This window comes from Delphinus delphis, chromosome 9 (assembly GCF_949987515.2).
Source record: "Delphinus delphis chromosome 9, mDelDel1.2, whole genome shotgun sequence".
Lineage (NCBI taxonomy): Eukaryota > Metazoa > Chordata > Mammalia > Artiodactyla > Delphinidae > Delphinus > Delphinus delphis.
Genome location: NC_082691.1, coordinates 105,533,297 through 105,603,500, shown reverse-complemented (window position 1 = coordinate 105,603,500; position 70,204 = coordinate 105,533,297). Strand labels below are relative to the sequence as shown.

General features: G+C 52.1%; 2 protein-coding genes across 3 annotated transcripts; one reads left to right on the top strand and one right to left on the bottom strand.

Annotated features, from left to right (window-relative positions):
* The first annotated feature begins 4,217 nt into the window (after positions 1-4,217).
* MNX1 (motor neuron and pancreas homeobox 1) lies at positions 4,218-8,917 on the top strand. Its single transcript, XM_060020088.1, has 3 exons — positions 4,218-4,911; positions 7,810-7,970; positions 8,555-8,917. The coding sequence occupies exons 1-3, from the start codon at positions 4,218-4,220 to the stop codon at positions 8,915-8,917; spliced, it is 1,218 nt and encodes a 405-aa protein (XP_059876071.1).
* Positions 8,918-25,851: 16,934 nt separating this feature from the next.
* Positions 25,852-40,681, bottom strand: NOM1 (nucleolar protein with MIF4G domain 1). Of its 2 annotated transcripts, none has more exons than XM_069541044.1 (11): positions 39,721-40,681; positions 38,078-38,205; positions 37,202-37,397; positions 34,050-34,373; positions 32,324-32,434; positions 31,429-31,596; positions 30,718-30,839; positions 29,799-29,931; positions 29,200-29,331; positions 27,382-27,491; positions 25,852-27,067 (listed from the first exon to the last, which is right to left on the bottom strand). In XM_069541044.1, the coding sequence occupies exons 1-11, from the start codon at positions 40,654-40,656 to the stop codon at positions 26,893-26,895; spliced, it is 2,535 nt and encodes an 844-aa protein (XP_069397145.1). In that variant the 5' UTR covers positions 40,657-40,681; the 3' UTR covers positions 25,852-26,892. The 2 variants fall into 2 exon arrangements, with proteins under 2 accessions (XP_069397145.1, XP_059875807.2); XM_060019824.2 differs by having other exon boundaries at positions 38,078-38,202.
* Between the last annotated feature and the right edge of the window lie 29,523 nt (positions 40,682-70,204).

The following is a 70,204-nucleotide window of genomic DNA, read 5'->3' as shown; positions in this document are numbered from 1 at the left end:
CCCTCCCCCCGCGCCCGCGTCCCCAGGCCCGGCGCGGTCCCCGAGTGTCTCTCCCGCGGTTTCCTTCCTCGCTCTCCCTCCTCGCTACAGAGCTACTTCCCCAGCCGCAGACCCGAGGGTCCCTACACCGGCATCTTCGCAGAGTAATTCGAGTGTCCCGGTTCGAATCCCATCGCCACCGCAAGATTGGGTCCTGCCCTCAGGCACGTTACCTAGCATACCACGCCTGTTTCCTGAAGGAAACCCCGAGAGGTTAAATTGAAGTTTAGCTGAGTTCATCCGGGGGTGGGGGGAAGGCATGGTTTCAGCAGGACGGGCTAAATCACCCGCACCGGCCCTGGTGTCAGTTCTGGAAACCTCAAGCTCTGGGAGGGTGGGGTGTACGAAGTGGTCACCAGGGAAAGTCCTCTTCCAGCCTGTGTTCCAGGGCCAGCGGTCCAGAGTCGCCTTCATGCTGGGTGCTCCGTTGTGCCTGCCCCACTTCATGAGAAAGGAAGCAATCCGTAAACGATGAAGAAAGATGCTGCCTCCCATCATCTGAATATGTGACTATATAGGGTTTATCCCAACTCCGTATACATAATTCCAGACATGGATGAAAACAGCTCTTTCTTTTGCAAATGTTTGTAAAAACCACCAGTTCTCCTTTCTAAGGAGTGGGAGAAAGGGTAGTGCAGGCAGTGTTCAGTATCTAAAGGAAGGCCCTATGGAAAGAGAAAGGGATGCATTGGCGGGAGGGAAGGGACCGGATGGGAGCCAGCTACATGAAAGGGGCACCAGGCCCTCAATGCTGCTTTGCTTGGGAGCTGGAGAGTTCTCCCCAGTGTCCTGGGGCTGGATGCTGTCCCCGGGCACCTGGAGACTGAGGCTGGGAGCAGCCCTCAGACCAGACCTTTGATCTCTCGCTGCGGCCCTTCCCAAGACCAAGCCCTGCTCCGGTCTGCCCAAAACCTGCTTCAAAGCCAGCTGGGCTGGATCAATACAGATGCTGGAGACAGGAAGAGCCCTGGTGTGCTCAGCTTCACACACCATAAACCACACAAAGACCCCAAGCTTCCGAGACCTCTTCCCCTCTCTCTCCCTCTCTCTTCCCCTCTCTCTCCCTCTCTCTTCCCGTACAACTTCACAGACACCTCCAATATGTCTTCCCTAATTCTTAACATAAACAGGGTATCTGATCATTTTGAAGTCATTCAGCACTGCAGGGTCCATTTTGTCTAACCCCGACTTTTCGAGACAAAGAAAGAGATCCATGAAGATAAAGAAGCGTCTGCCTCTGCAGCCACACTGCACTTAGAGGCGGCCAGGACCTGGACCAGGGCGGGCGGGCTGTGTCCACTTCGGATCCGGCACCTGGGCCCTCAGGTGCTGTGGACTGGGGGGTAATCAGATGAACCTGCCTGAGCTGGGGCCCACCCGTGGACGACGTCCATTCTGTGTGTACAGGAAGTGTTATTCTCAGCTGGCCCAGGCAGAGTAGAAGCATGGGGGAGGGGGAGATTCTGAGGAGTTGGGGAGCATACTTGCTGTAGAACAGAAACATGGTAAAGTGAGTTGCTCTGGGAGTTATAAAAAAAATAATTTTGTTGAGGAAGATGGGGTGACTTATGAAGTCTAGACTGCACACCCCCACCACCAACTAAACTAGCCCCGGCAGGGGTTATTTCAGGTAGGAGAGACAGGCGTCAGGCTCTCCAAGATCCACCCTGGGAAATTTACTTTGCACTCCTTCCCCTGCCCCAACCTCCTACATCATTGCCTGCAGAACCAGCAGACGGAGGAGGGGGAGGGGATGAGGCACGGGAGAGGCAGCCGGCCTCCGAGCTCACCCCCATCAGAGGAGGGGGCCACGTTTGCTTGCTCTCTCGGAGAGGTAGAGTGGCAACAAAGACACTGTTACCCTTTCTCGAAGGGTGAAGGTCTCCTGTCCCAGAACAGGTGGCTAAGCTCAGGTATCTTTGTAAAACCCTCCTTCTGCAGAGGGAACAGACAGGATGGGGAACAGGGCTGGGGATACCGGGAACACTGAGGGCAGCAGGTGGGAACGGTGAGGCTCCTGCAGTCAGACCTGACCTCATTCCAAACTCTGAGGCTTAACAGTTTGCGGGCATGAGAGTCTCAACCTCTTTGAATCTGCACTCTGTGAAATAGAGATTTCATCTGGTATCATAGGGAGGATTAAGGAAGATAATTCTAGAAAGCTCATGGCACATAGTAGGTGTTCAAGAGATGTGAGTGTACCCCTCTCTCCACTCAGAGACAGAAGGACTGCATTTTTACCACCACAAAGACATAAGAAAGACAAGAGATATGAGAGACAAGACAAACACCATGTAAGTGCTGTTATTTCTATTTACAAGTTAATATTGGATTTTGCAAAGCTATATAACATTTATTCCATTTGCTGTCACTTCTCCACTGCTATCCTCCTAATCTTCCAAGTAGTCCTGTGAGTCTCGGAACTACACTGTTACAATGAAAAAGAAACACTGCTTACCCACAGAATCACTGCAATCCACTCTCACCTGGGTAAAAAAAGCCTTTTGAAGGGAAATGACTTGTTCCCTGTATTTACCTTTAAACATCCCTCTTGTGGCAACCTGACCTGCTAATTTTAAAGTTTACCTGGCCCTGTTTTTTTTTTTTTTCCCTTGGTCCTCTGCCCCTCCCACAGCCCCCTTCCTGTCCTTTATTCACCTCTCACCTGCACGGGAAGCCAGGCTTCCAGAACCCGAGCTCCTTCTCGAATTCTCACATCTGTCTGGGGAAGATAACTAGGTCTAACGGAGGTATTGACAAAGACCGGTGTTGGTGGCCTCTGGGCTCCTTGACCTGCGCGTCCATTCTTTCTGCTTCAAAAAGCCTTTGGAAGTGCTTTTACTGTAAATATTTGAAGTGTGAGTATGGGGCGGAGGTGAAGTCTGGATTCTCATCCCACTCCCTTGCTCAGACAAGGGAAGCCCTTTCCTCCAATTTTCCAGGAGCTGCAGGCAGCAGAGAGCCTGCATTTTCCAGCCTGGGGCCTGGGGCTAGCAGGATCAGTGACCGGCCTCGGCTGACTCCCGCCCGGCTGGGCTTCCCAGGGCCCAGATGGGTGCAGTCTCCTGCCTGCCCACGGGCCGGTGTCCCTCGGCAGAGGAAGAGCTCTGTAATCGAGGTCCTGCTCCATGGCGGGTGGACGACGTCTCCAAGCCGACCTGGGTCCTGCAGGCCGCTCGCACCAAACTCTCACCTTGACCGGGAGGACTGAAGGCGCGGGCTTGTGGAAGGCAAGCTCGCGCTCGGGTACACGTATGCCTCACTCCCCCACAAACAACACCTGCAACGCACAGAACTTCCCCGGAAAGGTGAGGGGGCTGGCGGCAGGGACACAAACCCCTCGGGCGCAGGGCTTGGGGACCAGAACGGTCTTCGCTGAGCTGCCTGCACTGAGCAGAGCGGCTCGACCTGGAAGCAGCGTGGGCTCTCCTTGCAGAAGTGGACACACTCAAGCGCCGGCGAGGAGGAGGGAGAGGACGCACGCTGCTGGCTCTAGGTGACACGAACTCAGACCCGGACAGCGTGTGTCGCGAGCTGGACTCCGGCCGGGGGGCCCACACGGACCCCGGGGGTTGCCAGCCCCCGCCGCCCGCTCAGCGGCCGCAGGAGGGCGAGCAGGCACCCCAGGTTGCGCCTCGGAGTCTTCCAACCCCTGTCTCGGTCCCCGCCCCGCCTTCGCGGTTCGGCACCCTGGGCTGTTTAGGACCCCGCGGCGCAGGGGCGGGGCGGCGGGCGACCGGGACGGTGACAGGTGCGCCACTCGGCCAATGGTGGGGCCTGAGCCCCTCCCCAAGCCCCCGCCGAGCGCGCCAATCGGCGGCCGCGCTGCGCTTCAAGTGCGCGGAGGGGCGCGGGTCCCCAGCCCGGCGCCAGCGGCCTCGGCGCGGTTGCCTGCGGGCTGCAGCGCTGAGCCGGGCTCTCGGCCCCGGCGCGCCGAGCACTCGCGTGGGAGTTTGTGCGAGAGCGAGTGAACGCGGCCCGGGGCGGGGCCCGCACGGAGGAGGCGCCCGGACCATGGTCACCCTCGGCTGAGTTTCCGGCGGCGACTTTGATTACTGGCAAATAATCATAACAATACCGAGCCCCGGGGCTGGCCGCCGCCACGGAAAGACTCCGCGGGCCGGCACGCGGCCGCGCCACGCACCTCCCCGCGCTGATCGCCAACCCCTAACGAGCCGATGGAAAAATCCAAAAATTTCCGCATCGACGCGCTGCTGGCCGTGGACCCCCCGCGAGCGGCCTCGGCGCAGACCGCGCCGCTGGCCCTGGTCACGTCGCTCGCGGCCGCCGCAGCTGGCCCCGGGGGCGGCGGCGGCGGCGGCGGGGCGAGCGGCGGCTGCAGCCCCGCGTCCTCGGAGCCGCCCGCGGCGCCCGCCGACCGCCTGCGCGCCGAGAGCCCGTCGCCACCGCGCCTGCTGGCCGCGCACTGCGCGCTGCTGCCCAAACCGGGCTTCCTGGGCGCCGGCGGCGCGGGCGGCGGGGCGGGCGGAGGCGGAGGCGGGCCCGGGGGGCCCCACCACCACGCGCACCCCGGCGCCGCCGCCGCCGCTGCCGCTGCAGCTGCCGCCGCCGCCGCCGCCGCGGGGGGTCTGGCGCTGGGGCTGCACCCGGGGGGCGCGCAGGGCGGCGCGGGCCTCCCGGCGCAGGCGGCGCTCTACGGCCACCCGGTCTACGGCTACTCGGCGGCGGCGGCGGCGGCCGCGCTGGCCGGGCAGCACCCGGCGCTCTCCTACTCGTACCCGCAGGTGCAGGGCGCGCACCCCGCGCACCCCGCCGACCCCATCAAGCTGGGCGCCGGCACCTTTCAGTTGGACCAGTGGCTGCGGGCGTCCACCGCGGGCATGATCCTGCCCAAGATGCCGGACTTTAACTGTGAGTACTGCGCAGCCCCCGAGCCTGCGGAGGGAGGAGGAAACGGGGGAGGGGAGTGCTGGCAGAAGGTTCTCTCGTGCGTCCTCCTCCACCTGGCACCTCCTTCTGCTGGTTCTCTGCTCCGAGCGAGCTGTGGGAGCGCCGCGAGGCCGCCTCGGCTCTGCCCGGGGCCTCGGAGGACTCGCGCGGGCTGCGCGATGTGGGATTGTTAGCGAATAATTAAAATACCCACGCGCGGACCTTGCTTCGCTTCCTCTCTTAATGGGAAGGGGCAGCTGGAGGTGTGAGACTAAAACCTAATGATTAACCGGCAGGCTAGAGGAGAAGGAAGTGGTGGGGGAAGGCGAGCCGAGGAGCGCCCTGGAGTCAGGTGTGCCTGGGAATCGGGGGCCACCGAAACCAGGGGTTTATCCTCAGGGAAACGGACGTGACTTCGGTCCCGCATTCTGGGTTCTGGAGAGAACCCCTGTCCCTCCCAGGAGAGGGAGCGCTCCCAGAGTTAGCGAAGGAGAAATGAGTTTCAAGAGGCTCAGGGACGTAAGGCAGGGGCCCCGGGCGACCTCCTGGCCCTTTGCGGGGCTCTGCCCGCCTCTGGAAGGGCGCTGGGTCCGGGGTGCGATGCCCAGGAGGCGGGTGGCCTGACTTGAACAGAGAGATGGCACGCTCCGGAAGGCCGAGAGATGCGCCCTCCTTCAGGGGCTCTAAGCTGCAGGTGCCCGCCTCCGAATTCAGGGCGCCCAGCACAGCGCGCACCCTCCCCAAGACCGCAGCGCGGGAGGGCTGGCCATCTCCAACCCGAGAGCCGCCCAGCTGTGGGCGGCGTGCTCGCCACCCAGGCGGGACACCTGGCCGAGGCCTGGGCCTCTCTCTCTCGGGCTTTCCTGGCGCGCGCGGGCGGGCGCGCGGGAGTGGAGCTCCAGAGATTCTGGATCTCAGGTCCGCTCGCTCCACCCGGGCACCACTCAGAGGAAGATGCTTGAGGCTTAACGATTTCAGCCGCCAAACACCCAAACAAAGAGACCCGATTGTTTCCGTCTGAATGGATTTGTTTAGACTGGGGAGACGCAGGCACGGGAAGGGAAAAAAAGCAAAAAAGAAAACAGAAATAAACACTTGCCAGAATTCAGATTCCTCTGCTAGAAGCTACGGTCGTGACTAAACAGAGAAAAGCCAGGATCCCAGGAGGCTGGAGAAGTCACAGCCGGGTGAGAAAATCCCAGCATGTGAGCTGTCTGCCCGTGGCCACCCCAGGCTGCTCCCGGCTCAGCTCCCAGAAGGCCCTAATGGCCACCCATCCCTTCTGTTGGAGTCACCCCTCCCGACCCCAGGCAAAGAAGAGGGCAAGCTTGCTCTCACTTCTGTGGCTTCAGGCATATCTGAGCTCCTGATCTGGGGTCAGCCAAACCCAAGGCACCCTTCCAGGCCTGGCCTCAGAGCCCAGCAAAGCCCTTCTGATGGAATGCCACCCCCACGCATCTTTTATTGTGACCTGCGTCTCCCAAAGCCTGGCAGGCTTAGTCTCCCACCGATGCGGGGGGGGGGGGCAGGCAGCGGTGATCTCCACACAGGCCTCCCCTGGGCTCTGGGTTCCCTGGCCACCCGGCTGTTTTCCCCGGCCTGCGTGGAGCCCAGGATTGCCCAGAAAACCGACTAAAGCCACATCCCTTTGCCAACACACTTAGTCCATCTCTTATTCCTAATCTCGACCCAGAGTGAGCTAATTAAAACCCAGCCAGCTTTAAGTTCAGAAAAAGAATCTGAACACCGAATCCTGAAGGGCAGTAACAGGTGACCATGCCAGAAGCGGCTCTGAGAGTCCCTCCTCTGGTCGCTGGAAACCTGTTTGGTTTCCTTTAATTGGTGTCTCAGCCATCAGATGGCATTTCCCAAATGGTCCCTTCAGAGCCAGTGTTTTAATTAAAGTTCTAATGTATTGTCAAGTTGGGAATTCGGGGCCTTGTTTAACTAAAGCCGGGGGCGTGGGCCCTCCCATAAAGCAAATTGCCCATCCCATGGGAGCCTGAGCTCGTCCTGCCCGGGGCTGGCCTCTTTTCTTTCCTTTCCTTTCTTTTATTGTCTAACACTTGTCAGGCTCCTGGGAAATCAAGGGAAGTCTCGCTTTGAGGTCATAAAATTCTCTGTGATGTAACCGTGTGAAATTATGTAAATAAAGCCCAGAGACCTCCTTGAACACGTAGAAAGCCGGATCCCCCTGTGCCTAGGCCTTTAATTTGCGTAATGAGAATTGTCCTGAAAGGCTTCCAATCTCCCAAGGCTCTGCCCCTCTGGACCCTGGGCAGGCGTTGTCAATAAAACATTTTACATGCGGGAGAGCCTCTGATGAATACACATATTTAGGACCAGAATTTGGTCCTTTTCTTCCCTCCCTTCCTTCCTTCCTTCCTTCCTTCCTTCCTTCCTTCTTTCCTTCCTTCCTTCCTTCCTCAGCTTTTCCCCTTTTCTCCTATTCCTTTTGTACCTCAGGAGGTGGCGGTGGGAATCCTGCACCACTTCTTCGCTGGGCAGGAAGAAGTAGGAAGTGATTCCGGTGGCCTGTGTGGATTGGGCCTGAGTTGGGGGAGGAGTGGGGAGGAGGGGGTCCCTGGGCCTCTGCTACTTGCCTTTCTGTCCACCTGCTTTCTACCAACGCCCACCCAGGTGGAGAGGACGTGCCTGGGTGATAGGCTCTCTTTAATCAGGACACCCGGGCCCCGCCTGGGATGAAAAGACTTGGTCCCTCTAAACCCAAACCGTCTGGGCCCACCTGGCTGAGGGGTCCTGGGCTCCAGGGCTTCCTTGGGGAGGGGCGCTGACACTAAAGAAAGAGCAGCGACCCTGCAGGGCCGGCGAGCAGCGGGCCGTGGACTGACCCGGGCTCACGAGCCTCTCCCACCGCAGCCCAGGCGCAGTCCAGCCTCCTGGGGAAGTGCCGCCGGCCACGCACCGCCTTCACCAGCCAGCAGCTGCTCGAGCTGGAGCATCAGTTCAAGCTGAACAAGTACCTGTCGCGGCCCAAACGCTTCGAGGTGGCCACCTCCCTGATGCTCACCGAGACCCAGGTGCGCCGCCGCGCCGCCCTCTGCGCGGCCTGGCCTCCCAGGGCCACTGCCGCCTCTGCTCTCTTGACCCTCGGCCTTCCTGGGCACCTGGAGCTGTGCCCATTTGACCTTTAGGGTGTGGATTAACATCCCAGCCAGGGTTCCCATCTGCCCCCAGGGTTCCTATACTGGCACCCAGAGGTCTGATACAGCTGGTTCCTTTGGGCCCAGGAATTTGCACCCCCCATTCTGAAGCAGGTGGTCCCCAGGCCACATGAGAGAGATTTCACTCCAGAAAGAGAGGAGGGGGCATCCTGAGATTTACAGACAGGTACCCCAGCAGCCCTGGCCCTTCGCACACCTCGGTGCTGGGGTGGGAGGTAGGGGTCTTCGTCTGAGCTTCATCAGAGCCCCCAGCCGGTCTTTGGGTTTTGCGGACGCGCAGGGTGGGGAGCGCCGTCCCCCTGGAGCTTCCGAGTCCTCCAATGGGAGCCCCACGCCCGGGCCTGGTGATGGAGGCGCGCGCACGGCGGGTGCGGGTGCAGGAGCCCGGGGACTCGGCGGGGACGGAGGTGGCAGGTTTCTTACGCCGCTTGTGCCCGCAGGTGAAGATCTGGTTCCAGAACCGGCGGATGAAGTGGAAGCGCAGCAAAAAGGCCAAAGAGCAGGCAGCGCAGGAGGCCGAGAAACAGAAGGGCGGCGCGGGCGCGGGCAAAGGCGGCGGCGCCGGGGACCAAGGCGACGAGGAGCTGCTGGGGCCGCCGGCGCCCGGGGACAAGGGCAGCGGACGCCGCCTGCGGGACTTGAGGGACAGTGACCCCGAGGAGGAGGACGACGACGACGACGAGGACCATTTCCCCTACAGCAACGGCGCTAGCACGCACGCCGCCTCCTCTGACTGCTCCTCCGGGGCCGACTCGCCTGCCCCGCGGTCCGGCGGGCCCGGCCACCAGCCCCCGCCCCAGTAGGAGCCCCGCGGCCGGCGGGTGGCGGTCCGGCCTGGATGCTGCGACCCCTCCCATGCCCCCCAGGGCCGCCCCCCAGGCCCGCGAGCGGAGGCGGCCCGGCCCTGGCGGCTGCTGCCCTTGTGGGCCCCAGCAGCCGTCTGCTCTTCAAGGGACGGAAAGAGGGAGGCCCAGCAGGTTCAAACTTGATCTCTGGTTCTTTTTCGTTTAATTTGGTTTGCGCTGGGGGGAGGTGTTTCCGAGAAGAACTGAGCGCTCATCGGGGGAGGCTCCCGGTTCCCCTCCTGCCGAGTGGAGAAGGCGGAAACCTACAGTGTTAAACCACCTCCGAGACTTGAAACCTCTGGACACGCCGTTCTTCTGAGTGCTCAGAAAAGAAAAAATGTTTTGTGCTTATGTATCTTGGGGGGAGGGGGAGGGATTTATGCCATGAGCGTCCAAACTGCTGGAAGTCCCAAAACTGTATTGTCTTTATTTTTGTATATTGTATTTATAAATATATATATAAAGAAATGTCTACTTACGCATGCTAAATTATCATTTAGCTTCTCCCATCGCCCACGATGGAATGTAAAATAAATTGGTTTTTTTACTGGGTGAGAGCGCAAATCTTTTGAGGGGAGTTGTGAAAGCGGGGTTTACTATTTTTGTCGTTGAAACGATGGGCTGTATTCCTCAACTGACAGCAGAAGGTGAAAATTAGAATCGCGGGTGTCCGGACCGCCACCTCTCTGGGCCCCGAGGCCGGTGAGGAACTTGATTCCGGCTGCTGGGGAGTCGCAGGTACGAAGTGTCGGTAAAAATACCGAGGCCAGGTGTCAGCGCGCGTCCGCGTGCCGGCTCACATCTGTCCCGGATGCGAGGATCTCCAAGGAGTAACTTTGGACGCCATGTACTTATTTTCCTCTTTCTCTGAGGATCTTCTTGCATCGCCGGCGCTCCAGAAGCGGAAACACACTATTTGAATGTTTCAGAAAACAAGCTCCAAACCACCAGACTTCACTGGTCTCTGGGGTCCGTGCGGCCCGGGGCGCTGCTCGCGCGCCTTTTCCGCATTGCCTCGCGTAGCGCGGCGCTTCTCTTTCTCGTCGGCCCTGGCGTCTCTCCCGAAAAACCTTCTCTGGCCGGCCAGGACTGGTTTTCCTGGATCTGGGCAAACGTCCGCGAGGACAGCACTGGGCGACTGGAGCGCTCCAGCCGGGCCGCGATGGCTGTGGGTTAATAAGGTTCGGCAGCGCGCGCCATCCATCACCCGGGCCGAGCCGGGCCTTCACCCTGTGCTGCACGCATGCCGGGCTCGCCCTCCGCGCGGCTCCCCTTCCCCCACCGCTGACGCGCGGGCCTCTCCTGGGCCTGGAGGAAATAGGTGAGCCAGGGACACTGCTTCTTCCTCCTTCCCTCGTGGCTTCCTCCTTCCTTCTGTTTTTCACTCTTTCTCACCAGCAACTGGGCCGGGGTGCGCCCCTCCCCCTTCCCTCCCCCTCCCCCCTGCTCTCGCCCCCTCGTCTCCCCCTCCTCCCAGCTGATAAATGAGTTCAGATGGGCCTGGAGTTTCATTTGGGTGATTACCGCGCAGGCGAGCGGGGCCACTCCTCGACTTCAGGGCCAGGGTGAGATTAATATCCTCTCTGGCAGCTCATTATCACCCCGGGCTCCTTCCATAAAGTCCAACCTCAGCCAAGCCCGGGGGCGCGGCGCTGCTGGGAGCCTGGGCAGGAGCTGCTGTCGGGCGCGGGCGGCAGGGCGCGGGCCTGGCCGCCTCCGGGTCCAAAGGTGCTTTGGGGGGACGCGGACCTGGTTTGCAACTGGTGGGAGAGCCCCAGAGCCCGAGGAAAGGGGTGGGAAAATTAGAGAGAGGGGATGGGGAGGGGGAGAGGAGAAAGACAGATGCCTTTGGGGGTTGAAAAAAATCTGCAATCCGTGTGTATCTCGTTTTAATTTCTACCACATTGGGGAAGTTCAGCCTGAAGCCATCTCTGCCCCGGCTGGCTCCACATCTGAGGGTTATTCCCCGCCGTCCCCCTGCTCGGCTGGCCCAGCGTCAGCGTCCCTACCTCAACACTGGGCCCCCCGGGGACCGGCGGCGGCCGGGGAGGGGGTGTAGCGTCCGACCTGGAAGCTGGGGCGCCGCCGGCCTCGGCGGAGGGTCCGTCCCTCCACCCCAAGGTGCAGACCCTCCTGAACCCGGGAATCGTTCGCTCCCTCGGCGACAAGGGGCAGAGGCGCACTAAAGGAAGATAGAATGATTGTGACCCCCGCCCCCGTCCTTCAGCAGAGCGAGCCCGGGTTTGGTGCGGGGACTTGGCGGCCGGGAAGGCGGGACCCGCCCGCGGCCCCAGCGTCTCCAGCCAGCGGCTTAAGCGCCACGGAATTTATCTCGCTAATAAATTTAATGATCAATTCGTTCTTGTCACAGTAGCTCTTCCCCAAATCAATTATAGCAAATTTAAATATAATCACCGGCTCATCCTCACCCACTCCGGGCACAGCGAACAATTCATTCCGCATAATGAGCGGCCGCCAGCCCCGCCCCGCCCGCCCACCCGCGGTCCCCGCGCGGCGGGGAGGGAGCTCTGCCGCCTCGAGGACCGGGTTCCCAGGACCCGGAGCCAGGCCCACGCAGCCCAGCCCTGAGGGGGACGAAGCACTGTTTCCAGACCAGCCCAGGCTTGGCCCTCGGGCAGCGGCGCGGGCCTCCGGCGGTGAAGCCCCAGTGCCCGGCGGTCTCCCCGCTCTCCACCCGGCGGGGTGTGCCCTGCCGACCCGGCGGCGCCGGGACACCCAGACCCCAAAGCGAGGGCCGCGCCCAAAGCGGACCCGGCCCTCTGGGAACCCCGCCCGGCCCCCTGCCCACCCCGGGAGCCACCCTCGGCGCGGGTTCTCTTCACCTCAATGGGGGAGTCCTCCGTTCTCAGAGAGGGTACCTCGTCGTGTACCAGGGTCTCCAGCGTGTGCGAAGAAAATGTGGTTAAAGACCTTCCTGTGAGGAAGAGGCCAATCTATCGGCGCCCTCCAGGCCACAGCCCAGGGACCACCTGTCCAGCCCTCGCAGAGCTCTGGCCCAGGGTCCGAGGGCCCTGACCAGACGCCTTAAGGCTTGGCGTCTGAAGAAACGCCTAGAACGTAGACGAAATGGGCCTGTTCCTTTCGCGGTTGGCCTTCCTGCACCCTGTATCCAGGCGGAAGTCAGCCTGGAAAGATCCGCGGGAAAGACTCTCTATGACAGCAAAAGCAAAAACAGGCAAATGGGATTATGTCAACATTTAACACTCCTGCGCAGCAGAGGGAACAATCAACACGATGAAAGGCTACCTGGGAAGGGAGAAAGTATTTGCAACTCAAACATCTGATAAGGGATTAATATCCGAAATATATAAAGAACTACAATTCAACAACAACAAAAATCCATCCAGTTAAAAACAGGCAAAGGAATTGAATAGACATTTCTCTGGAGAAGACGTACAAATGGTCCACAAGCACATGAAAAGACCCTTAGCATCACTAACCATTAGGCAGATACAAATCACAACCACAATGAGCTAGCACCTCCCACCTATTAGGACAGCTGTTACGAAAACAAAAACAAAACCGAAGATAACAAGTGTGGGGACTGGAAAATAGTGCAGCCACTATGGAAAATAGTATGGAGGGTCCTCAAAACAAACAACAAAAACAGAATTACCATATGACCCAGCGACCCTACTTCCAGGTGTATATCCAAAAGAACTGAAAAAGAGCTGGAAGAGATATTTGCACAGCCATGCGCATTGCAGCATGATTCACAATAAGCCAAAATGGGATACATACGTGCAAACAGTGGAATAGTATTCAGCCTTTAAAAAGAAGGAAATTCTGACACCTGCTACAACAGGGCTAAGCCTTGAGGACATAATGATCAGTGAAATAAGCAAGTCACAAAAAGACAAATGCTGCATAATTCTACTTACATGTGGCATCTAAAATAGTCAAATTCTTAGAGGCAGCACATAGAAGGGAGGTTGCCAGGGTCTGGGAGGAGGGGGAAAAGGGGAGATGTTTAATGGGGAGGGAGTTTCAGTTTTGCAAGGTGAAAAAATTCTAGAGAGCTGTTGCCCAACAATATGTATACAGTTAACGCTACTGTACTAGCCACTTAAAATGGCTAAGGTGATTAAAACGAGGACACACCTTCTTACCTTCCTCCCTCCATTCCTCCTTCCCTCCCCCTCCTCCGCTTCTTCCCTCTCCCCTTCCCTCCCCCCTCTCTCCCTCCCTCCTACTGAAAGGGCAGACTTGCTGTAGAACATCCAAATCCCGGGGAAGGCTTAGGAAGGGAGCATCTGGCCCCCAGGCCGCCGCGGGCCTGAGCGGGCGCGGAGTTTGCGGGTCAGACGCTGCCGCCCCTCGCGGTGTGGGGAGCCCGGCCCGCTCCGGGCTGGCTCGACGAGCACCTCCAGGTCTGCGGGTTAACTGACCCCTGCGGCCTCCCCTGCGCTCCCACGCCCCCGCCAGACCCCAGGCCGGGACCGCGCTCCGGGGGTGGCGGGCGCCGCGGGGAGGGGCCTGCGGGGGGGTTCCCGCAGGACGTGGGCGCCCCCCACCCCGTATCAAAGTCCTGCGGTGCCCTGTGTGTCCCTCAATAAAACTAATCCCTTTGGAGGAGTGACTCAACCGAGAACGCTGCAGTGTCCCAGACTACAAGGCAAATATGTTTTTCAGATTTGGTTTTTATGGTCGGATTAAAGTTTATTTTCCATAATAGAGCACCTAATAAAACTCATAAAGCCGGGTCGGGGCTCCAGCTGGTGGCCTCATTTAACACTTTCACTTCGTAAATCACTTTACGACGTGCCAGGTGTGTCCCAAACTGGACGCCAACGAGAACCAGACCCCCGCCGCCGTGCCCAGCACACACAGGCAGGCACACACACACACACACACACACGCACACACGCACACACGCACACACGCGCGCGCACACGCACGCGCACGCAGGCACACATGCACACACGTCCCGCGGCTGGCCTCCGGGTCTGGGCCGGGGTCTGGCCGAGCGGGTCCCGGGCTGGCGGGTCACCCATCCAGGGTTCGCGGCCCGGCCCCCTCCCCTCCCGCACCCCGAGCCGGGGGGTGGAGGGGGGGACCCTGGCGAGAAGGCGGGGTCCGGAGGCGGGCGGAGTGGGGCGTGGGGAGGGGTCTCCCGCGCTCCCCCCACCCGCCGGCCCCGCGCCGACCCTGCATTCCGCGGCCGCGCACCTGGCCGCCCCGAGTGTACACAAGGTGCCGGACAATGTGCGGCTCCCCGGGCCATTGTCCGCGGCGCTGGGCGGGACAAAGGTGCCCCCCGGCCAGCGGCCGCGGCGAGGGGCGGCGGCGCGGTTTACCCAGCTGGGGGAGGAACAAAGGGCCGCCGCCTTATCGCGGCCGGCGGGCACGGCGGGGCGGGGGCGCGGGGTCAGGCCGGGGGCGCGGGGGAGGGCCGCCCGCCAGCCCGAGGGGTCGCCGCGGCCCCGTCGCAGCGCCGCTGCCGCCCGGGGGCGTCCCTGCCTCTCGGCCCGGGCCTCGGGAAGGCGCGCCCGGAATGCCCCACGGGGATCCCGGGGGCAGGAGGTGAAGGCGGCTCGGTTCGCGGTGGTTTGTGCTCCGAGATGATCCGGTTGTTACAATGCGGGTGGTTTTCGTATGGGGTCACCTTTCCATTTACAGCCTTGCTTCCAAGCATGTTTTCTTCTGTGCTGAAACAGCATCTTGAAAAAGGATAAACAGGAAGAGTTAGAGTCGTCCTGGCTCAGGGGCTTGCGAGGAGAGAATGGCCCGCTTTCCCTTGTCCGTCCTGGGGGACAGGCCAGGTGTCCCTCTGGGGCCGGTCCTTCTAAGGAGACGCGCACACCTAAGGTTCTTAAAACAGAGACACCAACTCTGTGAAGCTTGCCGTTGATTTTTTAAATAGATAAATCTGTAAAGGGAATGTAAGTTGTGTCTGTTTCTTTCCCCCCGTGGGTCTGCAACCAGGCTTATTACCTTTCAGCACCCTGCTCCATCCATCCTGGTGATTATTTATTCCCAGGTGCGTGGGGGGGGGTGTCATCAGATTCCCACCCACGTGCCCTTGGATCAGGTGCCTGTGTGACACTGCAGCCCTTTCACCCATGAAAGAGATAATAGCCAACTCAAAATCCATCCACCATGCATTCATTCAGCCAGCTGTTTTAGAATAGCTGCTCTCTGCTGGACACTGTTCTGAGCACCAGGGTGCATGCGTGAATAAAACAGACAAAAATCTCCATCCTCCTGGAGTTACATAGTAGTGGGAAGATGAAGACAAGACTAACAGACACTATATATGTGCCTTACCTAGTGTAAAACGTGCATGAATCCATGAGGTTAGGTGTCAGGTAAAGTAAGAGTGAAGGAGGAAAGAGGTCTACAGCGTGAACACAGTCCTCACTGGACGGCCTGTCATTCTCAGCATCACCTGGGATGCAGGACTTTGACCTTCTGGTGCATGATGGGAATGTGAGAAATCGGGTTGTAGCTGCCTGCCTTTAAAGGGGTTGGAGGATAAGAATTAGAGACCTCTAAGAACTGTAGAGGGGACTTCCCTTGTGGTCCAGGGGTTAAGAATCTGTCTGCCAATGCAGGGGACGTAGGTTCAATCCCCGGCCAGGGAATTAAGATCCCACATGCCACGGGCCAACTAAGCCTGAGAGCCACAACTAGAGAGCCCATGCACCACAACTAGAGAGATGCCCGTGCACCGCAACAAAAGATCCCACGTGTCGCAACTAAGACCCAATGAGGCCAAAAATAAAAATAAATAAATATTTTTTTAAAAACACAAAAACTGTAGAGTCCAAGTGATCAAATATTCACTTCCTGATTCACAGTGTTCCTAAACCTGTTGGTAGAATAAATATTCCAGATGCACGTGTGCATGGTGGAAGTGGGAATTTGGGGACAGAAATAGATTACATGTATGATTTTTTTCTTCCTTCCTTTCTTTCTTTCCACTGAGATATAATTGACAAAGCATTATGTCAGTATCTTATAATACATAATTGTATTAGTTTTAGGTGTACAGTAATTTCTTAATTTTCATAATTCAGGCATTTAAGACCACTCTGGAAAATAAAAGAGAAAACGGAAGCTTTCACATAAAAGGTTCACTGCCAGTGTTAGAGAATCCGACCCCGGGCACAGAAGCTCACGGAGCCACGAGGGCTGGGAGTGGGCCGCGCCGCCTTCCTGCACTTCAGGTGCCCTGTGCACCTGCCTGGGGCTTGGGTGCCTTCCCTTCACGCACAGGGCATCCCGTCTCCACGCACCTGCACAGGCCGTTCTTCCCACCGGACTCACGTCCCCCTCATTTCCTGAGTCCCGTCCCTTCTCCCAGGCCTGTCACCTCCCCCCCAATGTTCTGTGCCCAGGGCAGAGGGCTGTGGAGAAGGGCAGGGACCCCAGAGCGTGGGCTTGCATCCTGCCTCACCTAGTGTGTGCCCGTGTCCCCTTCTGTAGAAGGGGGACCGGGTCAGTCCCGGTCTCCCAGGGAGAGAGGAAGCTTGGGCAGCTGAGCGTGTGCCAGGCCCCACATACAGACTCAGGGAACAGTTCAGCAAACCAACATCCTCGCAGCTCTTGGTCTCCACACCCACAAGGCACAGGGGGCACCCTGGGTCCACGCGCTCCAGTGAGGGTCCTCGAAGTTGAAGTTCCAGGCTAATCTGGGAAAGAGATGTGGTGGGTAGGGGTGTGAGGGTGGGGAGGAAGGCCTTGTAAAGACTCCTTGGGACTCACAGGAACCCAGGAATAAGGGCCAGGATGAGAGTGCGTGGGTGAAATCCTGGCACTTACGGACTGGGGGGCGTGGGGCAAGTGACTTGACCTCTCTGTGCCCCATGGTCCTCTGTCAAGCGGGGAACGGCAGCCCCTGTTTCGCAGGGCCGCTGTTGAGAAGCACACAGCACAGGAGGGAAGGGCCGAGGGCCGCCCCAGAGGAGGTTCCACCACGTCAGCCCCTCCCACACAGGGCCCATGGTGTCCCCACTCTCCACTCGCTGCCCTCCTGGACTTGCCTGCTGGAGGCTCATGGACCCAGGGCCACCCTGTGTCCACACCGGCATGATCACTTCCCTTGGGGACTCCTGCAGAACCGAGAGAGAGACAGAGACAGACACAGAGAAGGAGAGAGAGCGCGAGAGCCATCAGCTTCCCGTGAACCTGCCTCTCTGGCCAGTCTGGAGCCCTGGAGCCCAGCCTCCTTTTGAGCCATGAGGCGTTTGCAAGTGGGGTGCGCCTGGAGCCTTGAAAACGGCCTGTCTGCCTGCTGTGCTGGAGAGGCACGGGCGAGCTGGGTAGATGCGGGCGACACGCAGGTTGACCGCAGCCACGAGAGAGTCCCAGAGTCCCAGCGGAATCGCCAGCCCACAGAAAGATGAGCTGACGGCTGTTGTCGCAGGTCACTGCGTCTGGGGGGCTGCTTACACAGGAAAAGCCAGCTGATCCAGTACGTACTACGCGCGCAGCTCAACCTTCCAAACCACGGCCGCACAAAGAGCTCCGCGAGCTCCCGCCACTACCTGCTACCTGGACCCACAGCTGCCTGATCTAAGTGATACTTACTGAGTAAGGCTGCCGTGCCCGACACAGTACCAGGCTCTGGGCAGAAAGCAGAGAACGGCAGGGCCATGCTCCCCGTGCCGTGGGCCTCAGGCTGCAGCCAGTTGGAGGCAAGATGCCCAGGAGGCAAGATGCCCAGGAGGGTACCCAGGAGTGAGCAGCACCCTGGAGATGTCCACAGACCGCCGCCTGTTGGTAACCGTGGGGTCTTAATTCTCACCGCCGTGGGCTGCGCCCGCTGGCCTGTTAGCTGCTTCAGTGCAAGGGCCGTGTAGGCTATTGTATCAGTCAGGACCCGGCCGGCCGCACGCGGCAGGAGAGCCAAAGGAACAGTGGCTTTCACGGACAGAAATTCATTTCATCTCCTGTAAACCCAGGCTGCCAGCGGCTGGTCTGGTGGGCCACGGCCCTTTATCTCGTGGCTTTTCCTCTGTGGTTCAAGGTGGGGCTTGGGCTCCACACCCCGACCAACACGACCAAGGGCAGGTGCGTGTGTGTCCTCCCCAGGGGTTCAGGGTGGCCCCTTTGCTCACATCCCACTGGCGAGAAGTCTCTCTCTCTCTCTTTTGTTAATCTGGCTGAGCTGTGTGGCTTGTGGGATCTCAGTTCCCCGACCAGGGGTGGAACCTGGGCCCTGGCAGTGAGAGTGTTGAGTCCTAGCCACTGGGCCACCAGGGAACTCCCGGGTGAGAAGTCGTAACACGGCCATGCTAAGCTTCGCCGGAGGTTGGAAAGTGAGTCTTTATTTCCATTTGTCCACAGGCCTCGCTAAAAATTGGGGTTCTATTCCGAGGGAGGATGGGGCATGACTGGAGGACAGCTAACTCTGCCCTGGGTATTTGTTTGGTTCTTTGTGTGTGTGTGTGTGTGTGTGTGTGTGTGTGTGTGTGGCAAAAAAACACATAATAGTTATCATTTTAACCATTCGTAAGTGTACAGTTCAGTCGCACCAAGTGCATACAGTATTGTGTACCAACACCTGTATCTGTCCCCCAATGTCGCATCGCCTCTGTCCCCATTAAGCACTACCCCCTCCCCCCCCCGGGGAACCTCTACTTTCCAGCTCTGTGAATTTGCCTGTTCTAAGCATGTTTGGGTCCTTTTGTGCACTTCCCACTGCATCCAGTATAGAGACGAGCACATCAAAGGGCTCCAGTAAATTAAGCTGGTTTTTCCCACTTCAGCAAAGGCACCGCTCTCCTCCCAGGCGTTTGAACCAAAGGCTCTGGGTCACACTCTGCTTCCTCTCGTCCTCCTGGCCCAGCTGCCCTGCGGCCAAGGCTGCCCGCGGGACACACACGCTCCAGGGACCTGCCCCAGCATGCCACCTTTGCCATCTCTCCCCGACGCCCCAGGCTGCCCGTCCCAGGCGCCAGCATCTCTAGATGTGACTCAAGTACATGCTGCTGACTAGGACACCCCTCCCCCCAGCGGGAGCCTGAGGGCGAGGGAGCCAGCAGAGCAGCGGGGGGGAGCCAGAGGCCAAACAGCTCACTTTGAAAAGTAAAACCAGGGCCCCAAAAAATGTAAGTTCTCTACTGTACAGCACGAGGAACTATACTCAGCATTATGTAATAACCTATAAGGGAAAAGAACCTGAACCTCTGTGTATGTATAACTGAATCGCTGTGCTGTACGCATAAAACTTACACGGTATTGTAAATCTACTCCAATCAAAAAATTAAAAAAAATTTCTCTGCTAAATTTAAAACCAGAAATTCAGAAATCCTTCCGGCTACCTTGACCTATTTCCTTTACCGATTTTCACAGGCAAAGGAAACACCTGAATCATCACACACTGCACTCTTGGTAGCTTTTCAAAATTGCTTGAGAAAACCAGGGGTGCTTGTGACCTTCCTGAGTCCCCGGCGGCGGCTCTGGGATCCTCCTGCCGACGGCCCCTCCTAAGGTGGGCTGGGGGTCTCCTCGGGGCCATGGACGCGCCCCAGTGCCCCCATAGCGTGAGGCCTTCTCTCTCCTATCTTCATAAAACAAAGTAATTCGCTTTTAATGACTGCCGGTGTTTTCTTTCCCAGTTCTGTTTGAGCAGATAATGTGTCGGAGGCCGTCCCAGCAGGGTTAAACCACCGTGACCTTCATAATCAGAGAACAGAAATAAACGATGTTTACTCATAAATGTTACCGAGTCTCCGGTGCCCAGATGCCTCCTAATCACAGCGGGGGCGATAATATTTTCCTTTTATCACGCCTCTCACTCACAGGTAACAAAGTGCTTTATTATCCCACCGTGCAGGTAGGGAGCCCCCGGTCGCACGGTTTCCCAACCCGGGACGCGCTCGGGGTCTCCCTGCTGGTGGCCCCATTGGGCCGCCGGAAGAGTCGCTCCCCCGAGGGCCCCCCAGGCCTGGAGATCTGGGTGGCCGGAGGGTGGGCAGGGAGCAGAGGCCCCGTGAGTCCCCTCTGGGATCTCGACAGGCCCACTTGGCCTCTGCTGTCAGGGTACAAGTCAGTGGCCCAGGCCCCTCCAGGCCGGGCTGACCTTGCGGGGGAAGTGGCCAGATCACTACTGACTCTCATGCGGGTTGTTTCCGCTGCCACTCGCTTCACAGGAGCCGGGCCAGGAGCTCAAGGGGGAGGCGGCTGGACCCCACTGGTCTCGCGGAGAAAGTGCAGGTCTGCACCGGCCTGAAACCCGGCTTCTTCCAGGCCCGAGTGGCCAAGCCCCCGTGCAGGGAGGACAAGGCCTAGAGGAGAGGTGACTGGACAGTGACACTCCACAAAGCACCTGTCCCCGCCCCGGTCCCCAGTGGCACAGCCAGGCCACCCACGAGTCCAGGGAGTGTGGGCCTCACTCCAGCTGCCCTGTACTGCGCTGCGTGGACAGACCAAGGGCACGTGGGACAAAACAGCAAGCCCAGCCCCGAAGTCCATCTCGTATTTTTGGCTTCTCTGTTTCACGGCTCTGGGGGGATGTTCGTGGTGGGGACGGCAGAGCCACTTTCCCAGGGCAGGCCCAGGGCAGGCCCGGGCCCTGCTGTCGGGCACCAGGCCAGGACGCCACGGCCTCTGCCGCTGATTTATCAGTTAGCCCCAGAGTAGCTAAAGTAGTAAAGCAGACGCTGGCTGCCCTATTAAATCTGATTTAGAAAACAGAGAGGTTTAAAAAATCTCATTGTCCATTTAAGTCAAAACGCATAAGGATGCTAACGACCACTCTGTGGGTCTGGCCGGCTAGCTTGGGACCAGATAGAAAAGTACTTCCTCCACCAGTCAGAAGTCTGAGGGCAAGGATAAAATAAATCTCAAATAATTACGTTGTATTTTCGATGAGTTAAGTAAGTGTGCTTTATGCCGTGGACATGTGAACTTGCTTCTCTGCACACAGTAAGCCCTGGATAAATACTTACTGGGAAATCTGTGTTTGTAATGCATTGTTTTTGCATCTCGTCTGGTAATTCTGCCCTTGGGCAATTCTGTTCAGAGTTGGCTCTTTGTAGGAAGTCAGAGCTTTGGCCAAGCCTGGGCAAAATTAAGTAATGACAGTAATAGAAATAATCTTAGCCCTCAGTTTTACGGTGTGTAGGTGCCGGGCACCCTGGTACAAGCGCTGGACTCCTGGAGCTGGGCTGGCCTTCAGTGCCTTGGTTTCACCTTGTACTTTTTTGCAAGCTTTGTTCTACTCTCATTAAGGATAATTTCCCCAGAGACAGTAAAAATGTCCTGGATTACCCATCAGCGTTTAAGAATTATAAAGTAGATACTAATTCAGACCTTCAGAATGATATTCACGGGAAATCGTGGCTTGAGGAAGAAGAAGGCCTTCAGAGACCCCCTATTTGCACTTCAGGGGGAAGTAACCAGAGAGAGAGGTTCTGCTCTCAAACAATTAACAAGCACCTCCTTTGTCCAGATGGGAACCTACCCGGTGACTGACCCGGACACAGTGCCAGGTCCTCTGAAGGACACAAAGCTCATCATAGGTCGTAAAATCGCAGGTCCTAGAGTTAGAAGTGCCCTTACTCCTGCTGAGGTCAGGCTGTCAGCAAAGCTGCTAAGCACGCCTTCTTTGGCCAAGTTATTGATACAAACGTGGGGGAAGGGGGAATGCCGAGCGCAGACAGGGACCCGGAGCTGCTGCTGGGAACCTTCCTGGGCCCGCTGGACAGACGACGGGTCTGCTTCCCGGTACTGCTCACCCGCGCCCATCGCCCACTGACCTCTCGGCAGCTCTGCCCTTGCGGGGACAAACCAGAACAGCTGGCCACTCTGCCTACTCTTCTGAATGGACAGGATTAAGGACCCACGAGAAGAGAAATGAGAGCAGTACGGACTGAAGTAGTTGTTAGTGAACTCATCCTGAGTTTACAGAAACTACCGCTGTCACTCCAGGCACTCACAGACCTACTCGAACAATTAGAGAGCCTCGATGGCAAATCCATTTTATAGGTAAGAGTACTTCAGAGATGCAGTGACTGCTGTGTGCTGGCAGCAGGCTGGCCTTGAGCTGGGCTGGTGCCGGCAGTGGCCGGGCCCGATGTGCTTGTCCCTTCTACACCTTGTGACTGACCAATGGGCAGGCCAACAAGAGCGTCCCCATCACCTAGTCGAAGCGGGACTGCTCAGGGACCCAGCAACAAAACTGCGCTACGAAACTCTACCCCACACCTGGATTTACAGACGCTCGGCCAGCGCAGCTGGGGCTCCCCTCCACCTGGCAGGGTCTCCTCCCGACAGGCAGGAGAATGGGTCGCCAACCTGGGAGCACGGGCCCCGCCCCAGCCCGAACCCCGCACAGGCTCTGCTGGGAACCAGTCTCGTGCACTTGCCCCAGCCAATGGTAGCGTCTCGCCATCTGCCGTTCAGAGACTCGCCTGTCATGGCTTCAGTCGTTTTGCGATGGGTAGTCTGATCTTCCCTGGGGAAAAGGGAGAGGGGTATAAGAAGACTCATTTAAAAAATTTATGTATTTTTATTTATCTATCTTTGGCTGCAGTGGGTCTTCATGGCTGCGCGCGGGCTTTCTCTAGCTGCGGCAAGCGGGGCTGCTCTTCGTTGCAGAGCGTGCAGTTTGTTGCGGCGGCTTCTCTTGCTGCGGAGCACGGGCTCTAGGCGTGCAGGCTTCAGTAGTTGTGTCTCATGGGCTTAGTTGCTCTGGGGCATGTAGAATCTTCCCGGACCAGGGCTCGAACCCGTGCCCCCTGCATTGGCAGGCGGATTCTTAACCACTGAGCCACCAGGGAAGCCTCAAGAAGACCCATTTTTAAAGAAGAATGCCAGTTAATAATGTAGGAGGGATGACAGGACTAGAAAATGACCATTTTGCAAGTAATAATTGATCCTGGCAAGGATCATTAACGCCTGCCTGACCCACTAGGCGAAATATTGGTGGGAACAGGAAACACACGTTTTGCCACATTTTTTTCCTTTGTAAGATGTCCTTAACTTTTGGTGACTAATTTCCCTTAATAATTACAAAGGTAAAAACGTACCTTTGCCATGGGGAGGTCTGCTGGCCTCGCCTGTAATTAGCGTGGCCAGTTGTGAGCTTCGTACTGTCTGTCCCGAGACGCCAGTGTCACCGGGCTGTGATTTTCCCAACCATGTTTACGTGGAGCCCACCAGGATTTGTTGTGACAACGGCCAGGACTCTTCAAAGCCCAGTTTCGTGAGAAATTTTAGACGGGGGTGGGTGTTGTATACTAGAAGAGAAATAAAAGGAAATGTAATGTTTGAACCTTGATTGTATTTTGTCTAGGAAAAAAACAGCTATAGAAAATTCAGTTTCGAACAACTGGCAGTATGAAAACGGAATTGTCTGCTGGACTCTGTCACTAAATGCATATTCATGTTCTCAGGTGCGGTAATGGCATCACCAGGAATGGAGAATGAGGGGTCGGGAGTCACGTGTCATGATGTCTGTACTTCCAGTCGATGCCATCAAAACGTGTGTGTGCATAAATGGATGTGGATTAGATATAAAAAAGAGAAAAAGCAAATGTGGCAAGTGTTAACAATGGGCAAACCATAAAAATAAAAGCAGAAGAATTTGCCCTCTTTCTTTGGAAACACTTCTGACAAAGTAAAATGAAACAAATAGTCCATTTTAAACGATTTTCTATAGAAAATAATTCTTAAATGCTCTTCATCATTTTTACCTCGGCCTGAAGTGAATCCCGCCCGGGTGTCATATTTCACTGGGCCCTCAAGGGGCGTCCCCTGCCACCACTCTGGTCTGCAGGAGCAGACCCAGGTGGGCGTGAAGCGCAGGAGAGGGAGGAAAGGGACCGCTGGCTGGGTCCCCAGGGCGGGAATAAAGGACACAGACCACGCTGGGGGCGGGAGTGGGGGTCAATCTCCTGCAGACTGGTATTTGAGAGTGGGAAAGTGCCGACGCGATAACCCCCAGAGGCCGTGGCCATGTGTCTTGCTTTGGACGTGCTCAAGGTCAAAATCGCTCTGCTCCCGAGGCCGGTGGACACACACAAGGCATTGTTTTCCAAACACACACAACCCTGGGTGTTCTGAAGTCACCTTTGCAGGCTTAGAACATTTTAAACTGGTCCCCATTTTCCCTTTCATCATCTTATCATGCAAACATCATTTTTCATCATTTATTCAGCGCCACTCAAGATAAATGTCATCTTGTGAACTTGACCCCTTTCCCGCCAGCTCTGTCAATGTAGAATATGATGTGATACGAAATGTAAGGGTGAGAAAGAGAAAACTCCTGATTCCCAGGCCAATATTACTTTCCCAAGAAAAATCTAAGTTTTACTGACCTTTCGTTACACTCTCTGAACATGTGTGCATGGGGGTGTTCCCTACACACCTGCTCGTGCTTCGCACTCGGGGAAGACGTGAGGCCCCCGGAGGCTCACAGCATCTTTGTTCACGTGTGGCTGCTGCCTGGAGTTGCCTCCGCTGTTACAGAGCTACTACCCCCAGGATGGGTCTGAATTGCTGGCTGATGATCCCCAAAGCCCAACTCCCGGGCCCGTTTCCAGGCCCTCCCTCGGTTTCTGCTCTCTGCATGGGGAGCGCCCAGCATCCTGGTCTTGGCTTTCTCCTCGTAACTCAAGTCTCCTCGAGGGGTTCCAACTCCCTGCCCCCAGCTCCAGTGGTGTGTTTGCACCCTCAACCCCGACCCCGATGTTGGCAAGCCACCGGGGGCGTCCCGAACTGCCCCCCACCCGCGCCCCTCCCCCTCTTCACTGAAAGGCACCAACTTCCCGTGCGTGTCCATCGGAAACGTCTCCAGTCTTCCTTCGCACAGCTGCTCTCCTAGGCCGGAACCATCACTTCCGCCTGGAAGGTCACGAGGACCACCTACCTGGTCTCTGCCACCAGCCTGCCCACGTGCTGACCCACCACCTTCCTTCGTCCAGCAGTATTCTCGAAAACACAACTTCGATGATCTGACTTCCTTGGCAATAATCCTTCGATGGTTTCCTATGGTTGAGAGGATAAATCCCCAACTCCTCAGCATGGAGAAAGTGGTCCTCACAACCAGGTTGCAAGTGCCTGTCCTGCTGTCTGTCCTGGGTCCCAGGGCCCCACACGGCCAGGCTCCACACTCTCGACCCCCTGCTGGTGCCCTCGTGTCCTCCGAGTGCCCCCTCAGCCCCTCTTGGAAGAGCACGTCACGTCCCAACGTCACGTCCTTTGAAAAGCTCTCCGTCCCTGAGCGCTGGGAATAGCTGGCTGTCCCCATCACTCTTTGACTACAGGACCTGTCCTGTTAAATGATGGTTTTGAACACTTCAAGCTGCCCCAGGTCTCAACTCCACGTGTGGCACCCAGGAGGCCCCCAGCAAACGTTGGCTGCGACCAAGTCCCAACTCTTACTCGGGTCCTCCTAAAGAGAGGCTTTGAGCTGACGTAATTCAGAGACACCACAGCCTGAGCACAAAAAACAGCCACACACACAACTGGAAAAGTTGAAACAATTACAGACGGGCTGAGAGTCAAGAGCAAATGTCGGGTGCTGAATCCCACCACACCAAGTAACACCTGAAGGGGACGCACAGCATCCTGCCGTGACATCTCGGCCGGGATGCTGTCTGTGCCCACAGGTCAGCAGCCTTGTGCCCAGAGCTCTCGGTGACTGATGCCACTGCCACCCAGGCCCAGGACGCAGGCTCTGGTCACGGTCAACAAGCAGGGCCTTCCCTCCATCCCTTCCGGCTCTTCCCGCTAACCCAGGGGCACCTCACCAGTGAAGTAAACCAACAGAAGCAGTGTCACTGCTTTACAGTAAGGCCTAATTATTATTATTATTTTTTACAAAAGGGGCAGAAGTGATTTGAATTAGGTTAATTATTTTCATGAAAAGACACTGGAACGTTTTAGACCTCTGAAGAATGTGTTCTGCATATGAATGCTTTATGAAAATTGTTTATTTTGCAATAACTTAAAACTTAAGGAAATACTATAAAAATATACTTCATGTGTATAAACTTCACCCAACAATGAACACTTTGCTTCACCTGCTTTCTCTCTGTCCATGAGCACAGGAAGGGAGGGAGAGAGCCGCTATATCTTAGGTGCATCCTGAACATTCATCCCTCGCAGGCGCTTCTGTTCCGTGCGTGTTTATATCCTGAGAACACCGCTCAGCAGGCGGGCACCTGCTGTGTCCAGTGTCTGTCTGGTGACTTCAAAGTTGTTCGGGAAGGTGCATCACACCTGGACTCGATGGGTCTAAGTGACAGACACTCGCGGGGAAGGAAGATGTCCTTTCCCACGTCAGAACTTCAGGTGAGGAACCAGGATCGTCCCCCCGCTGTGCTGCACCCACACCTGCAAGGCTTGAGTCAACTGCTGACTCTTCCAGAACACGTGCCTTCCAAGTACTTGAAATAATCAAACCTCAGGAATGTTTAACTGACGGTTTCTGAACTTTTAACCAATACATAAAAGATAAATAAAAACGCCATCCATTTCTTTGTAACTGCACCCTCTAGAGGCTTGTCTGTTAGAAAATTAGGCACTGGCACACCCCCTGGGCAGCATCATCGCTGCCCGGGGCCCGCCCCTCCCTCCCTCTCCCTTGCCTCCTAGAGATATAAACATAGGTATTTGAAGACAGTTCAAAACACAAATACCGAAATAGAGTTGTTTTTTGGTTTGTTTTTGGTTTTTTTTGCGGTAGGTGGGCCTCTCACCGTTGTGGCCTCTCCCGTTGTGGAGCACAGGCTCCAGACACGCAGGCCCAGAGGCCATGGCTCATGGGCCCAGCCGCTCCGCGGCATGTGGGATCTTCCCGGACCGCGGCACGATCCCATGTCCCCTGCATCGGCAGGCGGACTCTCAACCACTGCGCCACCAGGGTAGCCCCAAAATAAAGAGTATTTTAAATACGACAGACTGTGCTGCGGCCCCACATCGCAGGCGAATGAGCACCCCTTGGCCCCTGGCCCCGGCTACGGCCTCAGGGACGCCCTCCCCTGCAGGGCCCCGGCGCAGAGCTCGGCTCTCTCCCGCAGTGCGCTGGCCTCCTTGGCGCCCCCGTGGGCCTGCCCGCCCTTCAGCAGGAAGTGGCTGATGAAGAGCTTCAGGCCCTCCCGCAGCAGGCCCAGCGCGGGGCTGTCGGACACCCTGAGGAGGAAGGGACACGCGTCAGTGACCAGCCGGCCCCCGTCTCAGCCCTAGGGACCCCGAAGCAGGGGACATACCTAGTTTCCATCTGGTCAGAATTCTCAAGTAAGAACTTAATATCCTATCTGTCAGAAATCATTTTCTGTTTGCTATTAGGCAAGTCTCATGTTCCCCAAATTAATGTTCAGGATATTATTAAAATTAAAACTGAAAAACTACATGTAAGTACAACAAACTTGCTTTTATAAAACAACACAGGTGAAAACAATTTCTCTCCTCTTTCCCACGTTTTATCGAGAGAGCTGGGAACAAACCTTCCAAAAATTAAACCAAGGTCTTCAACTTCCGTTTCCATGAGCAGCATATGTAACACTTTTCGTAAAAAGTGGACTCTGGGTTTGTCCAATTCACTGAATTCAACGACCTAACAGTCCGGATAAAAAATAATAAAGTTACACCGTGGAGCCAACTCTGCAGTGATTTCTGACTATAGTTTGAGTAAAAAACTATCGCTCCCCTTGCCCCTCAACTAAGGCTATTTCCAGTTTTATAAAATGAACAGCTGTCATTTGACGCGGGGCCCTGGGACCGCTGGTGCACTGCTGCAGGGCGTGCACACCACTGGTGAGAGCAACTCGGCAGTGCTGAGTCAGGTCCAGGGGGCTGATGGGTACCTAGCGAATCAGGAATCTCATTCCTGGGGTTGAAACGTAGATTATCTCCATGCCTTAAAGAAACTATCCCCTAATTAAAACCATACACATACACACACACACACAATTTAGACCCAGAAGAGACTAATTCCTATATATAACAATCATAGTATACTTATACAGTGGAATACTATACAGCAGTAATAAAACCTAAGGACAGAACTGCAGATATCAACATGGATAAATTTCAACCTTATGCCAAATTAAATAACTGTAAAAGGACATCAAAAGCCTGGTTAACCACATGCAGACACATACAGCCAGAGTGCTGCCTACAGCCAGAGCCCCGTGAGGTACGGAGGGGCCAGGCTGCCTCAAGGAGTCTCCAGGACCTGCTGCATCTGGGGGACATGCCACATCCTGTTCCATTCTGAGCTCAAACTCAAGTGAACTGAAGGCAAGACTCCCCCCAGCAAGGAGAAGGCACTAGCTCTCCGTGTTGTAAGTTCTCCCCAGTTCTGGAATGTGGGACGAGGCTCTGGCCCTCCTTTTCAGTACAGTAGCCAAAACCCAAGGGCACATCTCTAGGGAACATGCAGTTAACTCGACCGGCGCTCTGGTGAACAAACACATCAACACAGACGGGAAACCGCAGCCTAGCCTGTCCCAAGGATCGGGAAGCGGAAGGCAAGAGGCCGGGCCCCCAGCTATGCCTGCCCCTCAGCTTCTCCCACAGTCCACACCCTCAGGACCCCCAGACCCCCGAGGTCCTACTGCCCAGGCCACCGTAACCCGCCTCTCATGTCTAGGCTTTGCTGCCCACCCCGGACCACCTCCAGAGCATCTGCGTTTCATCGTCTCTGACGAGTCAACGTGGGAATTCAACAGGGGCGAGGATGCCCCTGCTCTAAAAGACGTGCCACAGCCAAGGGAGGAGTGGCAGAAGCACAGCTTCTGTACAGCTCCCACATCCCCACTTCTTCCTGACGGAGCAGCGGCCGCCGCGGGACTCATGATGGCCTGTACACGCACCGCAAGTCCCGAGACTGATTCATGTAAAGGAGCAGACAACCGCGATGGCGCCTTGAGCTACCAGGCAAATTTACACCGCGTGCTCGTCTGGCGATTTCCTATGATGGTCTGATAATGAGAGTGTTTTCCAGGTGAGTCAGGATCTAAGGAAACGCATATTCTTAAGGTACCAAACATACAGAATTACACCTGGCCCCTGAACTCGGCTTTGGACTGTGCAGTCCACCTACATGAGGATATTTTTCACTAAATACGCACTGCAGGACCACACGCTCCAAAGTTGGTTGAATCATCACGTGTGGAACCAGGATTTGGAGGCCAACTGTAAAGTTACACTCGGGCTACGACTGTGCAGGGGGTCGGCGCCCCCGCGCACCCCCGGGGCTCAAGGCTCAAGCGCACGCTATCACTTTCAGCGCTTCAAATCAGCTCGCACATTACACACACCTTTAGAATGGAAAGCGGCAGTGACTTGGTCTTCAACAAGTGGGCCACCAGGTGAACCAAATTAGAGAAGTTAGTGGCTGGCAGAGTTTCTAAGTCCCGAAATTTGTCCCATATGCTGAACTGGAATGTCATCTAATATAAAACAAAGAAAAACAACAACAAAAAAAGGTAAAATTCAACAAATTATTAGAATAAATCACTAAAAATATAATCCAAAGGTACTGTATTCAGTTACTTAAAATATCCTAAAAATCAAGACTTTTTAGAAGCAACTACACTCTCCTTTCCTACATATAGTAGTTTGAAATAGCTTCACAGTAATTTCTTTCTATTACAGTATTTTCCCTTAAATCAGCAGAAACATTAGAAAAAGATGGTGCAACATAAACCAGAGGCACTCGCCGATTAAGTGGGTCGTGACCCCTCATTTGTGACAGGGAAAGGTGACATGGGGACACGGCTCAGGTTGTGCGACTCTCTGCACACAGCTCTTGGCCGGGGTGGCCCCTGACTCAGGGCCCGCATCCCAGGTGGGCCGAGTCAGCCAGAGTGGTTAGACAGGAGAGTGGGACACAGGCAGCCTGCCTCCCAGCTGTCACCTGAAAGCTCCTCGCGTAGTCACAGAACTTGCCCGCCAGGAATGCATAGAAAGGGTTGTACGTTCTCTCTTGCAGACAGCAGTCTATGAGGACATGAACGATTTCTCTCTCCTGCTGATCCTTAAGCCCCAGCCTGTAAGACAGGAAGAGCGAGGGCTAAACCTTCAATTTGCCGAACTTCAACAGCTTGAAGGCAGAAATCTCTCAGAGGAACACATCCTGTCTGGCAGTTTGGTTAAGTGGGCCGAGTAGACAGGGCCAGGTAGCAGGACTGGAACTCCAGGCCGTGTCCCAGCCTCTGGCCTCAGGGTTTCCAACAACGTGGCAGAATGAGGTGACCCCAGGCTCTACAAAGGCCTGTCACTGGTGACCGACCAACAAGAAACAGGGCCTCAGCTGTGGGCCCTTCTTGTTTTTTTTTTTCCTAAAACGTATGGTCTGGTTTGCACGCAGTAAAATCCATCCTTTTAGTGCACAGTGTTGACTGTGGACAAGGATTCGTAGTCCTACAGCATTTCCCCTGCATTTCCTTCTGAACTTGAAGCAAATAAAGGAAAATTAATTATTAGACTTTTTAGACGTACTTTGTACACAGATGCTTTTCAATCTCATTACAACTAATTATAGAAGTTGTAATATAATTACAACTAAATTAAACAGGAAGTTTAATTTAGACGTAATCGGAAAGACAACTTTAACAGGAAGGCTTCAAGCAACTCATGACAAACAGCAACCACCGGGAACTGTCGGGTGGTTACCTGATGTTTTCCAATCAAAACAGATCATAAACTGTCCTAATCTGGAGCTACCAGCGGTCAGTTAGCAGGAGCTGGACTGCAGCCCGTGGCGTGGGGCAGCGGGTGGGAAGGGGCAGGGCCCCCAACTCAACAACAGAGCAGAGGCTCGCACACAGGCTTACTTCAGGAGCTTCTCGAATGCATCCAGAAAGTCTTCACTAGTCATAACTGTACAAAATATGTTTCTCCTGATGTCAGTGTTCATTCTCTGCTTTCGGGCGAGCTCCAGTATCTTCGAGCTAACCTGAAAAGAGGGACGACCGGGCGTAGGTCATACAGACGTTTCGGTGAAAGTTGTTCTTTGGTTTAGCGTAGTCACTAAGTTTCTAAGAAGTAATATGTGTAACTCTGTGGCTTGACCAAGGCTAACTGTAAGGTGTGCGTAAACACACGTATGTAAACGCGGACCCTTTATTCCTGAGCAACCCCCCCGGCACCCCACAAAGGAAAACCAGCAAGAGGCAAAGCAAGCCCGCGAGGAGAAAACCGCTGGATCTGGGAGGCTTCGCGGGAGCGGCGGGTCTGCCAGTCCAAGTACCAGTGGAATGAAGGAGAGGTGAGAGGTAAGCGCTGCGGCCGGGGGGAGGGGGGCCAGGACGGCGGGGAGGGCGGGAGGCCAGGAGGCCTGAGTGATCGTCCTGCGGTCCCCTCACTCCACTCAACGTTGAAGTCCCTTTCCTAACATTTTGAGACTTTAAAAGGAAATAACAGAAATGGAACTAAATGATGTCACAAAGCAGCAGCTACTTCTATAAGGTCTTCAAATAAACCCAGGGAAAGCCGCGTGGGGACACAGGTCACATGCTCGGTGGTGGCGAGCACGGGTCACGTACCGTCCCCGTGAGCTGCTTCCGCGGGGTCTTCTGCTGACCGCTGTCGATCATCGGGGCGCCACTCCAGGCGGACCCCACGATCCACCAGCGCCCGGTCCGCTCGGCGTTCAGGATGCTGTCCCAGGAGACGCGGAGCTGAGTCTCTGTCCCCGAGCCAGCGCCTCGCAGCTGATTGAGAAAACAGCAGCCAGGGGAGGCCGCGGCAGCTCAGAGCCTGGGCAACAGCGACCCTGGCTCTTTCCAGCTCGGGTAACAGCGTTTCTGGTGCGTGAGAGCTGTGATGGGTCACTGACAGCTGGGACAGCTAACCAGTTAGGAATGATGCCAAAGTTCGAGGTAAATTCTCAGAGTGTGTGCTTGGGCTTTGTGGGTCTATCACCCAAAACGCTTGTCTTAGAACAGCTGTCACGGGGTGGGGGTGGGGAGAGAGGCTCAGACTCAGGCAGGAGGCGCGCCCCAAGGGCCGGCAGTGAGGACTCCACCAGCAGGTGCCTGGGACCTGCCGGAGGAGGCCACTCTGGGTCTGACTGGTGCCCAGGCCGAAGGGCTCGCCCGTGGGCCCCACGCTGAGAAGCTCTGAGGAGCTTAAACAGACGAGCCCCCCACTCCCCAGGCTGGCCTCCCTGGTCCTGGTGGGACCCCGGCCCGGGCCCTGTTCCAAAGTGATCAGAGGTCCTCCCGCAATTCTCTGGCGCGGCCAAGGGCGGAGGGCTCAGCGTGGGGCGCACGCAGCTCACAGGGAGGGTCGCCCCACAGAAACGTGCAGTTGCCTTTCACGTCTGGGAATCCCCGCTAACTGAGCAGGCACCTGACCTGTGGCTCCACCGCCCTCCGGAACTTCACGGGGGTTGGCGCAGACCCGGCAGCGCAGGCGGCCGGGAAGGAGGGTGCCTACCAGGGCTCTCTGCAGCTTCCGCAGCCTCTCCAGGGGCTCGGGGTCGTAGCCCGGGATCTTCCGCACGTCGTTGTTCTTCAGGGCCAGCAGCGTCTCCAGCATGAAGCGAACCTGGAGACAGACGCGAAAAGCCATTATCTCAAACGCCGGAAACCAAGGACGCTTCACCGTGGGGAGAAACACACCGCCTCTGCGCACATGGTCACCGCCGCCCAGGACGGGGCACGGGCGCCTCTGGGAGAGGCTGCACCAACCTCAGCAGCCGCCCAGGCCTCCCCGGCCGAGAACAGAAATCCCTCTCCCGCCCCGCAGGCCTAGAACACGCCCGGGCTGCGCGCCCTTCCACCCCCACTGGCCCCTGGTCTCAGTCGCACTCCTTCTCCACCGCGTCTGCAACCCCTTCCCACTCCTGGCCTTTTTGCTTTCCTAACTTTTAAACTGGAAATGACATTGTACTTAGAGAAGACTTTCAAGGACAGCACAAAGACTTCTCACAGACCCTGTCTGAGACTCCCCCCAACGTTCACTTCAGCTGAGACATAACTCACATGCCAAGCGTCCACTGAGCACACTCGGGGCTGCGCAGCCGTCACACGATCAGTTTTAGGACGTTTCTGTCAGCGCTCAAGGACTCCAAACCCACCCAGTCACCCCCCAGCCCAGCTCCTCCAGCTTCAGGCCAGCCCGAGCCAAATGCCTGTGTCTGCCGTGTCTGTTTTAAACGTGACCCCCGAGCATTCAACACAGGGACAGGGTCTTCGCTGGGACCCGCCCCCATGATCTTCCTCTCCCACCTGGAGCCGCACCCCGCCCCCTTACACAGCAACTCCACCACCACCTCCGCGGCCCCCAGGACCCTCAGGGGGCTCGGCCTACACCTCCCTCCTCACAGCTAACCCGAGCCCTCACCTCAGCATTTTAAAAATGGGCCAGTCTTCCTGTCCAGTCTGCGTCTCCTGAACAAACTACTGCCCACCTGCAGGGCCAAGCTGGTACCTGGGGTGACCTCTGACCCCCCCCTCTCCCCTTCCCCCCACCAAGTCTGGCCACCGCTATGTCCTAAACCCAGGTCCACTGCAACTCTGCTGATCACCGCCCCAACCCCCGAGGTGGCTTCTCTCTTTCCTAGTTGTAGCCAAAGTGACCTCAGCATGAAAATCTGCTCAGAGCCCTTCACGTGCCTCTGGGATAAAATCCCAGTTCCCTGCGAGGTTTACGAGGCCCCGAGGCCGGCCCCTGCCCTGCGCCCCTGATGCCTCCCCACAGGGACACTTTCCTTTTTCCTCAAATGAGCCCTTGCCCCGCCCAGGGGTTCCCATGACTCTCCCGTGCCCCTCAAGTCTGCAGACCAGCAAACAAGGTAGCCACCATGAGCCCCACTTTCCAGACGGGGAAACCGAGGCCTGGAAGCCTCGGTCCCTTCGCTGCCGAGTGGAAGAGCTAGAAGGCCGAGTGGGCTAACCGCCCCACCCCCCGGCCCCTCGCCTTCCCAGTAAACCTCTTCTGAATGGCTGAATGTTAAATAGATCGATTCTTAAATTCACAAGAGTAAAGACGCAAGGTTTGCTCACACCTTGAAGATGAAGCCACAAAACCAGATGAGGCAGAAGATAACAGGGCTCATTACGAGATGAAATGCAATATTCACCCCAGATACTCGTGTTTAAGTTCTGGTCAGTGTGAGCGTTTAGGCAGTTAGGAAGCCGGGCAGGTGACACACTCATACCCTGGTCTGGTCCCGGAACTTTCCGCCTGCCCCGCTGGCTTTGGCCTGGGCCTCAGTGATCAGTTCCTTAAGCGACAAAGCATCATCTTTTCTCAAGGAAAAGCCCACATTTTTCAGCATTAACAGGATCAGTTCGATATCTTTTTCTGTGAAAGTTCCAATAAGTTTTCTCAAAATGTCAAAGATGAGGAGAGACTGCACCACGTGGAAGTTATATAAATGGGCGATGATGGTGAACAGGTTGTCACACTCTTTCCCGTCACATCCGCTTTTATAGACGTCAGCAAACTTCCTCACCACAGCCTCCAAAAAGTGCGCACCGACCTGGATGAAGAACAGAAAAAACGTTACTGCAAACGTGTAAGAATCAAGTTAGCAAGTCATTCTCAGGGGTCCTTCTTTTAACTTCAACGCATGTTGAAAGAATTAGTACTTTTAAAATGAACACATAAAACGTACATGTGGCAGAATACGAACTCCAGCAGGGCAAAACCTCTAAAAACACAAGTGTGAGTGCCCAGTGCTTTATAGAGGAAAACACCACACCACAAATGACGCAGAGCAGGGTGCCCAGCGCACACCTTCCCTCGAAGTGCACCATCTTGTCCTTAGAATCAACGAGGTGCTGTTCCGGCCAGCAGCCATTCTGGTCCCTTGGAAAAATGAAATCGTCAAGAATGTTAAGGACACATCCGTGTCTCTAAAAATGCACTACTATCCAACATGGCTCACTTCTCCAGCCTGGTTGGGCCTGGAGGAAGAAGGCGGGAGTGGGTGCCCGGCGGTGGCAGAGCGATGGCGACTCTCCAGCTGAGACACGGGGACGCGGATCACCGCAGCCGTGCTGGACCCTTGAAGGCGGACCGGGCCCAAGAGTCACCCAGTGACAGAACTAGAGGGTGTGGCCACTCACTGGACGGGAAAGATCAACCTTCTGCGTAACAGCAGCTGACCGAGCTTCTGACGGGGACGGTTCATCCGTGAGCAGCAGCAGAAGTGCAGGCTGGGCGGAATCACTGTAACCTATGGGCTTCCCCGCCGTCCAGCGGTTAGCGCTCCGCGCTTCCACCGCAGGGGCACAGGTTCAAGCCCTGGCCGGGGAACTGAGATCCCACAAGACACGAGGTTGGGGGGAAAAAAAAGAAAAAAAAGCCTTATAAAGCCTGAACCGTAGGACACCTGGGCAGGGCTGGTCATAGAAGCAGGAGTGGTAGTTAAAATCCCGGGTGAGGATGAGATCAACCGGACAGAGTGTCGCAGGAAAACATACACGTCACTGCCAAAACGCAACAACATAAATGCTAGAGGAGCCCAGAGAAAGGCACCAGATCGGCAGGAGGGAAGAGTGACTTCGCAGAGGCAGCTCTGACAGACTGGATGTGTTCTTTAGTTTCTGAAGACCTGAGAATAAACAACTTTAACCTATTAATTCCCAATTCAAGCCTCTTCTCTAAAGATAAACCTGAAGAATATACTCTCCTATCATGACCACTATACTACATTCAAATACAACTTTAAAATAGAAATTAGAATTCTGCGGACATCAAGAAAAATTCAGGTATAAAATATACTCAGGTATGTTTTCAATCACACAAATGGAATTATTTAATCATATCAAAATCTGTCAAAATCACAGATTCCATTTAATGTCTTCAAAATAAAATGTAAGAGTATAGCATTAAAAAATAGGAATAACTGGGCTTCTCTCGTGGCCCAGTGGTTGTGAGTCCGCCTGCCGATGCAGGGGACACGGGTTCGTGCCCTGGTCCGGGAAGATCCCACATGCCGCGGAGCGGCTAGGCCCGTGAGCAACAGCCGCTGAGCCTGTGCGTCCGGAGCCTGTGCTCCGCAACGGGAGAGGCCACAACAGTGAGAGGCCCGCGTACCGCAAAAAAAAAAAAAAAAAAAAAAATAGGAATAACATTCACATTGCTAAAGTTATTTAAACAAATAAATTAATTCTGACTTGGGGATTTTAACACAAATCGGCACAGACCTGAGTTTTGATTTTTCAGCGACTCAGAAGCAACTCAGTAGCTGACACCACGGCTTCGTAACTCACGCTCCTCTTTGCATGGATTCCTGTGAGGATGCTTTTCTCATCACAGGCCTGAGAGAAGTTCAGTGGAACCAGAGTTGGGGCAGCTCAGCCTCCTCTGGCACCAGTTTTAGTGGCTGTCGCTAGCTGAAGTCCCCTCACGACTTGCCCTGGAATGATCACTTCAGCTGTCCCTCACGCTGTTAGTGACCTGCAGTGACACTTTGCTGCCGAGGCCTGTTCCTGGGAGGAGGGCAATCAGAAGGCAGAGGGGCTCAACACCAGCCACTAAAAGACACTGTCCCACATAAAGACCCTAAGGGATCATCGAGTTCTCTGGTAAATATAAAGCTCATCTGCAAAATTACACCTCGCTGGCCTACTCACTCACTCACGCGTCTGTCCACCTCAGTGTAAAGTCCTGTAACCAGACCGATTTCCCTCAACAACCTGCAAGCGGCCACGCGGAGGGAGTGGATGCTGACCAGGAAGGTTACGATCTCACTGTGGGAGGTGACAAAAGAGGACCCGGGACGAGGTGGGCCTCCCTGATGCCAACACAAGGGTCACTGACCAAGGACCAAGAACACGGGGCGGGCCGGATGGCACGGGGATGCTATTTCCTCAGCAGCACCTGCTGGGTACCAGGCACCGCACAGGAGATGCTTTAGACGCGGTGTCCACTGAATCCCGACAAAGGCCCCACTTCACAGACACGGGCAGGTCTGTGGCCCACCCAGGGGCACCGAGGCTCCAAGCCCAGGCACTGTCACGTGTCCCCTCGCTTCGTGCCCAGTTTTACCTCACATTCCGGTGGCCTCTCGCTCAACACAAAGCCCTGCGCTCTGAACAGCTGAAACAGTCACTGTTTCCATGGGGAATACAGAGAAGACGAAGGCAAGTCCACGACGTCAGCCCAGAGTGACAGAACTAACAGACAATAAGGCCATGTCAGAAGGGACCAAGCGCAAAAGCAGAAGTTGGCCAACGTCACGTAGCTGCCGAGTGTGGTTTAGGATGATACAATACAGACAAGGTGGCCTTGAGCCGTGTCAGCTGATCACTGACACAAGCAGCACTTGGACAGCTAATGGCTGGAGAGAGGCAGCCCTACCTCGATGCCAACTGTGCAGTGAAGAATGCTGACCAAGAGGACATGCTCCATCACCAGCCTGGCGGGCATGGCCGTGTCCGGGGCGCACGCGCTCAGGAGGACGCCCGTCAGAGTGTCATTCATGTCCTTCCTGCTGTGGCCCATGTACAGCTCCTCCAGCTGGCCACTGATGGAGGCCAGGTTCGGCTCACTCAGCCTGCAGACAGTTGGAAAGACAGAGCGACAGTGCTGTTTCAAATCAAGAATTGTTTTTTTAGGTCAATTAAAAAAAATTGAAAAAGTTATTAATACTTCCAATAGATCCTCTTTTGTGTATGTATTTGATCCACGAACAATTCTTATCCTGTCCCAATAATCCAGTATACATGTACATAACACAGAATCTTCTGGAATCTTCAAATAACATTAACTGCTGTCCTTCCAGCTGAAATGCAGCCACAGTAAGGCACATGCAGGATTCCCTTCAAGACCACAGAGACTATGATGAGGATACTCCACTGATATCCTTACCCCATCTCCCCGGGCAGAGGGAGGGAACCATCGTTAGCACATCCGTATGTACTGTTGGAAAAAATCCCAACTTTTCCATTTTCTGCTGGCACAAAAATCTTTTATTTCCTAACATGGAGATAAGGGCTCTACTGGGTAGGGATGGGAGGATGTATATGCACTGCAGCTGTGCCAACTCTGAACATCGAATGGCACGTCCAGTAAAATTCCAGGATGCACCAAGAAGAGTGTTTTAACTAAAAAGAAATTAAAAAAAAAAAAAAAAAAAAGGCAACGCAGGCTTTGGTTTAATTCCCAGAACCATTCCTGTGTTTTTAGGAACGAGACAATCTCTTGAAGTTACACAATACACTGCCTCGAGGTTACCTGTTAATCAGACCTTTGACCTGTTTCTTGAGCCTCTCTAGTTCTTCCTTTTTCTGGGCATCCACTGTCTCCTCTTCTCGCCTCACGTGGGGTGGGATGTACTTTCCACCATTTTCACAAAGACTCTGCTTGAAAGGACAGAAATAAATTACAAAAAAATGTACATTGACTATGGCCCACCTTTCCCCTTGCTACACTCACACTTAGATATTAAATTCCCAAGAACTGGGAGAGGCTGTCACTACTGACTACTGCTGCTTCATGAACATCAGCTATCTCCCGAGTGCCCACTCTAGTCCTGGACAAGCACGCCATGGCCCGGACGATGGACATCATTATTTACATTAACATCAACGCTACATTTCATCACCTTACTTTTCCCTCTGTAACTCTTCAGACTTGGCTGCGCCCCCCGCCCCCCTTGTCTACCCGACAGAGCCCCGTATTCTACACTTCTGCCAGCCTCAGTTCACAGTGGGCACGGCAGCACACAAACACCTAAATTAAGTGTATCACCAGTTTTGGAGAAAAAGCGGTCCAAAGTAATTTCAAACCTGCCAAAGCCAGTATCTAAATTTACATGATAAACTCGAAATCAACCCACTGCTCACTATTTCCTAGATTTTCAACTGAGAGGATTACAAGTCATTACCACCGACCAACACTCCCTGACAAGCCTTTAGGAGACAGACATTTGTAAGGCGTGATCCTTGCTGTCAGGCTTTAAGCTTAGCTGGAGAAAGCACATTTTCATACACAGAAACTTAATCTTAAGACACCCGTTAGTATGTCAGTTACACCGCCACAGGCTGTGAAAGAGACTTGGGAATAGTCAAAACTTAAAGTGCTAAGAGAGGAACTGGTAGCACTTGGGCACTGCTCAGAGTGCCAGGTGCTAAGGCACCAGGGACAGAAATGAAAGACGCTTCACATCCTTCAGGAGGGGAAAAGATTCCCCAAGATGTCTGACCTTCACAGATAAACACAAACAGTGAGAAATCGCGGAAAGGCCTCGCAGACGAAGAAATAACGTACGCAGAGGCAGAAGGGTGAAATGGTGAGAAGTGGAGAAGGAAACACAAGCAACGCCATAAGGCCGCCTTCAAGGTGCGTGTGCAGGTGAAGCTGTTTTAACAGGCAAGGGGCCGGCGCGTGAGGCCTTGTCTGCTCTGCTGTGGGTTCTAAACCTGGTCGTCAGTGTGAGACTTTATCCAAGGGAGTCTCGGAGATCAGCTCTGTGTTTTAGAAGGATCCACCCCAGGAGCAGCTGGACAGAAAAAGGACTAGGTGTGGGCAGAGGTGACTCAGGGGTGTTGCAGGAGTCCCCAGGGTACACGGGAGGTGGGAACAAAGCTTGGGGGAGGGGAGTCAAAGTCAGGTTTGGAGACTGAGGCAGTAAACCGAGTGAGGATGTGGCCTTAGGACAACGGTGGGAACGGCCGGTAAGTCCCTGGGATAGAAAGGTCTCTAGGGATGTTTTCTCCCTGTCTCTTTATTGTGGAAATTTAATTAACCCGACAGACCCATACTCAGCTCAAACAATTATCAATACATCAACTGTGTCACTTCTGTCCCGTGTTCTGCCCCCCACCCGTTATTTTGAAGGAAATTCCAAAGGGCTCAGATTGTTCACAATCTAATACCTTATCGTTTGCGTCAACATCCTCCGCGGAACTTTCACTCCTGTCTTCATCTTCGGCAAAACGGACTCTCTTCTTCCTCCCTCCCTCCTTCGCCCTCCGGTCCGCTCCTCCGGCTTCCAGCTGTCCCGCCCCCGCCACCTGCGGGTCCTCCCCCTCGCTCTGCGCTCCCGCGTCTGCTGCCCGCTCGCCTTTGTCTTCCGCATCCTGCTGCTCCCGTTCGTCCTCGCTGCCACCTTCGGGGAGTGCCTGTCCCGCATCCTCCTCCTCCTCCTCACTGCTGCTTTCATACCAGCCACTACTCTTCCCAGAGTCCAGGGCTCCCAGGATGTAGTCGAGCCCATCGCGGGCAAAGCTCAGAGGCACGGAGCTTCCGTCGCCCTTCTTTCTGCGCTTGTTCAAGCCGAGGCACCGCTCCAGCTTTCGGATCTCTCGGTCCTCCTCCTCGTTGGCCGCCAGAAGTGCCCGTTTCCGGGCTGCGGCTGCTGGGGCCTTGGTCCTGCCGAGGGGACCCCTGGCCTGGGCCTGGCCGGCCTTGGCCGGAACCGGGGGAGGTCGCAGCTCCTCGGACGGCCGCGAGGCCCGCCGTGGGGACGGCTGGCCGTCCTCCTCCTGCGTCGCCTCCGCCCGGGGGCCGCTCGCTCCGCCGCCGCCGCCGCCGCCCGGGCCCGGGCCCTGCGCGGGGCCGGCCGTCCTCTGGAGCCGGCGCGCCTTCCTCAGGTGCCGCTTCTCCTTCCTCAGCTCCCTGCGGCTTTTCCTCCCGCCCGGGCGCACGCGTCCCTGAGCCCGGGGCCCCTCGCGGCCGCCGGGCGTCTCGCCCTCCGAGGTCGCCTGCACGAACTCCTCCACTGCTAGCTTTAGCCGCTTCAGGGCCCCCTCCCCGCCGCCCCCAGGTCCGCGGCGCGGCCCGCGCCCGGCGCGGCGCTTCCCACGAGCCATGTGCCCCCGGCAGCCGCTCGGGAACTGGGCCGCAGCTCTCATAGACGCCGCTACTTTCCAGGACGCGCCGACGCGCGACTTCCGGTCGGGGCCAGACTTCCGGGAGGAGAGCGGCGCGCTGCGCGGGGCGGCGCACCCTGCTGGCGGGAGGGCGGCAGCGCAGGGAGCCGCACGGCTGCAAACGGTGCCTGCTCTTGAGGCTGTAAACTGTAACTTCCGAATGAGCACAAATACATTCTCGTTTAAAAACGAAAACTTTAGAGATTATGGTAAAGAAGGCTCCTAACGACGTTCCACAGCAGTAACCGCGCTTACGGGGTAGGGGTAGGGGTGGGGGTGGATCCTTGCGGACGCGTGTGCGGGTGGAGCGCGGCTGGAGCCATGGGAGCCACGCGGTGTGTTGCTGCGTGTTGCTCACGGGAAGCTTGGTCCTGAGCTCACTGCTCCTTTCACTCAACCTCAGGCCTCAGGTCCCTCCGCGCTCCGCACTCCGCGTAATGACGCACCTATCCCGTATTAGGATTGCTGGGCTTCCCTGGGGTGATGTTCCCTGATTACCGCTCCGTGGACAGCCGCCCCCCCAGAGTTCAAGTCCGCTGGAATTTGTGGACGTGACCTCGTGTGGAAATAGGGCCTTTGCAGATGCAAAGTTAGGAGGAGGCCTTGCTGCATTGGGCGAGCCCTACATCCAAAGACAGGTGTTCTTAAAAGGGAAATTGGGCCTCACAGCTCACACACAGGTAGAAGGCCGTGCGATGTCCGAGGCAGCGATGGCGGAGATGCTCCTCGAGCCCAGGAACTCCAAGGATTGCGGCCACATCAGAAGCTGGAGGAGGCCTGGAGCAGGTCCTGTCCTGCAGCCCTGGGAGGGACGCACCCCGCCTACACCTTGATTTCCGACTTTCAGCCTCAGGACCGAGTCTCTGTATGTCTGTTTTAAGCTGCCTGGTTTGTGGTGCTTTGTCACTGGGAGATTTGTACTGGGAAACGAGTACAACACATGGGAAGGTGGGAGCTGGGGACCAACAGTACTCAGAGCTTAATGGTGACCAGCAAAGAAATCTTCCTGGAGGGACCAGAGTGACACCTGGATGGAAGTTCAAGCCAGGGCTCCGGGCTCGGTTCAGATCCTCACCTCACTGTTGTGTGACCTGCTCAACCCACTGAGACTCAGCATCCCCGTCTGCAGAGTAGGGTGATCAGAGTGCCCATCCCACAGGGCTGTCATAAAATTAATCAGATTTTTTTTTTAGGTAAGAAGTAGATTTATTTATAGAGAAACACACTCCTCAGAAGGTGAGAAAGGCGCCAGGGTATGGTGTTGTCAGTTTTTATGGGGGTGCGTCATTTCATAGGCTAATGAGTGGGAGGAATATTCCAGCTATTTTAGGAAGAGGCGTGGATTTCCAGGAATTCGGCCACCGCCCACTTTTTGATGCTTACGGTCGGCTTTGGAACTGTCGTGGTGCCTGTGGGTGTGTCATTTAGCTTGCTCCTGTGTTACAGTAAGCGTGTACTGAGGCTCAAGGTCTAGTGGAAGGCGACTTGTCCGCCATCTTGGACCCATTTGGTTCTAATCAGGCTATGTCATTCTTGTGCCCTGCCCCCTCCCCTCCTGCTTCATCCCCGCCCCACCCCCCAACCCCCGCAGAGATTTTACTCCCATATTCTTCTGGGAAGCAGAAGGGCAATGGTCCGTCTTCTGTTACTGCTTCAAGCCTGGGTAGGGGCGTTGACCCTGCCTGTCAGGGAGTAAAAATCTCTGGGTGCCTGATCTAGGGGCCCCAGGGGCAGGACAGCTCCTTGTTTTAAGTCAGTATGGGTTGTATTCCTTGCATAGCCATCATCTTGGTGTGAAACTGTTGTAACTGCTTCCATAGCCTTTCTATGAATCTCCTTGGTGATGAAGCACTTTTTGTAACAGCATCAGAGTACAAAAATATCTATAAATAACAAAAGACTTAAAGGGCATGGTTAAACATCTGATTACAGGGCTTGCCTGGTGGCACAGTGGTCAAGAATCCGCTTGCCAATGCAGGGGACACGGGTTTGAACCCTGGTCAGGGAAGATCCCACATGCCCCGGAGCAACTAAGCCCGTGTGCCACAACTACTGAGGCTGCGCTCTAGAGCCCACAAGCCACAACTACTGAAGCCCACGGGCCACAACTACTGAAGCACTCGCACCTAGAGCCGGTGCTCCACAGCAAGAGAAGCCACCGCAGTGAGAGGCCTGCGCACCACAACAAGGAGTAGCCCCCGCTGGCGGCAACTAGAGAAAGCCTGTGCACAGCAACCAAGACCCAACACAGCCAAAAATTAATTAATTAAAAAAACCCCAAACATCTGATTACAGTGTAATCGATGAAGAAGCATGGTTACAATAAGCAGAATTACGAATGATTACATTTAACTTAACATACCAAATAATCTTAGCTAAATGTTTCTCTTTAAGATACCTCAGGGGCCCTCTGAAGTACCTCCAAGTTAGCTGGAATTCACAAATGACAACTAAAATTTGGTGTGTGGGAAGTTTGTCAGAAAGTTTTAAAACACTTGGTCAAATAAGATCGTAGGTCACTGTGAGACAATAGTTATTCCTTAACCAAAGTTACAAAAGATCTCAAAAGCAAATACAGATCACTTAAAGGCAAAGAAACTCATACTATCTGTTATTAAAAGCAGCATTTCAAGAAAACTTTGGAGGGAGAAACCAAATCGAGTCTTGTCCCAGCCCACTCCCAACAAAATCCACTTGCCCAACTAAATTTAATCCAATCTTAAAAACTCCTGATCACGCACAACTCTTTTCAGTATTTTTTTCTCATTCCTCCTACCTTCTTTTACTGAAAACATACATCTTACTTTCCTTAAACGTTTTTTTTTTCACACTGAGTTACTTTTCTTGTTGACAAATTTGTAACAGATAAAGGTTTTATTTGACCTCCAGTAAACCGAGGTACAACAGAAGTGTTATACTCAACATTGATGACTCTAAAGACATGTCTATGTTAATGAAACCAACAAGCTTAAGCCTCCTCCAATATCAGATATCAGTTTAGTGCTGAATATTTTCCAGATGACATGGACCTGGAATTCATTCTGGCCAGATTATTTTCTGAGTATACATAAGTGCTTAATTTTTTTAAAAAGCCAATTAAGTAGCGCTCCTTTATGAATTCATTTTTGGCAATACCACACACCTACAACACACATATAGATACGTATGAACACACAAACACACACAGAGGCCGCATACTTCCCATTCCACAATTTCAGTCCTGAGCCAGGTACAACATAAAACCCATCAGTTACAAGGGGTTGGATTCAAATCGAGCTTCTGGCAGATGGAACAAATCAAGGTCACCTATCTAGATGGCTAAACCCTTTTTACTAGTGTTTACAGAAAAGACATTTAGGATTTCTATTTATCCTTGACAAGTCAAGTTCTAAATTACTCTATTAAAATTTGCATTTAAAAAGATGGCAGACCCCCACCCACCCCCATTTGCACTGAGAAAAGAAATTCCGGAGTTTTGTCTCCTAGAATAAAGATAGAGTCGAATAGAGAGAGAGAGAGACCTACGTTATATATGTATATATCTCGAGGGGGGAGAGAGTGGGCAGGCGGGGAGCCAGAAGGAAGCAGGGCTGGGTGTCGGCGGCTTGGACCTTCACCCTGTCCCATGGGGGCTGCTGTGGTGAGGGTCCTGAGGCTGCCACCCACCCGCCCCTCCCACCATGCCCACCCACCCTCCAGTGCAGATGCCCACACCCACACTCGGCCTTTCAGCTCAAAGGTCCACCTTGGGCACCTGGCCCAGCCAGCTCTGTGGGAGGGAGCTGGGGGTCCTGGTCCCAAGGGGCCACCCCGGTGACATTCCCTCGGGGCCCCGACGCACTCACCGAGCCCCCTCCCCCCCATCTCCCTCGGACTCTGGGGCGGGGGTCTGGCTGGAGTCCTTCCAGCCCAGCTGCCAGGCGACCTTGTCCCAGCTCCCTCTCCCCAAGCTGTGAGTGTGCGTGTGTCCTTGTTGAGGTTCTGTGTCATATTGCAAATATAAACAAATAAAGGAAGACAGTTTAAAAAGATAAAAAAATAAAAAGAGGGCAGAGATAAGGGTTCCTGAGAAGACCAGATAGGACATTTGCATCTCAAAGGTACAGGCAAGTTCCTCCTAGGATGACTTTGTTTTTCCTTCATTTAATACCTACAAGCCTCTTAAGAGAAACTGGGAAGGGACTTCCGTGGTGGCGCCGTGGTGAAGAATCCTCCTGTCAGTGCTAGGGGACATGGGTTCAAGCCCTGGTCTGGGAAGATCCCTCTGCTCGCTGCCCGTGTGCAGCGACGAAGACCCAACCTGGCAAAAAAAAAAAAAGATAAATAGGGGAGGTTTTGGGAGAGGTAAAATAAAACTAGTGAGATTTAAAAATTAACTTCTTTCTTTTGTTCCACATGGAACTGACACCACCTCCCTGTTCTCCCTAAGCAGCGCTGCGGGGCTCTCGGTTTCTGGTCTGTCCCTCTTTGTCACCTGCACTGTGGGGCTGTGGTCTCCTCACGTGACTACCTGTGAGGGCTCGTCTGGAGTATTAACCGCTCTTTCGCAGGCTGAGTCGTGAGCCGTGTCTGATTCGCTCTGCATGGAGAGCTCCCCAGACCACTGTGTCCTCAGTTCCTGGAGTGAAGTGACAGGGAGGAAGGGTCTCCCAGCTGGAGCCCCCAGGCCTGGGGCGAGAAGCAGGAGGGGGGTCCCGGGCACGGCCCCCGCCTTCCTGAGCACCTCCTCCCGGGCCCTGGCCGAGGATGTGGCTGATCCCTTCCGGGAGGGAGAGGGAAGGAGTGAGCAGTGTGGGCTACATGCCCCCCCAGGTCTCCCCAGGCTCTCGTTCCTGGTAAAGCCCTGCAGCCCGTGCCTCTCTCTCACTCAGCATCTTCTCTGGTACTAATAGCAGCTACCCTGCTTTAACAGGGACCAAATGAATTACATTCACTCATTCCTGCCGGGTGCTCTGAAAGAAGGGGTCTGGCCCCCAACAGCTGCGTGGAGGCAGCCAGCTTCCAGAATCCTCTGCACCTGCTCCAACCTGGGACCAAGCTTGCTCAGAAGTTTCTTTGCTCTGAAGCCACGACTTCGAAGACTTCGTGGCGGCTTGATGTGGGCAAATCTCGGGGTTCCTTTTCAACCCCAAGATCCTAACGTGAAGGAGGCCTTTGCAGCGGTGCTGGCTGGCTGGCGCTTGGAGAAGCTGTGTCTGTCCGAGCCTGGAGGGGTCGGCAGGCGTGAGGGCACTGGATGGCTGGTACCTTTCCCTGGTCCTGGTGAAAGGGGCTGGCTGATGGGGAACGGAGGCTTTAGCATCTGGTTGCAAACATGGAACAGTCCATGAATGACACAGGGGTGACGCACGTGCAACAGAGGGCCCACGGCAGGTAGTAGGGCAGAACGCTGGCATGTGTGTGCGTGTGTGTGTGGGTAAGAGGCGTTGGAGAAGTGGGCGAGGCCAGGCCTGGTGTTGATGCTGGGACCAGTGGGGAGCCGGTGTGGCGTTCTGGGTGGACACGTGGGTGGGGGTAAATGGAACGGGGCTGCGTTTTGAAGCAACGGCCCCGCAGCTGGCAGGGCTGACTGAGGTGGATCAGAATTGATGGGCAGACAGAGGCTGCTGCATCAGACACTTGTTCCCCAGCCTGGAAAAACTGCTGGTTGCTGACAGCTCTTTAAAATAATAGCACGGAAGCTCTATTAAGAGTAATATGATATACAGTTGGAGTGTAACCTTTCACTCTGTGTCTTAGTCCGTTTGGGCTCCTATAACAGAACACCATGAACTGTGCGGCTGAAACTTCAGACATTCGTTCCCCATGGTTCTGGAGGCTGGAAGTCCAAGAACAGGGTGCCAGCAGATCCAGTGTCTGTGGCGACCCGCTTCCTGGTTCATCGACGGCCGTCTTCTCACTGCGTTCACCCCTGAGGGAGGGGGTGAGGGAGCTCCCTGGGGTCCCATTTATAAAGGCCCTAATCCCATCATCAGCGCTTCACCCCCATGACCTAATCACCTTGCAAAGACCCCCACCTCCTAACACCTTCCCTTTGGGGGTTAGGATTAAAAATATGAATTTGGGGGGAAATAAACATTCAGTCCATAACGCTCAGGTTCACAGACTTTGTTTCAATGTGTCAATTTATTGACTGCTTATTTTAAGATATTGTTTTTTCTGGTACAAAAATAATTCATGCTCACCATAAAACTCAGAAATATCGTAGTTAAATGTGTAATGTAGAAAGGGGAAGCCCACCTCAAGCTCTTCCTCCCAGAAATACATTTCCTTCCAGATAGTCAAGGCATACATTAACTTGCATTACGATTACTCTTTACCAAAATAGGATGCATCGCTTTGCAGTTTCCCTTTTGCTCTTGATGATACAGCTCAGGTTTTTTTCCCCACGTCAGAAATCTATGTCCCGACAGCAGCGTTGCCTGGAGGGCTGCGGGAAACGCAGCATCACGGGCCCTCCCCAGACCCACTGGGCCAGAATCTGTATTTATCAGCCTTCCAGGATCCCGGCAGCCTCTCCAGCACGTTAACATCTGAGAACCGCCGATTCTGGGTCCCTCACTCTTTTCAACGGCTTTATGGGCATAATTTATGTAACCAGTGTGCTAATGGTGAATATTTGTTTCCTTTTAAAAACATATATGTGTATTTTGCACTATTAAAAAATGCCACAGCAAACATCCCTGTGTGTGTGTGTGTGTGTGTGTGTGTGTGTGCAGGACCGTGCAAGGGTTTCACAAGGTTATCATCCTAGAAATTGCTTAGGGAAAGTGTATAAACACATTTTTTTGAATTAACAGACAATGCCAAATTGCCACCCCCAAAGCCGTGCCAACCCGTGCTAAAATTGAGAGTGTGAGCGCCTGTCCCCCACACCTCCCCTTCGGTGACCCGTCCCAGCTGCTCCTCTCTGCCCATCCGATAGGTGAGAGGTCAGCGACCCCCTTCTTCAGCATCCTCTCCACCCAGACTTCCTCCCCAGCAGCCCTCCCGCTGACCCTGATGAAGAACATTCGGTCAGACCCAGGCCTGCTGGCTCCTTCCTCTCCATCCTTACGGCCACTGCCCCAGTGCCGGGGCCCTACCTTGGTCCTCTGCAACCCACTGGCAGCCTGGGCACTCGCTTCAGCCCTTGTGGCCCAGCCCCCGCCCCCTCGTCCCCTCCCTGCCCCCTCCTCCAGGGCTGCTGGGTCTGGCCTCCCTGGCATCCCACACGCCCTTGGCTGGAACGCCCGTCCTGTTCCGCTGCTCGGGGCACCTTTGCTGGAGCAGTTTCCCTGCTTACTGCTCTTACGTAACCCTCGTCTTAGAGGAATTCTGTGTCTCCTCTGTGTCTGCGTCTTGCAGCTCAGATTCTTCTTCAACTTCCTGCAGCGTGTTTCTATCCCCCAGGGGCTAGTTCACGCAGTAGGCAGTGAACAAATGAGTGAATGAATGAATGAATGAGTAAACGCCTTCAGATGCTACTGGGGCCAAAATGAACTTTCACAGCCGGCACATCCTCCGTCTTTTCCTTTTGCTACGTTAATTATCAGTGGTGCAGCCCAGCCAAGAGGGGCAGGGGCCAGGTGAGCAAGAGCAAGGGGGTCAGACTGGACCGGGAAGAAGGATGCCCCATGGGAGGGGCTCCAGTGAAACTGGGCCTCTGAGCCGAGCTTGTCCTCTGGACAGAGTGTGTGGTTTATTCCGTTAGCTGCGGGGTAGGCTCACCATGTGACACCACACAGATGACTAAGGAGCTGTCCCTGGGTCACAGACCTGCACTGACATCTCTGCCCAGTAAAGGAAAGGGAAAAAAGTCATAGTTATATGTTGAGACTTTCAGTATTTTTAGTTTACAAGCCAACTATTCATCACGTTAAGACACTGATCTATAAATAAATTTGAAGGCGGTGATGCATCTGGGTCTTTGCAGGCCTGAAGTTAGGCAATGATCTGTAAATATATTTGTCTGTGTCATTGATCCCTTCTTTATTAATGTCGTGGCTTTCACTGTGGTTATCAATTTCATTCCCGATTACCAAAGTCCTTACAAAACCTTTGTTCCCTGGCGTGGCCTGCATCGGTCAGTGCTTATGCATTTGAGTAACATAAAGTTACATCCACCTCTGGCTGTGGTTCAGATGCGTCGTTAATTTTCATTAGCTCTTCCTGTTCTTTCTATATACTTCTCCCCATTTTCATTGGGTTTTTCTATTATCTGGAGATGCTTCTCCTATATGGAGTGCACATTACCTAAATGCTCTTGAACTGAAGGTAGGTACATTTCCGACATAGGGACACTTTACCTTCTCTGCAAAAGTTAAGCCTATTTCGTTAGTTATGTAAGATTTCTCGTTACTTTTTATTACTGTCTCTGTGGTTGTTGATTCTACAGCAGGCTTTATGGTCAGGCAGTCCTGTATCCATGCAGGGCAACCTTAGATGAGGTTTGTTTCCCACGAATATTCTCGTGTGAGGCCATCCAGCTAACGCATTGTGTGAACTGTGACTGACGAGATGGGACCGAGGATGTCTGCTGTTTTTACGTGTGCTTACAAATCTCTTTGTCTTTCTAGATGGCTACCATACTTACCTTGATTATACTATATTTTGCTTATATTAGAGCAAACTAGTAAAACTTGAATGCAAAAAGACCTCCCACACTTACAAAAAAGAAAAAAAAAGAAAAAAAACACAAAAAAGAAAAAACAAAAACAAAAAACCTCGAATGCGGCTCTTGCAAACTGCATAAATGCTACTTAGTATCACCACTGGCTACAGGCACGAGCCCTTTCATATCGCTCAGATCACAGACTAAATGCAGACACTGTCTTCTTTAGGAAACCCTGGGAATATAACAACAACCAGGCATATATTGTTTCTTAAGATTTTTTTTTTGATGTGGACAATTTTTAAAGTTTTTATTGAACTTGTTACAATATTGCTTCTGTATTATGTTTTGGTTTTTTGGCCGCCAGGCATGTGGGATCTTAGCTATACGACCAGGGATCGAACCCGCACCCCCTGCATTGGAAGGCAAAGTCTGCACCACCGGACCGCCAGGGAAGTCCCAACCAGGCATGTTTTATTTTTTCTAAATGAAAATAGTTTCCTTTTGACTATGAGAAGTTCAAAGTCACATTTCCAGATAATATCAAAAAGTTTGATAAAGAAGGTTGTAGAAGACACTTTTGTCAGTTCCTCCCCGTGTCCTCCACGCAGCAGGTACCTGGGGCGTCCTGGAGCAAGGGGCTTTCACTCCGGTCCTGCCAGGGGCGTGGAGGTGGGCTGAGGGCTGCAGGGTGGGTAGCCCCCGGGCATAGCCCTCCGGCCACCACGGCTTCTTCCGCGGCCCTGCGGACTCGGAGAGTGCAGCTGCGCACAGCCTCCTCCGGGCGCTCACGTCCTGGGCCAGCTCCCCACATCCCCAGCGCACTTCCGGCGTTGGTCCTCAACCAGAGCTCACGCATGAAAATCCTCGTCTCAGGGTCTGCTTCTGGAAGATTCCAACTTAACAGAGTAGTCAAAAGAAACAAAACCTGCTGCTAATAATCAAACAACGATCCAGATGTAACCAAGGGAGGGTATTCTTCCTAATTTTTCTAAACCCGAACTTGGTTTCCTCCTCCCTCGGCCCCAAATTCTTTCTACACACACACACACACACACACACACACACACACGCGCGCGCGCACACACACACACACACACACACACACACACACGCACTTTGGGAAAAGGAGGGTGGGGATCCTATTCCATTCCTTCTGTTTCCCGAAGCCCTCGTGTGCCCAGGAGAATGGACCACCCTGAGGATGACGACAGCATGAGGACCCCAGGAGACGCGCTCCAGAGTGGAGGATGGATTACTCCCCGGAGGCAGGGGCAGGGGTGGTGGGCAGACAGCACCGCCGTACATTTCAGGTGGCTTCTTCTCCCTCTGTCCCCGGAGCCACCAGAGCTACACCCCAGCTTCCTGTTTGTCCTTCCCTCTGCCTAGTGGGGCCGCCTTCCCCCGTGCTCGTGGCAACACTGCCTCACCCATTTAGCCCCAAGCAAATATGACCTCTGTTTTGAAATTGACCTTGAGTCTCTCCTTCCCTTTCGCCAGATGTCCCCCTCACTCAGAATTCCCCAGCCCTTGCTTGTCTTCCCCAAGGCCGGGGACCTGGGTCACACTTTTCTGTTTTCTCAGAGCCTGGCATAAAGGCCTTCAGAAAACGCCTGTTTCTTGGTTGATGGAAGTGGAGAGGTTTTTACTGTTCACAGCATCAGAGCTGGGAATCCCTGGCCGAGTCGCTTGGATCTCGAGGTTCACGTGGGAAATTGTGGGCTCATTTTGATTATTTCAGTTATCCACACTGCAACACTTTTAGTTCTTCAGGAGAATTTTAAGAGGTCCTTTAAAAAATCATCCAGTGGTCTTGCAGTAAACTCTTGTGCTAGTGATATTTAGCATGTAATGACATTTAATTTTTCCCACGTCAATCACAATAAGCATGGCTCACATTCAGGGCGTGTTTGCTATGAGCCAGGCACTAGTCTAAGCTTTCAGAAACATATCAATTTGCTTCGTGTCCCCGAGATCCCAGGAGGCAGCAGGAACGGTGTGCAACAGACACAGAATTGCAGTCGCCCCTCACCTTGCTGGTGCGGGGGTGGCAGAGCTTGAGCGAGTCAGTGCGGAGAGTGCTGGCTGCATCTCCCTGGCAGGCTACCCATGACGCCAGCGAGGCGTTTCCAAGTGCTCCCTGAAGGATAAAAGAGCTGCACGAATGGTGTCGTACTGTTGAGAAACGGGCCCCTCTAAAAATACTTATCATTTGTATTCACCCAGCAAGACTGCTGCTACGAAGCACCTTTCTTATGTTGCTTCCGTAACATTTAAACGGCATTTGGAAAAAAAAAAAAAAAAGACAGACATAGTAACTACCCAGAAGAAAACCAGTATCTATCACCTGGCAAGCAATTTTATTGGAGGTTGGCCCCGTGGCTTGGGAGATCTGGGACTATGTGTAGACAGACTAATTTTCCTATTAGCATAGAGTCAATCTTTAGCCCCAAACACTGCCTAAACACGAGCTTTTAAATGAGGCGTGTTTGAAATAGCATGGTTGAAAAAGACACAGCAGTAAATCAAAAGACCATTGTAAATCAAGGTCTCACATTACCGAACCTCGTGTCTCCTTTGTGAAATGTGTGATGAATCTTTCAGTTGCCTGGAAAGTGATCCTTCCTGTTGGAGAGATGGAGCGAAGGTCCCCTCACCTTGGCGACGCTTATTAGGCCTGAGTTTGATCCAGCCACCTGCCACCTTCCTGAAGACCACAGAAACCTGCCCATGTTCTGTCATTCAGAGCAGTTTATACAGGTTTTCAAAGAGTGGACATCTATACCAAGATGCATTTGCTTCTTTTGTCTTATTTCTGGCCAGTTGGGAAGAGCTGGCTTTTGCCACGAGAAAGGCATTTCTCTGATTGCAAACTTTGTGCCACCACTAGAGTTTTTGTTTCTTTAATAAATTTATTTATTTATTTTTGGCTGCGTTGGGTCTTCGTTGCTTCGTGCAGGCTTCCTCTAGTTGTGGCGAGCAGGGGCTACTCTTTGTTGAGGTGTGTGGGCTTCTCATTGCGGTGGCTTCTCTTGTTGTGTGGCACGGGCTCTAAGTACGTGGCCTTCAGTAGTTGTGGCTCATGGGCTCTAGAGCGCAGGCTCAGTAGGTGTGGCACTTGGGCTTAGTTGCTCCACGGCATGTGGGATCTTCCCGGACCAGGGCTCGAACCCATGTCCCCTGCATCGGCAGGCAGATTCTTAACCGCTGCGCCACCAGGAAAGTCCCACCATTAGAGTTTTACAATATCAGGTTCTCACTCTGAGAGCCCAAGAGTAAGAGTCGCCATCCAGCATCTACTGTGGGGTGGGAAAGGGCACCTATCTGGGGTTGGTGTCGGTCAGGGCTTATTTTCAGGATTTTACCCGGAAAACGAGGCAAGTCTAACATTTCATTTCTCAGTTAATTTCCCCAAGAAAATAAATAGAAAACAAATTATTTGAGTGTATTGTAATTTAATACTCCCAGCTACTGTAATTTAACACTCCCAGCTAGCAAGCATTCACTTATACTTTATAGAGCAGTTGGTTGAAAATAGTGTAGAACTTTTCACAGCATTTATTGATCTATTTCTGGCATATGAATCCCCAGACAGGAACTGTCTATGGGCGAGATTTTACGACCTCAATATAGATCCAAAGCTTTTAATGCACCTTTTGCCTTTATCATAATGTCACTGAGGAAATCAGAGTGGGGAGGAATGGCCTCCTGACACCAAATTCCATGTTTAATTATGTTAAGATGGCTCTGTTTGACACAGTCCTTACATCTAAAGATTTCAGAATAGTTCTTAGCTGATCTGGTCACGTGGCCTCTAAAATTAAACCAACAGGAAGTCCTCCTTCGTGTCGACGATGCAGAACTACTGCTGTGTTCCCAGGGCCCTCAGGACACAGCTAAACCTACCCATCAGGTACTGTCAAGAGAAACAGTAAAGTATCGTCACGCCAACACCAAAATAGGCGTTCTTGTCAGCCTACCTCTGGCATCTGATTCGATAATACTAAGCAACCTTATGTAACTGATGAACTTATTTTATTATTTGGTGAATCCGTTGGTATACATTTCCTGAAGCCTCGCTTAGTTCTTTTATTTTTCTTTTATTTTTTATTGAAGTATAGTTGATTGACAATGTTGTGTTAGTTTCCGGTGCACAGCAGAGTGACTCCGTCATACATACGTAGATATTCTTTTTCAGATTCTTTTCCATTATAGTCTATTACAAGGTTTTGAATATAGTTCCCTGTGCTATACAGTAGGACCTTGTTGTTTCTCTATTTTACACATAGTAGTGTGTACCTGTTAATTCCAAGCTCCTAATTTATCCCTCCTCCCCCAGCTCAAACACATTCTAAAAAAAAATCTACATTTTCTTACTCCCCTCGCCCACCTTTTATGATTTTTACATTTTCATGTTTTCATGTTTTACATCTTCATGTTTATCCTTTTGCTGTTCATTGTGGTTATAATCACTTTCACAAACTTTTTTGACTGTTTTTTTTAAATCTATGTACTGGCTTATTTAAGTGATCTACAATTCTTTTATATATTTGCTTTTCCTATTGTGATTTTCCCTTTCTTATAGATTCTTGCTTCTTTTCTATTTAGAGAAGACATTTCAATATTTCTTTCAGGATAGGTTTAGTATTAGTGTATTCTTTTAGTTTTTGCTTGTCTGAGAAATTCTTTCTCTCTGCTTCTATTCTAAGGATAATCTTGCTGGGTAGAGTACCCTCTGTTGCAGGTTTTTCTCCTTCAGGACTTTGCATATAGCTTGCCACTCCCTCCTGGCCTGCAATGTTTCTCTAGAGAAATCAGCTGATAGATACCCTTATGTGGTCCCCTTGAAATGAACTCTTTGTTTTTCTCTTGCGGCCTTTAGACTCCTCTTTAACTTTTGCCATTTTAATTGTCATATGTCTTGATGTAGGTCTGTTTGGGTTCATCTTGTTTGGGGCCCTCTGTGCTTCCGGTACCTGATGCTTAGTTCTTTTATGATAGTAGAGGATGTCCTTAAAATATCCTTTAACGGAGCCCTAAATGGGACAAGAAATAGGGTTTCACCCTGGCCTTGTCCCTAGTGCTCTTATTCTACGCAGAGGAACAGAATGATGGTGCTGTAACTGAGTACTTGTCGGAACTATGGAAAAGTAGTTTGCCCTTGGTGCCTCCATCATCCTATTCCGTGGAGGATACAGCTGTCCTTCATGAGGATAGCGAAACAAGTCAGGGTTTTAGACGTTTAGAACACGACCTCAGCCTTGCTGTGCAAATACCAGCACTTGGTATGCTGATATTTAAAGCATAGGAATCTCTTTTCAAAAAATAACCTGGCGTCAGTGTATCACAGTAGCCTGATCAATTTTATTCATGGCTTTATTGAGATACAACTGTTATATATACACATGCACAGATTTGATGTATACACTTTGCTTAGTATGGACATGTGCTTTCACCTGTGATACCATCACCACAGTCAATAAACTTATCCATCACCTGCTAACTTCCTCATGCCCCTACCGTCTTTGTCATAAGAACACTTAACATGAGAGCTACACTCTTTTTCTTTTCTTTTTTGAGAGCTACATTCTTAAAACTAATTTTCAAGAAAAAAAAACCAGAATTGTTAACTGGAGGCACTAAGTTGTACAACAGATCTCTGGAAACTGTTTATCCTGCGCAACGGAAACTTTATGCCTATTACCAACTCCACATGTCTCCCCTCCCCCAGCCCCTGGCAACAACCATGCTACCCTCTGCTTCTGTGAGTTTGATTACTTTAGATTCCTCAGATAAGTGGAATCATGCAGGATTTGTCCTTCTGGGACGGGCTTACTTCAGTGAGCGTGATGCCCTCCTGGTTCATCCATGTTGTAGCATAAAACAGAATATAACGTGTATTCTTTTTTAAGGCTGAATAATATTTGATTGTATGTATACATCACATTTTCTTTATCCATTCATCTTTCGATGGACACATAGGTTGTTCCCATATCTTGGCTATTGTAAGTGATGCTGCAACAAACTTAGGAGTGCAGATAGTTTTGAGCAATCTATCACATAAATACTGTCAAAAGCCTAACCTAATTAGCTCAACATGGATCATAGACCTAAGTGTAAAATGCAAACCCCCTAGCAGATAACATAGGAGAAAACCTAGATGATCTTGGGTACGGTGATGCTGTTTTAGAAACAACACCAAAGACACGATCCATGAAAGAAATAATTGTTTAGCTGGATTTCATTAAAATTAAAAACTTCTGCTCTGCAAAAGGCAATATCAAGGGAATTAAAAGATAAGCCACATAGTGGAAGAAAATATTTGCAAAAGACACATTTGATAAAGGGTTATTATCCAAAATAGACAAAGAACTCTCAAAATTCAACTCAACTCAAAGAACTCTCGAAACTCAAGAAAACAACCCAACTAAAAAAACTGGCCAAAGACCTTAATAGATACCTCAGCAAAGAAGATATACAGATGGCAAGTAAGCATGTATGAAAGGATGCTCCACATCCTATGTCATCAGGGAAATGCAAATTAAAACAGCAATGAGACACCACTATACACCTCTGAGAATGGCCAAAATCCAGAGCACCGACAACACCAAATGCTGGCGAGGATGTGGGGCAGCCGGAACGCTCACCGCTGGTGGGGACGCACGTGGTGCAGCCACTTTGCAAGGCAGTTGGGCGGTGCCTTTCAAAATGAAACGTACTCTTACCATATAATCCAGCAAGCATGCTCCTTGGTACTTACCCAGAAGAGCTGAAAACATATCTCCACACAAAACCTGCACACAAATACTCAGAGCAGCTTCATTCATAATTGCCAAAAATTGGAGGCAACTCATACGTCCGGCAGTAGGTGAGAGGATAAATAACCTGTGGTGTATCCAGAGAGCGAAATACCATTCGGTGCTAAAGAGAGGTGAGCTGTGAAGCCACGACAAGGCATGGAGGAACCATAAGGCACGTCACGAAGTGAAAGCCAGTCTGGAAAGGCGACACACTGCATGATTCTGACTCTATGACAATCTGGAAAGGGCACAACTATGGAGATGGTAAAGAGATCAGTGGTTTTGGAGGGGAGGGGTTGGGAAAAGCTGAATAGGTAGAGCACAGAGGATTTTTAGGGCAGTGAAAATACTCTTCATGATATGATGATGATGGCTATGTGTCATGGCACGTTTGTCCAAATCCACTGGGTGTACACCACCCAGAGTGAGCCCTAGGATAAACATGGACTTGGGTGATTCTGATGTGTCAATGGAGGTTCACCTTTGGTAAAACAAGTGAACCACTCTGGTGAGTGCTGTCAACAGAGGGGAGGCTGTGCCTGCGTGTGGGCAGCGGGTGGCCAGCTGGCCGTATGGGAAATCTCTTTGTCTCTCAGTTTTATTGTCGGCCTAAACTGCTCTTAGAAAAGCAAAGTTATTAAAAAAAAAAACTTAGCCTAGGCAATGGATATTGGAGATGAAGATCTTAAAAGTCAATTTAATTTTTATATCCTTTAAGTTTCATTAACCCGTTTTCAGGAAATTGCGTACTTAGACTAACTTACTCTGTGCTCCCCCTATAGAAAACTCTTCAGAACCATAACTTAGCGTCCTGCCTGTAGATTTTGCAGGGGGCTGATAGAACCCCTGCAGCTCAATTCTGTGCTTTCCAGGGGTTTGCCATGGACTGTGCTGTGGGCCGACCAACAGACGTGTGCACCAGATGCCCCTTCAGGGCCGGCCTCTGCTGCCGAGAGCCTCCCTGACCACAGGCACGCCCTTCCCTGGGTGGTCCACGTCTAGCGATGGGCTGGGGGAGGGGATTTGGGGGGCTCCTCTGATGGGCCATGGTGGCCCACTCTGCCCTGCAGGCTCCTGGCCTGAGCCACAGCTCCCCAACCCTGCTTCCTCCCCTTTCCTCTGTGCGGATGTCCAACACAAACTCCATCCCAGCTCCTGTTTCTGGAAAACCCAACCTTTGACATGGCCCCTCCTAGTCACCCTCTGTAAAGACACCTAAGGCACAGCATTCTCCTTCTGTGTCCTTTCACTAGGTAGCATCCAGACTTCTGTCACCCAGGGTTTCCCCTCATTAAGCTCCAGGGCTGCTTCCTGGAAGGGGAGGGGGCAAGGGGACGAGTGCCCCTCGGTTTGTCACTTTCTCTCCATTCTCTGATTCACCTTCTTGAGTAACTTCCCAGAAGGGGAAGGAGAGAGCACGAAGTAAACTCTGTAAATGTCGTATCTGAAAATGATCGTATTCTACCTCACGCTTGATTGGTGGTTTGGTGGGCTGCAGAATTTTAGGTGAAACAGACTTTTCTCCCTAGGAACTTTGAAGATGTTGCTTCATTATTTTCTAGCATCTAGTGTTGTGTTTGGAAAATCAGATGCCAATCTGATTCTTGTCTCTTTGTGTGTTCTGAAGTGATATATTGAGATGTGGGTCTCTTTTTCATTTATTGTGCTGAGAACTCTCCATTTGAAGACTTTTTTTTTTTTTTTGAGGTATGGGAAAGTCCCATTTGAAGCCCCATTTGAAGACTTTTGATTCTGGTAATTTCTGATAATCTCTCTTTAACAACATTCACCCCTCAGATTCTTTACACTCTCTTTCTGGGACTCTTATTGATTAGATGTTGAAATTTTTTGGATTGATGTTCTAAGTCTTTTATTGCTTCCCATATTTTCCATCTGCCTTTTTCCCCAGCTCCGTCTTACAACTTTTCTGTTAATGTTTTCAATTTCAGCATTCTTTTAAAAGTTACTTGTCCTCTATTCTTTCCTTTTTCATGTCATCCTATTCTTGTTTTACGAATGCATTTGTTCCCCAGGATCTCTAAGATACTATTTGGAGTCTTTTTTGAAGTTCTGTTCTGTTTCTTGCAACATCTCAGATCACTCTAGGTTTTTTTTTTTTTGTTTTTTTTTTTGTGCGGTACACGGGCCTCTCACTGTTGTGGCCTCTCCCGTTGCGGAGCACAGGCTCCGGACATGCAGGCTCAGCAGCCACGGCTCATTGGCCCAGCCGCTCTGCGGCATGTGGGATCCTCCCGGAACGGGGCACGAACCCGTGTCTCCTGCATCGGCAGGCGGACTCTCAACCACTGCGCCACCAGGGAAGCCCTACTCTAGGTTTTTAATATACTGTTTTAGTTTATTTGTATTTTGAAAAACATTTTTTGTGTAATTTCAGAAGCATTGTACACTTATGGAATTGGAAAATGAAAACGGAAAAACGCAACAGTTAAAAAAAAAAGTATGTCCCACCACCTAGAGATTAGCACTGCTCGAATCTGAGTACATATCTTTCCAGATACACATATATATGCACATGTATAAACACACATACGTTGGTGTACTTACAAACACACTGTGTATATATATATTTTTAATTGAAGCATAGTTGATTTACAATGTTGTGTTACTTTCTGGTGTACAGCAAAGTGATCCGGATATATATATATATATTCTTTTTTTTTTTTTGACTGTGCCGAATGGCCTGCAGGATCCCAGTTCCCCGACCAGGTTTTGAACCCAGGGCCAAAGCAGTGAAAGTGCTGAGTCCTAACCACCGGATCGTCAGGGAACTCCCTACATACAATATATCTATTTTTTTCAGATTCTTTTCCATTGTAAGTTATTATAAGATACTGAATACAGTTCCCTGTGCTAGGTCGTTGTTGTATATCTGTTTTATATACAGTAGGGTGTATCTGTTAATCCCAAACTCCTAATTTAGCCCTCTCTGCCACCCTTTCCCCTTTGGTAACTGTAAGTTTGTTTTTTATGTCTGTGAGTCTGTTTCTGTTTTATAAATAAATTCATTTGTATGATTTTTTTTAGATTCTGCACACAAGTGATATCATGTGATATTTGTCTTTCTCTGACACACTGTGTATATTTTAAATCGATATGGGATCATAGGTGCATATGATTTCTTGGTTCCCTTTTTCTCGTTTTCCTTATTCTTTCTCCTTCGTATTTCTTTTTTTTTTTTTTTTTTGCGGCACGCGGGCCTCTCACTGTTGTGGCCTCTCCCGTTGCGGAGCACAGGCTCCAGACGTGCAGGCTCAGCGGCCATGGCTCACGGGCCCAGTCGCTCCGCGGCATGTGGGATCCTCCCGGACGGAGGCACGAACCCATGTCCCCTGCATCGGCAGGCGGACTCTCAACCACTGCGCCACCAGGGAAGCCCTCTCCTTCGTATTTCTGGTTTCCCAGTTATGTCCGGTCGTTCTTTGTTGACCTTCAAGCTACAGCATAGGCAATGGCTCGTGTGTCCTGTGGAGGCTCATCAGAGCCAGGTTTCACTGCAGGGTGAGCAGGATGGGAGACCCCTGAGCTTATGATGTGAAGACTTGCACTGTGAGTCATTTGGAAACCGGGAAGCAGAGTCCACAGACACATGCTCTACTGTCTCATTACACATCTACAAGAGTCTATGATTTCCTTTTCGGTTCTTTCGGTTTGAAAGAGCCGAGATCTGGTGTCATTAGGAAAGCGTGCTGTGTGTTTCCAGGGAGCCTCGGTAGGTTTAGCCTTAGGGTGAGCAGGCCAGGAGCCAGCCGTTCCTCTGGCGACCCCTCAGTGCTAGAACGCTGAGCAACTAAGAGTTTAATCCATGTGGCATCTTCATTTTTTTTCACGTAACCATATATTTAGCACTCGTTCCATTTTGCAACTCGTTCCATTTTGCAACAGGTTCCATTTAGCACTCGTTCCATTTTGCTCATTCTCTTAGAAGCTGAGAACGTTCCACCGTAAGGTTTTACACGTGGTTGTGCCCCATCCCTCTTGAACAGCTCGCACGTGGGTTCCCTGAGGTCGGCTTCTTGGCTCCCTCTTTCTGCTTGTCAGCCAGCCGACTTCGACTGGCTATTAACTTTGGGCTTATCCCTGAGGTCAGTGTTTCCAATGGTTAACGTCTGCAAGCCCTGTGACATGACCCTGCCAGGAGGAGTCTTTAGCTGGTTTACTGCGAGGCCTTTTGGAGCCATAGGTTAATATATTAATGAAGACTGTGGCTGTTACCCCCCATTAAATAACGGCTGTGAGTGATGGGAAGAAAAACATCCCTAGGCTCTCCTGCCGAGCACGAGATTGATGAGAATGGATCCTCTGCCAGGAGAACTCAAAAATATTATAACCTTTTATTCCTCTGCAGATTGGATGAGTGTGTGTTCATTTCTATGTTGCTACAAAAAACCTCTTACGATGATTCTGAGCTAAAAACATATTAAATCATCGCGTTAATTATATCGAAACAGCACACTGAGATTCTGTCGCTAATCCAGTTTAAACTTGGCATCGCCAGCTCATCCAATATTTTATTTCGATTCAGGGTCATATTAGTCAGTTGGGGATGAGCAGATGTATTTATTTATCTTATTAGTTTATTTTGGTCAAGCAGTAAATTATGATAGAATGATAGTAATGCCTCCGTTCATATACATCTCACAATCACATACAAAGTTGACATTTAAAGAAACTGTCTAAATACAATAGAAGGATTGACACTTCCACACTGTTTTTTCCACTTTTCCAGAAGAGTTTAAGTGACTCAGAACATTCTGGATTCTATTTTTTTTTTCCCGAAAAGCTCCCATTTTAGTGTTTTATTTGTGGCGTTACCTATAGGTGCAAGTAGAGACAAAAAGAGTCACATATAGTATGACAATGTGCTTTAAAGCAAAAAACAAAAAAAACAAACCGCTACTGGTAGAGGGTTGGGTGCACGGTGGGCCTTAGAACTTTATCTGTCGCTTGCAGATTTCACCCAGCACGGTCCAGGGAGGCAGCCGGGGGCCCAGGCTCCCTGAGACCCCAGACGGTTTTCAACATCTCCAGGACCATCCAGGGAGGCACATGAAACCCAACAGTGTCTTCCTCCAATTCCTTAAGCTCATTCCCTGGTAGCCTCCCCACATGAAGGGCCCACTCCTGCAGGGCCACCTCTTCCTGGGCAAGGCCTCCCAGGGCCACCTTCGTTAACATGGTAAATTGCTCACAGTTCAGGCTCTTGCCCTGAGAGCTTCACCGGCACAGAAACTCAACTGCAGCAGAAGTCCTAGAGCACGTGGGTGAGAGGGACCCAGGCGGCTGTCAGAGGGCATCTGTAATGCTGCACTGTTCCTGCGGCTGCCTGATCCCAAGAAGGGGGCAAGGCCAGGCCTATCTCCCGCTCGGGAGGTGAGAGGGGCCGGCGCTCCCTCTTCCTGCCTGTGGCAGCCAGAGTGTGGACGTGAGCCGACGAGAGCCATTGGATGCGACCACCCAGGACGGTGAAACTTTCGAGAATGACTCAAGGCGTCCGTCCTTCTCTGGGTCAAGTTTCTCTCCTCCACACAGGGACACCAGGACCGCGGGTGGCAGTGACTCTCTGTGACTCAGCAGAGGCCAAGATTGCTGAGGGAGAGGCAGGATGTAGAAACAGGTGGCCCAGAGAGACCCCGGTAAAGGCCTGGGGGTGGGGGTCGGGGGCATGTGGGTCCTACAGGGGGGAAATAGCTCACGCTGCAGGGACCCCCTAAACTGTCACGTCAGGGGATACAGGGAAGCCCGGACCTTGGCAGAAGTGGGGTGACCAGAAATGGAGGGGTTGAGACCACGCCAGCCTCACCAGGATCCCCTCCTACGTTGCCTCTTCAAGGAAGAACACCCCTCAATGGCCAATCCGTAATCTGAGGAGGTGAGTAGGGAGGTCACATGCAGAGAGAGCACCCCAGTCCCCAGCTCCCAGGGGAGGGCAGGGGCTTGCCACCTCCCTGCCCCTGCTCCTCCCCAGGGTCTCAGGAGCCACAGGACCCTCATCTTCAGGGCTCCCCTTCTGGTCCCTGTTTTCTGTTAGCATCCCTCGTCTCCTTTTCCGTTCTCTCGTCTGTTGCTATGTCTCTGCTTCTTGGCTGCCAGTTTAGCAGGGTGCATTCTCTTTTCAGATGGCAGCAATGCTACCGTTATTGGAATAAAGTGAATAATGGAGGCGATGCTCCACGTAAAGCAGAAAATCACAGACCACTTTCAATGCCAAATAAGACCTTCTGGGTGTGTGTGCTAGAGAACGATGGCTTTTTATGTAATAGTCTTAAAATCGCGACAGCAAACACGGGCAGCCGTCGTGATCCAAGGCTCTGTCTCTGTAATCAGATGAGGAAATTCGTGCATCAGCAGGTTTGACTAATGTTGAACCAGAGGAAGGATAAGCAAGAGGGATTTTTCTGCACTCACCTTTGAATACTCACATTTTAAGTATGGTTCAACTGAGCATCGGGTCTTAGTGATATAGTGGGAATAATGCAAATTTCAACATGTTTTCCCCAAATTTGGTAACAGCTTTTGCCATGTGATTGCTCCAGCTCAGCTTCTTCCGATGAGCACTCAGGGACTGGCTGTGATGTCGTGGCCCATCTTCCCACCGGAGGTGAAGTGTGGAAACTGTACTTCCATTTAGGTTCCACTTTTCAACACCCTGGTCCTGGGTATTGAACGGTGTCACAATTTTTGTTGCAATCATCAAACGTGACTTTGAAAACTCATGAGGAAAAGGAAGCCTGTTGCGTTGACCCCTATTTCTGCTTTTCTGTCCTTCCTTCTTCCTTCCTGATGCTCCAAGATTCCTTCTTTTGTCATTACCTTAATGTTTGAAGAACTTCCTTTAGCCATGCTTGAAGGGTAGGTCTGTTAGTGACAAATTCTTTTAGTTCTTTTATTTCTGAGAATGTCTTTACTTTCCCTTTATTCCTGAAGGATACTTTCACTGAGGCTATAGAATTCGTGGCTCACAAGTCATTTTTTCAGCACTGGACAAATGTCATGCCTTTTCCTCTGGCCTCTGGGGTTCCCAATGACAAATCTGTTGTCATTCGAACTGGTGCTCATCTATCAGAAGTTTGTCTTTCACGATTTTTTTTCTTTGTCTTTGGTTTCCCGAAGTTTAATTATGATGTGTCTTGGATGGATTTCCTTGGGTTTATCCTGCTTAGGATAAGCTCAGTTTCTTGAATCCGTAGGTTTATGCCTTTTACCAAATTTCACAATTTTTCAGCTATTATTTTGTGGAATCGTCTTTCAGCTCTAGTATTTTCTCTTCTTCTGGGACTCTGACGTTGTGAGTGTGGGATCTCTTGCTATTGCCCCACAGGTCCCTGAAGCTCTGTGCATTTTTTTTTTCAGTCTATTCTCTCTGTTATTGAGATTGTGTAGATTCTGCTGATCTGTCCTCAAGGTCACTGATCCTAGCCCTTGCCATCCCCGCTCCACTCCTGAGTGTGTCCTGTGAGTTTTCTATTTTGGTTGTTGTAATTTTCAGTTCTATAATTTTTTTTTTAATAATGTCTATTTCTCTGCTGAGGTTTCTACTTTTTTGTTTTCAGAGAATTTGTAATTACTCACTGATGCATTTTTGTTCACAGCTACTTTAAAACCCTGTTTGATGATTCCAACATCTGATCTGGTCTTGGTGTTGATATTGGTTGATCGTCTTTTCCCACTCTCGTTGTGATACTCCTAGTTCTTGGAATGACATGCAATTTTCGATTGTATCCTGGACGTTGCAGCTATTATATCAAGAGACTCAGTGCAATTTGGATCTTTTATTTCAGCAGGTGGTCACCCCATTTAAGTTTAGCATACAGTTCTTGGCCTGCTTCCTTGGGCTGTGGTTCTAATGGCAGTTTTAGTGCTTGGAGTGTTCAGTCTCCTTGTTTTCTGGTGCTGGTGGGGCTCCCCCTGGTCCCTGCTGGTGCCACCTAAGTGGGTGGGGGCATCTTCCCCAGGCCAGACCACCTGATGCCTTCCAGCAGGGAGAGTTCCCAGCCCCAGAGCCTGGAGTGTTTCCTGGGCTAGATGGTGGGTTCCTCCCCTGGAGTCCCTGGTCGTCCAGTTTTTCTAGGTGAGGGAGGGCCACTTTTGGTCAGTCCTCTGCTGATGCTGCTGGGTCACCTGGTCTTGTCAGTGGGCAGAACTCCTACTGGACCTGGAGGAGGGATGAGCCTACCTGCCCCGCCTTCTGTTCAGGGCTGTGGGTCAGGAGATGCCCGGCCTGTTCCCCTGTGATGCTGGTCGGGGGTTGTGTGATGCCCCCTGCCCTGGTACCCCTCCAGCCTGGGCCCCTAACCGATCCACTTTTCTCTTCCCACCTTTCAGAGTTCTCCTTTGCGTCTTTCTAGACCTAATCTGCTCTTTATCTAAAAGATCATATTTTAATTCTCAATACAGGATTTATCAATCATTACCTGTTACTTAATTAAGTTATTAATTATAATTATCAATTACATTTGTCTCTCTCCTAAATTATAAGCATAGGACAGCTGAGGGCTGTAAGTACTGTTCTGTATTTATGTGAGTATGTACTTATCAACTTTATTTATGCAAATATTCTCAGTGCCTAGAATAGTGCTGAGCACAGAGAAAGTTAATACTGGTGAACTGAATGGATGAAACTAAAAAGAAAGAGAAGAGGGTGATTGTAGAAGTCTTCTTCACCCCCAGACAAGATATCAGGTCACCCTGCTTAGAACACAAAGGATGGACAACAATTTCCTAGTATAGATCAGGCACGTGCAAACGTGGCCCACAGTGCAAGCTTGATTCTCCTCCTTGGCAAGCATTCATGGATGGAAGAATGTCAGTGTGACTCTGTAAACACCCTGAGGGAAGAGTGAGGGCATGGTATGTATGTCTGGGGAAGCACTGAAGGGGGCTCTGGCTGGGCTGTTGCCATGTTCACACTGCCCGCTACGCTCACACTGACCACTGGCATCATCTCACTGGACCCTCATCACCCATCTCTGCAAAGCAGAAAGAAGCTCTTTGCCATGTCCCTGGGGCCCCCTAGAGAGAACCGGTTCCTGTCTCCGCCCCTCGGCTGTTACCTGTCTCCACCCCTCGGCTGTTACCTGTCTCTGCCCCTCGGCTGTTACCGACCAGCAGTGTAGCTGTGAGAGCTGCTAATCTAATCACATCCCACTCTCTTTGTAGGAAGAGGAAAACCATGTCGATACCCACTGCCAGCAAGAGTCCTCCCCTCCTTTGGCAGGTCCTGGAACAATACTGGGTTCCTGCGTTAGTCTGTCGGCCTAACACAAACCTATTTATTTTTGCTAATGAGACAGATGTAGAAGGTTGGGATTTTTACAGTGTTAGGCATTATGCTCTATTAGCCAACCAACCTAATTATTTACAGGGATCAAGGATATTCACCACCGCCGCCCCAGTCTACTATTTATTATTGTAATATGTCTGAAAGGAGTTAACCATATTTGAATTTAATTAGAAGAGAACGTCCATGATTTCAGAATAAAGTTTATCCCTGCAAGTTTTGAAAATTAATCGATTTATTCCTACTTGGATTTCTAATGCTTCTGGAGCAATCTTTCACAAAAAGAATAATGGTTTCTTTTCAATGACCTAACTATAAGAAGGTGACTAAAAGTGTCTTTCAAAAATAATCCCTCAATTAATGTTACACGTCTATTTGCATGCTTTTTCTTGTAATTGTTATTCAAATAACAGACTAAATTCCACTCCCAGACACTGGCCAGGAGCTAAGCAAGACAGACATCATTGTGAGAAGCGCTGAGCGGACAGCCTTGGGCGCAGACAGCCTTGGAGGGGAAGTCAGAGCCTCCGCCAGCTTCTACATTTGTGTGAATGAAGGCTGATGACTCAGGGGCGTAGATAGGAGAACTGGTCCCTGAGATACATTATAGAATCCCAGCCCCTGAGATCTTCAGGAACACACACACACAAACACACACACACAGCCCCCCCCCCGACACATGAAGACAGGAGGCTGGGTAAGCGTGAGTTCTCAGCCTTTCATTTTCAAAACCACCAAACAAACAAATCAAAACCCAGACTTTAATGATCAAGTCATAGGACAGAAAGTGAAGAGAAGAGCAACTATCCAGGGAATGCGGACAGTGTGACAGTGTATCATTCAGCCCAAACGCTAACTCCATCCTCAACTCAGACAAAATTATTTTTCTGCATTGCAACCATCGCCCTATAGTCTAAAACAATATAATGTAATAATATGATATGATATATAGTATGAGCAACATAACGCAACACAGCACGGCACAACTGTAATGTAACACAGTGTAATATAAGGTAATGTGAAGTAACACAACATAGCGTGATCTACTATAGCATCTTTAACTGTATCTCTGCTACTTCCGTGGGTCCTTTCCAAATCCCTCCTGGACAGACTGAGCCCAGGCAGCTGAGGCACACGGACGCTGAGGCCCCCAGCACACCTGCAGAGAAATCCAAACTCTGAGGTGCCAACTGATGTGTTTCACAGAGACTTTACTTTGGAAAAATCAAAACAACAAAAACAACATTAGACTGGGTAATAGAGCCATACAATTTTGATCATGTGAGTAATAAATATTAGAGGTAGGCCGAAACAGGTTTACAAAAATATCTTTTCAAATCAGCAGTTTTTGCTGTGCCCACACTAAACATTTATCAAGATAGCCAATGAATATAAAAACACGTACATCTCTTTAGAATACCAAAACATGTGTTGGGAGCATCTGCATCATAAATTGTGGGATGAACGGTTTCTGCATGCTGGCCTGACATAATTCACGCACGTTATTCCCTGCCCTAAGAGCGCTCTTTTGCACTGTGCATTATAGGAGTGTCAGGCTCGATTTACATGAAGGGGGATTTCTGCAGGGAGCATTATTGATGGCAAATGGAAAATTCACCAGAAACTGGAAATCAGAAGTACTCCTGAAAAACCTCCTTTTCACTTGAAAGGGCTATAAATCTAAAAATTATCTTGAATTCGCAAGTAATCCTTTTATGCAATAAGTTGATAGCAAATATATTACCGAAGAGACACATAATTACCTTAAAATCTACCACAGTTAGAAATGTATTGGAACTCTTAAAATATAATTTAATTTTATAATAGTAAAAATTACAACAAATATTTTTACTATTCATTTTTTCCTTTGAGTTTCACCTTTTATTTTTCAAATATATAAAGACAAAGTAGGACTATATATAAACTAACATCCCAGAATGTCCCAGGGAGCTCCAAAATTTCTAAATATATTAAAGGCTGATTTTTATATATTTAGGCTGCGTTGGGTCTTCATTGCTGCGCATGGGCTTTCTCTAGTTGTGGTGAGTGGGAGCTAGTCTTTGTTGTAGTACGCGGGCTTCTCATTGCGGTGGCTTCTCTTGTTGCAGAGCACGGGCTCTAGGCGCGCAGGCTTCAGTAGTTGCAGCCCGTGGGCTCAGTAGTTGTGGCGCCCGGGCTTAGTTGCTCCGCAGCATGTGGGATCTTCCCAGACCAGGGATCGAACCTGTGTACCCTGCATTGGCAGGTGGATTCTTAACCACTGCATCACCAGGGAAGTCCTAAAGGCTAATTTTGATGAACAAGAGAAAGGGAAATTTTATCATCCCTTTCAGTACACGGAACCAGCAGCCCCAGAACTCTTCAGCCTGGCAGACATCATTTCTACGGCATCATCTCCCTTAAACACGATCTTCTGTGAACAGAAGGGAATGGTTGGGAGCTAGAGTATCTAGACCCAGGGTTTTCTAGCTGCATATTAGAATTTTAATTCGGCTAGCTCAAGGGGCATTTCATATCTCTATCTCCATCTTTATCCCCACCTGCATCTCCTTCTCCTTCTCCATCTCTATCTCCATCTCCATCCCCAACTCCAACCCCATCTGCATCTCCTTCTCCATCTCTGTCCCCATCCGCATCTCCATCCCCACCTCCTTCTCCATCCCCATCTCCATCTGCATCTCCTTCTCATTTCCATCTGCATCTCCTTCTCCATTTCCATTTCCATCTGCAGCTCCATCCCCACCTGCATGTCCTTCTCCATCTCCATCTCTATGTCTCTCTATAACTATATATCTACCTCTACATCCATAACCACCACATCTATATTCACATCCATAGCAAAACCGTAACTACATCTCTACCCATATCTGTAGCTATGATTGTTCTACATGTGCATCTGTCCACACTGTATCTCTATCCCTATCTATAACTCATCCCTTCTCCTGGGATGGCTCCGTAGAGCGGGAGAGAGAGCTTTGGACTTGGAACAGAGATCTGAAGGTTGGAATTGCCTCTGTGGTTTACTAACTGCAAGCCTGGGTATGTTATTTTACCTCATTATATTTCAGTTTCCTCATCTGTTAAAAAGGGATGACAACCCTAGTTTGTCTTGTTGGGTTGTTGTGAATTTAAATAATGGATAACATGTGCTTTGTGAGCTACAAAATACCCATAAAAGTAAAACATTATTAGTGATAAAATTTTTGGGTTCAGTTTGGGAAGTACTAATAAAGTAGGATAGATTCTCATTTTAAGGCCCATTCTGCAGTGAACAACCATAGTTTATTATGCTTTTCTCACATTGGGGGAATCTATGAGGTGGAAAGGAGGAACCAGGAGCCAGACCGTGGAGCATTCTCCTCTCTCAGCCTGTTTCTTCTTCTGTAACATTGTCAGTTGATTCCACTAAAAGACATTGCCCTAAGGTCCGGGCTAAGTCCATGGTAAAGGAAAAATTCAGTGTAAAGATAAGTAGGATAAATAGCATCACCTTTGGTGCAAAATATGCCAGTCCTGTGATTTGTGATGGGCTCCTATGCTCAACACCTGGGACCCCGGCATGGAGAGAGACTGGTGGCTCTGAGGGCCCAGCGGCAGGAAGAACCAATCAGAGGAGCCCCGTGGGGACCTGGGAGAGTGTGCAGCCACCGGCGCGCTTTCAGGTGTGTTTCATGTGCCACTGCTGCCCCCTAGCCCTGCCCGGCCTCCTCCTCAGAACTCCCCTTCCCGAGCAGGACAAACAGCGAGGGGGGTGGGGCGGGGTGGGGCTCAAGCCTCCAGCCAAGGCGCCAGCCTTGGTTGGGGAGAGGGACCCCAACTGCTGCTAACGTTCTGTGACACTCAAGCCCAGGCACACATGGCTCCCATCAGACAAACGTCAGGTTAATGAAGTGTTTTCCGAAGCAACGCTTTTCTTGACGCAGAGACAAACAGGCGCCTCTGCGAGCCTGTTCCCGGCTGTGACCTCCGGGTCATCGTCGACAGCAAGCCTTTCCAAAGAAGCTCTGTGAGAACAGTGTCAGGTGCGGGAGAGGGAAATTGCAGGCGTGGGCCCTGCCCTTAGAGAACTGACACTAAGGGAGACAAATACACAAAAAGACAACGATGACAGTGAGAAATTCTACTGCAACGCACGACACTAAAACACGATGCAACACGAGGGTCTCAGGCTGTTTTTTAATTTTTTTTAATCTTTAAAAAAATTTTTTATTTTTTTAGTTTTTTGGCCGCGGCATGCGGGATCTTAGTTCCCTGGCCAGGGATGGAACCCTTGTCCCCTGCATTGGAAGTGTGGAGTCTTAACCACTGGACCGCCGGGGAGGTCCCTTTCAGGCTGTTTTGTGTGTGTGTGTGTGTGTCTGTGTGTGTGTGTCTGTGCGTCAATGTTTTACAGTCATAGAAACCCCCCCAGAAGGTAAACACTTTGGAAATTAGCAAGTGCTGCTGACATTGGAGTAATTTTCCTGTCCTCCCAGATCAGTTTCTCACCACCTGACAGGCCCCACCTACAACCGGTGCGCTTTCAGTCTGCTCTCTCAAGTGGACCTTTACGGCCTAATGCTTTGCTAATAAACTCACACCTGAGCACAGAGTGGAGGCATGTCGGGGCGTCCCATTGGCATTTTACACCTTGCTTTTAAAGTTTATGTCCTGGAGATTATGGGGCTGACTTCCTGGATAGAGTGATTTTATGACACTCACTTGAAAATTGGTTTGAAAGTGCTGTAAAAGAGGAACATTAGTAGCAGGATGTTTAGCAATGCCGCTGCCTGGGAGCCCATAAAGGTGACCAAGATA

What these genes read in the sequence shown, in the direction of transcription:
- MNX1 (XM_060020088.1), top strand. Translation starts at nt 4,218, where the DNA reads ATGGAAAAATCCAAAAATTTCCGCATCGACGCGCTGCTGGCCGTGGAC. An exon ending in CAAGATGCCGGACTTTAACT is followed by an intron (nt 4,912 to 7,809) that starts GTGAGTACTGCG and finishes CTCCCACCGCAG; the next exon opens with CCCAGGCGCAGTCCAGCCTC. An exon ending in TGATGCTCACCGAGACCCAG is followed by an intron (nt 7,971 to 8,554) that starts GTGCGCCGCCGC and finishes TTGTGCCCGCAG; the next exon opens with GTGAAGATCTGGTTCCAGAA.
- NOM1 (XM_069541044.1), bottom strand. Translation starts at nt 40,656, where the DNA reads ATGGCTCGTGGGAAGCGCCGCGCCGGGCGCGGGCCGCGCCGCGGACCT. An exon ending in ATGTTGACGCAAACGATAAG is followed by an intron (nt 38,206 to 39,720) that starts GTATTAGATTGT and finishes TGTCCTTTCAAG; the next exon opens with CAGAGTCTTTGTGAAAATGG. An exon ending in GTCAAAGGTCTGATTAACAG is followed by an intron (nt 37,398 to 38,077) that starts GTAACCTCGAGG and finishes AACTGTCTGCAG; the next exon opens with GCTGAGTGAGCCGAACCTGG.